Below are 72089 nucleotides of genomic sequence, written 5' to 3'. Positions count from 1 at the left end.
GGATTGACTAAGTCAAAATAAGGAAGTTTGACTCATGTTTCCTTCTTTATAGCTGATTCCTTTTCTTCTAAGTCTTGAATTAATTTCTTCCATCTCTTTAGCAGATTCTTAGCCTTTCTTGAACTTCAATTCGTCCATCCACCTTACTTCAAGCATGTGCTATCCATTCCAAGGCCAAAATGCTCCAAATTGCCTTTTCTTGCCACTTTAGTCAATTGGACCTACAAACATACGAAAATAGCTTAAATCACTATAATAAATAGAAACTAACTCACTAAATGCAAGGAATTAAACTAACTAAGTCACATAAATATGCTCCTATCATATTTGCAGCTGGTATATGTAATTTTGTCACTTTTGAAGCATCATTAAATGCATCTGGCATTTGATTAGCAATACTTTAAAGACAGACGATCCTTTTCACTTCATTTTCACATTGAGTGCTTTGTGGATCAAAATGAGATAAGGTAGGTACAACCCATGTTAGCTCTTGCCATTCTTCTGGAACGGTATTTTCTCCCCCTAATGACGGGAAGACTATCTCATCAAAGTGACAATCAGGAAAATGATCTGTAAACATATCACCTGTCAAGGGTTCCAAATATCTAATGATAGATGGTGAATCAAAACCCACATAAATTCCCAGTTTGCGTTAAGGTCCTATTTTAGTGCGTTGTGGCGGTGTAATAGGCACATAAATAGCACAACCAAAACTCGTAAATTTGAAATGTTTGGCTGATGCCCAAACACGAGTTGTATTGATGAGTATTGGTGGTTGGCTATGGGTCTCAATTGAAGCAATTATGCAGCATGTAAGATGACATGTCTTCATGTAGAGATTGACAATTTTGTTTTCATAAGTAGAATGCGAGCTATTAATTAAAGTTGCTTGATAAAAGCTTTTGCTAAACCATTTTGAGTATGGACATGAGAAACAAGGTGTTCAACATCAATGCCTAGTGTTATGTAATAATCATCAAAGGTTTGAGACGTAAATTCACCAGCGTTATCAAGTTGGCTTGACTTAATGGGGTGATCTAGGAACTGTGTTTGCAACTTAATTATCTAAGCAAGAAGTCTCGCAAAAGCTATATTTTGAGTAGATAATAGGCAAACATGTAATCACCGGGTAGATGCATCAACCAAAACCATAAAATATAGAAATGGTCCATAAGGTGGTTGAATAGGCCCACAAATATCCCCTTGAATTCTTTGAAAAAATGATGAGGATTCAGCATCAATCTTTAGTTGTGATTGTCTAGTTACCAACTTCCCTTGAGAACAAGCTTTGCAAGGGTTATCATTTGGGATAGCAACGTGTCTGCTTAATAATGGATGTACATTAGAGTTGGTAATGATCTTACGCATCATGGTGGATCTTGGATGATCCAGACGGTCATGCCAAAACATATAAATTTTTAAATCAATGAACTTTTGGTTCATGATAGTATGTGTTTCAATTGTCTTTATGTATGTATAATACAATCCACTCGATAAACCACGCAACTTCTCCAATATACGCTTCTGGGTATCGTTGGAGGTAATGCATAGATATTCCACATTTTTTTGCACTTTTCGTTTCAATGTGGTATCCATTTAAATGTATGTCTTTAAAACTCAACAAATTTCGAATAGATCGAGTAGTGTGCAACGCATTTTCTATGGACAATATTGTTCCATTTGGTAACATGATCTGGGCTTTTCCTGAGCCTTTAATTACATATGATTGGCCTGATGTTGTTGTTACCTTTACTTTTGTAAACATCAAGCTTGAGAAATATATTCGATCTCGAAGTATTGTATACATGGTTACCCTGTTTGCAAGACAAATATCTCCGTCATTGCTCTTGTTTTGATAATAATCATAGTTTTTATCCATGCTTTCTGAGTAAAGAAATCACAGTTAAAAAACAGTTTATTTCTAATAAAAGGAAATTGAAATGCGAGCTTTAAACTACAAGTTCAGAATAATAAGAGTACATCAAACAGAAGTGATTCAATCGGATAGATACACTTCATTTCCTCTTTCCACAATGAAGTCTGAGACATCTAGGTGAGTTGTGTTCAATTGCCCTGGTAAATCGAACACTGGATCATGTATATCCATCGGTTTAGCCTGGTCAAAAAAATTGGTTTCGACACCTTAAACTACAAGTTCAGAATAATAAGAGTACATCAAACAGAAGTGATTCAATCGGATAGATACACTTCATTTCCTCTTTCCACAATGAAGTCTGAGACATCTAGGTGAGTTGTGTTCAATTGCCCTGGTAAATCGAACACTGGATCATGTATATCCATCGGTTTAGCCTGGTCAAAAAAATTGGTTTCGACACCTTTCTCCTTGAGGGAGGCTTGATACAGATCCACCAGATGTTTTGGGGTATGACAAGTACGCGTCCAGTGTCCATTACCACCACACCTATGGCAAACTCCTTCAGGATTTCTAGGAGTGTTATTCATATGAGTTTTTCCTTTCTGGCGATTTGCATTCTTGAAGCTCGGGCCTAAATTATGCCTTGGAACCTGGTTATGAAACTGGACACCATAGTTTTTGCCTTTCCTGTTCCACTAACCTCGTTTGTGGCCACGTTCTCGTTTGTAATTATTGCCACGAGAGGATGTGGTGTTCACTTTGAGGGAAATAGCATTCACTTCTGGGAATGGTGTCGATCCAGTAGGTTGAGACTGATGATTCTTCATCAGAAGCTCATTGTTTTGTTCAGCTACAAGGAGCACAGATATCAGCTGGTTGTACTCAGGAATGCCTTGCTTTCTATACTGATGTTGCATGAACACGTTGGAGGAATGAAATGTGTTGAAAGTCTTTTCCAGCATATCTTCCTCAGTGATGGTTTCCCCACAGAGCTTCATCTGAGAGTTGATTCTGAACATTGCATTATTGTACTTGGCTACCGTCTTGAAATCATGGATCCTTAGGTGAGTTTACTCATAACAAGCCCTTGGAAGAATCACCATTTTCTGGTGATTGTATCTGTTTCTCAGTGCCTTCCAGAAGGCTAATGGATCTTCAACCATTAGGTACTCGCTTTTCAGTCCTTCATCAAGTTGGCGATGGATAAAGATCATGGCCTTCACCCAATCTTAAGAGGATGCATTGTTCTCATCCTTGATGGTTTCTCTAAGATTCCCTACCTCCAGATGAATCTTGGCATCCACTACGCAGGTAAGGTAATTCTTCCCAGTAATATCCAGGGCAACAAAATCAAGCTTTGCCAAGTTCACATTTTCTTTTCTGAAAGAAAAATGAGATGTGTAAGAGCTTACAATAATATGCATTCTGGAGGAGTATAGTGTTAGAACTTCTGGTTCGTACAAATTTTTCATTTTGATCTTAAGGCCAAAATGATAAGCACTCGAAACTTCAGACTCGAGATTTACATGATTAATGAGTAGGACGATTGTACCGCACCACTCTTATTGAAACAATATAGCAGGAAAATTTAAATATGCACAGCAAGGTGGACGATTATACCGCACCACCTAAAATTGCAGTAAAATTAAATCTGCAGTTTAAGATGGGCAATGATACCGCACCATCTTCGATCGCAGCAAAAACAAATAAACATTATCAGGAGCTACACCGAACAAGAAATCAAAGATATAAGTAATTGTTATATTGACAAGTACAAGAAGACATCGTGCTAGCAGTTCTTCACGAGGGTACATCTAGCAGATGAGGCAAAGGAGGAAAAAGAACAGTAAAATCCTTGGAGGAAACATTTTTCGCCAATGTGAACTGTTTAGGGTTAAAGAGTCGTGCTGATAACGTGTAATAAATAGGCAAAAGTTAGAGAGATAACCTTTGCTAAAGATAGGAACGAAGCGAGTGCGAAATATCACACTGTTTTTTTCCCGTAGCTATAACACAAAAGAATTGCAGATAAAATGAGGAGGGGAGGGATACTGATATTATTGCTTTCAGTAATTTTCTCTTTCAGTTGCTGTGTTGATCATCCATGGAGTGATTTATTTATAGAGCCACAATCGTTGGTTTATAGTGAATGGAAAGTCACACCCATGACAAATCCAACAATATCCGTGATTTTTCTCTTTTGAAAAAGTACCACACAATAAACTCCCTACCATTCACTGCTATTCCCATGTGAGCATTCAATTATTCTTTCAATTATTACAACAATTTTGATTTTGATTCCTGACAATTAGTAAATAGTTTCGTTGAACTCAATTTCATTTTCATTATGATTACATATAGTTTTTTTCTGTCAAAGATAGATGGTTAATAACCACTTCAATAACAATATCCAATTTTGCCGTCTCACTGAATCATTCCTACTTCAACTCCTTTTTACTATAATTCATTCTCGTTGTCTCACTGAATCATTCCTACTTCAACTCCTTTTTACTATAATTCATTCTCATTTCAAGTCAGGTACGTAAGGCACGATTGATAAGTTCAATAGGCATATGCTTCCTATACAGTTTGTGTCATAGGCCTAAACTTTCACATTTATCCTTTCATGTGACTCCCACATGTTATAATCTAAGTTTAAAGAACAAAAATGTAATTTGACATAATTTTATATTGTTTTTCAGTGCTTGCTAGCTTTCTATTGCCTCCTCAACACCCAGACAAAGCAAAGCACCAAGCGAGAATTTTGATTAAAGATGGGTACTTATCAACAACAGGAGATGAGGACAATTATTCAATCAAGAAACATGAACATGCATGTTAATTCAACATTTTTGAAAGAGAAAGTTAGTGGACCGAGCACTAAAAAAACCTTACTGTGCAGTGTAAAGGTAGATTCGACTAATTTAACCACAAACATAGTAAAGAAGTATGTTTTCTTTTATCAAGACTTAAAATATTATCTAATTGCCCCACTTGAATGGCTTTACAGAAATTTAATTTTGGTATACATTGGTGTGTACCATACACCGATATTTGAGGCCACAAGACCATTCTTAACTGCTGGACTCTTGGTCGCACATTTAACACTCATTCCATCCATTTCCTATCCTAATATATACCGGAGTGTAGTAGAACTTTCTCCATTAGGGTCTACCCTCAATACCAATGTATTAGGTTTGCCGTGTGTAACTAGTAAGAAAATGAGTGAAATGACTTGATGCATTTGTGGGAAATTCTGGTATGAGACAGTGGCCAGGATTATTGGACCGAATGCCATATTAATGGAGAATTAAAGCTCTACAGCATATGGCCTCAGCCACAGTAAGCATGTAGCAGTATATGCTGCAGAAGTAAATGTCAATGCATCTCTTTGAAGCAAGTTTTTAATACTTGCTTAATATACACACTTTATTAAGAAACTCAAGCAGCCTATTAAATCCATCAAATTCATTTAATTATTATCTTTTAAGATCAGGACCACAACCACTGTAAACATTTTAATTCTCAGGCATATATAAACTTTTGTGTTTAATTTACGTTACTAGATAAATGCTTATGTGATTACATTGAGAATTTGGACTACAAGAAAATTACTTTTAAGCAGCATTAATATATAGAGAATTGTTATTAGCACTCTAAAAATCTCATTCTACACTCCAAACTTTCTATATTTGAAAAGAAAAATACACTTGCGAAGAGTGTAGAATGAGATTTTTGGAATGCCAATAACACTTCCCAATATATATGAGTCTTTTTCATAATCATTTTGTTTTTTATTTTTAGTTTTCATTTTTTTGTGTTTGAGACATGCGAAGGTGTTTGAAGAAGAGGAAGTATTAAGAAGGGTGGTGATAGGACAGGAAGAAATACAAAGAAAACATATATAAAGAAAGAATTGCTAGGTAGACTAAATTTGTAGACTTAATATGTAATTAATGATGTGTCACCAATAAAAAATAAACACGTTTATCAACGCTTAAGTAATAATCCAATCATCAACTTCCATATCATTTAGTTTACAAAATTTATTCCACATATTTAGTCTCCCTAGCTTTTACCTATAAAGAAAATTTTGAAATGAAAACAATAACTTACTAGATTTTGATTTTGAGTTTTTAATTTTATTTTTATTCATCTTTCTTTATAGATTTCTTCTGTATCCTTCTAACTCTTCTACTATTTTATACCTTATTTCTTTCATGTATTTGTCATCTAATCTCTACCGTAAAAATGAAAATTAAAAACTAAAAAAATGAAAAGATTATCAAACAGATTCGTAGCATTGATACTAAGCTACCCATTCATTGCTTGATAAATACAAAGGAAGGTTGATTAGTCTAATAAAATGGAATCAAGTTCAACTTTGGGCAAGATAGTTTGCACCTAATTACAACAAACTAAAGGGTTAACACAAATATGCAAGAGCGGTATACGTGTCCAAGTTGAATGAGTTATACATGACATCTAAACTCTGGAAACCCTATAGGCCATGGATAGCTTGCAAGGACGTGGAATAGTGGAAACTAATAACTATCAGTCTAAAAGAGAAGAGATATATGAAGATATTGGAAAAAGCGAAAGGAGGAGTCGCTGCTTCTGCTTGTTTTTATTGGTGGGCGAGAAATGAAGAGTTGTACTGCATGCAAAATATTTCAAGTTCCAACCTCTGCAATACTCTGCAAGGCTGGCCTCCACTGCCCCACACCACCTCCACCTCCACCACCACCACCATAATTTCTTCCCACGCTTCTGTAGGTTCTGCCGTTGTTAGTGCTTGTGCTGCCACCGTTGCTTCCCACACTCTCCATCTGAAGAGATAAATAAATAAGTATTTTAATAACATGCATGAATATCTTTCTAAATCAAAAGACCCCTAAATTTAATTAAGCAAGTTTGAGGCAAACCTAACTAAAGTTGTTTACCAGATTAAGTGTCATGCATTAACTAAACATGCTCTTCTAAGAAAAACGTAACTTAATCTTCATATGGTTAGGAGTTGATAACCAATTCTATCAGTGCGAATATTGGTAAGGGGAAAATGAATTCTCAACCCCCACCAAATATTTGTTGGTCAAGAAGTATATCATTTAGCAAATCATAAAGTGATCAGTTGAACCTTTCCTCTGTCATCATAAATCTGCCAGTCCTTCAATAAAGGCATAAATGCATCCCATGAACCATTACAATGGAAGACTTATGGAATGATGACATAAGCCATGCCAATTATTGTACACTTTGAACAAGAAAAATAATTTTTGCATGCTCTTTTCTTTTTCTGCACATCTCTATATATTTATGTTCTTCTAGTTTTCTTTAATTATTCACTACGAATGTGAAAAATAAGTTTAAGTATGCATGTAAAGAAAAGAAATTTATTCACTACGAATGTGAGAAATAACCGTAAGTATGCATATAAAAAAAAAAAAGAACGTGCAAATATTATTTTCCCTTGAACATAAACCTTAAGCAAACATGTGCAGAAACCATTTTCATGTAAACATGTGTAGCTTTGATATGTTTTGTAGCCCACACTCTCGCAATGACGTAGTCACCCACAAGGTTAAGGTGTGCTGGAACCCAGGGAGCTTTTTTTTTATTTTATTTTGTTTTTGTCAAACAGGGAGGTTTTCTGTTAGGATAGTGCTATCCATGCAGTCAATTTGACTTTTCACACACCTCTCTTAATTTTTGGCTGTTGGATCGAATGAATGGAAGATGATCAATGACAAAAAATTAATAAGAGGGTATATTGGAGGTAAAAATAGATGTATGAATAGTACTATTCTTTTGTGTGAATAGCACTATTCAATAGAGGTTATTATTTAATGTATATTTAGTAGACAATAGGTAATAAATAATACATTTTATGCAAAAAATGACAAATTAGTTCTATCCTCTACCCCTTCTACCCCTTTTATCCTATTCGTAAAACAAAGTGATCATTTATTCTATGCGATTTAACCTATTTGCTTCTTTCAAGGAAAGAAAATTAACTTTTTGAAACCACAATAAAATCTCTTATTTCTGCAATTCCTTAATTACTTTCCGTTGCGATTTTTCAATGAATATCACCTTTGATATGTTCTTAATCTCTTTATTTACTTATTCTTGATTTAATTAGTAGGTTAATTATTTACATGGTACTTGAATTTATCAGTGAAAGTTTTATCTTTTATATATGTTATTTTTTATTGATTTGCATTTTTCTGTAAAGAAAAACGGTAATTATATCTTATATGATTTTTCTTATAAATTTTTAAAAGAGATTGAATAAAATGTTTTTAATTGGCTAACAGAGATAAACATGAAGACTAAATTAGCCAAATCAAAAATACGAACACTAAATTGACCATAGTACTGTAACATAATGAACATTTTGATATTTATGCCTAAATATAAAATGCTACTCCGACATCTTTCTTTTCCTAATGGAAACTTTTGACCGGGGTAAGATTCTTACATATATTTTATCCTGAGTGATGTATCTGACAAATAAAACGTGTTACCATAAAAACCTACATTCTCGAGATCTGTGGATTTAAAAGGAAGATCAGATTCTTCGAATTGCAGACGATAATTTAATTAATTTCAGTAGGACACAGTAAAATCACCATATCTCCTCTGCACAGATTTAACCTTTTCTTTTACTACTATTTTTAAAAATCCGTACAGAAATTTGAAAGTATCCCTTTTTGGATCGCAAAGATGCCCTAATGAGTTGAAGTGAAAAACAAAATGAAGATGCCCACACATCCACATACATATCCCGTACTACCGATGAACAAAACACAAGGTCTACAAAGTGCTTGATATCCGAACTTCTTATCATTATCACATCAATTTTGAATGACCAAATTACCCTGATAATTTCATGTGATTCAACAATGATTGATGCAAAGATGGTTTGATTATGTAGGTCTTTAAAGTTTATATTTACCTTGATGGAATTGTTATTGACGGACTTCAAATTCTGACCTGCCAAGTCCTTCATCTTCATTTCCACTCCAAGCTCACCTCTATGCTTCAGCAACTTCCCCAGCTTCACAGATTTTTTAGCAGCAAACTCCTTCAACACATCTGTTTAAATATATAAAGAAATATGAAATATTAAAATTAAAATCTTAACCAAAAATCCACATACAATTTTGGCGGACAAATGTTTATATGGTCATACGGTGAGTTTCTTTGCTGGAAAAACATTTATATTGTCAGAGAATCGGATATAAACGTAAACCCTAGTTAATCTACCTTCATTTGTTTTGATGTGTCTGAAAACATGAACTTGTACTGCATAATCTAACTGAAACATTCTCCATAAACAAAAGAAAAGCTAATTGATTAAAACTCGTTTCTAAAAAACTGAAAAACGAAGCTAGAAACATGACCTTCGAAACTGATGAAGCGATAAACCTGTCCAATGAGCAAAGTGTCGTCAGGCCTGAGAAGCTTGAGCTGCTTGATCACTGGAGCACCAGTCACAGACTTCCTGGTCGGAGAGTTGACGACAAGAGCCACGTAGTGGCCGGGGTTGGAAGTCATGACCTCATGAGCGCCCACAGACCAGTAAATCCTCTCGATCTTGTTGTTCCCCGGATGCTGAATCACCACCGTCGCTGCCTCTGCCGCCTGACAATTCCCCATTTCAATGGCGGTGATATCGAACTCGTCAAGACAATATTAACTGGCTGGAACCCCTTGTGATGGTTTAGCTCTAAATACGAATAGGCGGTGGGTTTTAGTGACAGAAAGGTAAAGTGGAGTATGGGGTTTAATTTGGGGTCCTTATTATTAGGGAAGGTCCGTCCTTTACTCTGGACACCCAGCTGCAGACTCAGCAGTTGCTAATAATAAATGGAATCTGACTATTTCACGTTCACCAACCCAAGCACGTCAAGAATCAAAACTCAGAAGGGATGTGACAAACTGACAAACACAAAGCACCACGATCGTACGTCCAGTACCAAGGTCCAAGAAACCCTAAAAGAAAAAGAAAAGGAAGCTGGAAATTTCAAAACCAATGATTTGGCGGTGCAAAGGAAATTAGAGGGAGATGGATGTTGGGTGGGCTTATATAATGTCAGATTTTAGGAAGTGAAAGGCATATTATTATTATTATCATGGATTATGGTTGAACGCCGAACTGCAAGAAAAGCAAAAATTATATTAATAGTATGGGAGCTGCAGACGTATTAGATCTGCAAAACCACCTGGGTTGGGATCTTTTACGTTGTGGTTTAATGATCTTAGTGATCTCTCTGATCAAATTTAAAGGCTTCTTTTTCTGCTTTTGGTATGCAGAATAAGTACGATATGTTTTATTCCATACACAATACACAAAACCTTTAAGTATTAGTATAGAGATTGACATAGAAAATGTCATTCTTATCCTTATTCGTTCTTCATGATCCCACGTGTGCATCGTGATACAAAATGCAAATGTTGAGAGGGACAGAAGAAAGATTTTTCATTAAACCCAAACAATAATACCAAGTACTATAAACAAGCCGACCTCAGAGTTTGGAAGCCCTGTTTAAGGCTTTAGACAGATGCTTATAAAATCTGAAATTTTAGTTACTCTATTTTCTTTTATATTTATTTTTTTGGGTGTGTATACAGTGATACTACGCAAAAGAAAATAAATAAAAATGATGCATAGTGTGGTGGCTAGGTATCTATTTGCTTTCTCTATGTTTTTGGACTCAAAACTCCTTGCTTTTAAATACAAAAAATAAAAAATAAAATAAAACATAAAAAGATGTATTCGAACCCAGTTGGAGCTATAAAGATAAGAAGCGAGAGAACACATACACTAAGAACTTAATTTGGTTATTCGGCCTTTAAATATATATGCTTTATATACATGTAAAATAAAATCGTAAATCGGGGCCCCACTACTACAAAAGGGCCTTATAGTGTCAGTTGTTGTATCGGTTTAATATAATATAGTGGCGAACAAGAGACTTGTGACATCCACTGAACATGATGTCGGATTTACTGTCGCTTATAAGCGTGATAAAATGTCTATGTCGCTTTTAAACCGACGTAAAAATTTAATGTCGCTTATAACCTACACACATTTTAATAATTTTTAAATACTGGCGTCGCTTTAAATAAAATAGTGTCGCTTTTAAGTGACATAAATTATGGGTGTCGCTTATAGGCGACACTAATTCTTGTTTTCAAATATTTTAAAGCCTGCGTCGGTTCTGAGCGACATAGATTTTAATATTTTTTTAAATATTTTGAAACCCGGTGTCGATTGTAAGCGACAAATTGATGGACACTCTGACACACCCCGACCGGAATCAAGGTGTGCTGGCCGTCACATGAGGGTGATGTAGCCATGTGCACAGTGCGGAAGCAAAAGATAATAATAAAAGTACGAATAAATAAAAACCAAACTACTAAGTAAACTAGTTAAGGTAACACACTAATGTGAGACTAAGTGGGATAAACATGATCAGAGCACAGAAAACCTAAGTGTAGTCCAGAAGAATGAATACTAATTACACAACACCCAAAGGTGATCCTTCATTTGTGATGTTTTGTCAGAACCACCGTCAAGTCCTCGTGAACCACCAAAGCTGCTTCTAACTAGAACCTGGAAAGGCGCAAAACAGAAAGTGTGAGTGGGCAAAAACAAAGCTTTTCAAAATCATTCATTATCGAAAGTTCTAACCCCTCACCTTAAAAACCTATATAGCTTCCCAGAAAATAGTATATACACATATATCGAAAACACGTTCAGAAATATGCCATGTCGAATGCCTCCACATAAACTCGTTCAGAACAACGTTATACCTGTTTGAAGCCTCAAAGATCACGAGATGTCATCGGAGAAATTCAACAAAAATCGGCCAAACTCGCAACTCATGATCCCGACGTCCAATTCCACCCAATGAACCACCCCGAGCTTCCTAAGGACCTCACTAAGCTTCCTAAAAGCTTCAAATTCCCTGAAAGTCAATAATTCACGTGTGCATGAACAGTGACCAAATCGGAGATTCTTGGTTCGACATGAAATTGAAGGATTCCTTACCTGAAATTGGTATGGTTGAACTCGTATAATCCTCACAAACAGAAGGGTATCATTTTTCACTTTGATTTGCAACGTTTGCAAGGGTTTTGAACCCCGTCCGTACAAGTGAGAAAGAAAAAGAGAGAGAGAGAGAGGGAGTTCGAGACAGAGAGAGACACGAGAGAAGATGATGTGGATGTGGGTGTGTGTGTGTGGTCCAAATGCAACCAACAAAACCACAAAACAATCACCCCAAAATGACAAATACTCACCAAGGGCAAAATCATCATTTCACACTTACGGTACGAATAATTCGGGGACGGGTTGTCACAACCTACCCACCTTAAAATAAATTTCGCCCCGAAATTCATAACAAGTCAAACTAACCACTAGTAACCAATGAACAAACGAGGATACAAATCTCTCATTCGGTCTTCCGTCTCCCAAGTAGCCTCCTCCGTGGAGTGATTCCTCCACAAAACTTTCACTAAACTCATAGTCTTGTTCGTTAGAACCTTTTCCTTCCAATCCAAAATCGTTACTGGTTCCTCATCATATGTCAAATCCGGGTTAATTTACAATTGTTGAAGAGGTATCACATGTGACGGATTCGCAACGTAATGACGAAGCAAAGACACATGAAAAACATTATGCACTTGAGCCAGCTCAGAAGGTAACTCAAGCCTGTAAGCCACTTCACCAACTCGCTCGGTGATCATATATGGTCTGATATACCTGGGACTTAACTTACCCGTCATTCCGAACCGTACAACACTTCTCTACAGTGAAAGCTTCAGAAACACCCAATCACCAACTTTATACACCCTGTCAGTGGCATGCCTGTCCGCTAAGCTCTTTTGTCGATCCTGGGTCGCATTTAGGTTAGACTTAATTACCTGAACATTCTAAGTAGTCTCATCTACAATTTCTGGACCCACCAAAATTCTTTCTCCGACCTTCGACCAACATAAGGGTGTACGACAAGATTTACCATACAGTGCCTTAAATGGTGACATGCCGATACTCGAATGAAAGCTGTTGTTATAGGCAAATTCTATTAAATCCAATCGCTTGTGCCGAGCATCACCAAACTGCAATACCGAAGATCTCAACATATCCTCCAACGTTTGAATGGTCCTCTCTGATTGTTCGTTTGTTTGAGGATAATATGTCGTACTGTAGAGTAATCTCGTACCCAAAGCTTCCTAAAAAGCCACCCAAAATTTAGAAGTAAATCTTGGGTCACGATCCGAAATAATACTCACTAGAACACCATGGCACTTCACAATCTTCGATATGAATAATTCAGCTAATCGACTTAAAGAATACTTTTCCCTCACTAGAATAAAATGTGCTGACTTAGTAAGCCGATCAACTATCACCCAAATGCCGTCAAAACTATTATGTGTACGTGGAAGCTTGTACACAAAATCCATAGTAATATTTACCCATTTCCACTCTGGAACAGGAAGCGACTGCAGCAACCCAAACGGCTTCTTCTTTTCAGCTTTAACTTGTTAACAAATGGCACACCTACTCACATACTCAGTTATCTCTCTTTTCATACCCAGCCAATAATAAAATGGTCGAATGGTATGATATTTTTTAGTACCTCATGAATGCATCGCATAAGCTGAGATATGCGCTTCATCAAGAATTGCTTTCTTTAATTCCAAATTATTTGGCATAAACATTCTACTCTCTTGCATAAGCATGTCATCCGATTCTCGAACTCTGAAGTCTTTCTTTTTCCCCTGATTCCTTGCTTGATTTCTTTCCTAGGTCTCTTCATCAACCATCTGGGCTTCAAGTACACGATCAATTAAAATCGGCCTAACTTGAAAATTAGCAAGTACGGCTACCTCCTAATCTTTTACCTCTAACCTCACTCCAGTTGATCTCAAGTCTGCCAGAAGAGGAACACGACTAGCGTACAACGCGTTAATACGACATTGAGATTTTCTGCTAAATGCATCAGCTACCATATTCGCACGACTAGGGTGATAATCAATCGTGCAATCATAATCACTAAACAGTTCCAACCATCTCCATTGACGAAGATTAAGGTCTCTCTGAGTGAAAAGATATTGAAGATTCTTATGATCCGTAAAGATCTTACATTTTTATCCATAAAGATAATGTCTCCACATCTTTAAAGCAAAGATAATGGCCGCTAACTCCAAATCATGTGTAGGGTAATTCAACTTATGAGGCTTTAATTGTCGTGAAACATAAGCAATCACCCTACCATGTTGCATCAGCACACATCCCATACCATTTAAGGAAGCATCACTGTAGACTTTGAAATTACCACTATCATCCGGGAGTGCCAAAACAGATGCATGAGTGAGATAATACTTCAATTGCTGGAAACTCTGCTCACAATTATAATCTCACTCAAATTTAACATCATTCATAGTTAGCCTCGTTAGTGGTAAAGCAATCACGGAAAAATCCTTTACAAACCGTCGGTAATATCCTGCTAAGCCAAGAAAACTCCTCACCTCAGTGACGGTTCATGGTTGCTCCCAATTCTCCACTGCTACTACCTTTTGAGGATCCACCAAAATACCTTGAGTAGATATGATGTGTCCCAAAAATGCCACTTGATCAAACCAAAATTGGCACTTGCTAAACTTAGCATACAGTTGGTGTTCCCTCAACCTTTTCAACACCAAAGTAAGATGTCGAACATGCTCAGATTTAGACTTAGAGTATACCAGGATATCGTCAATAAAGACAATGACAAACCTATCCAAATACGGCTGGAATACTCGGTTCATCAAATCCATAAAAGCTACTGGTGCATTCGTCAATTCAAATGGCATTACCAGAAACTCGTAATGACCATAACGAGTCCTGAAAGTTATCTTAGGGACATCATCACTACTGATTTTCAACTGATAATAACCAAACCTCAAATCAATCTTAGAGAATACACGGGCATCTCGAAGCTGATCAAACAACTCATCTATTCGCAGCAATGGATAACGGTTTTTAATTGTTACCCGATTCAATTGCCGGTAATCAATGCATAGCCTCAAAGTCCCGTATTTATTCCTCACAAACAACACTGGAGCTCCCCAGGGTGAAGTACTAGGCTGAATAAAACCTTTATCCACTAATTCTTGCAACTGGATTTTCAATTCCCACAACTCAGCAGGAGTCATTTGATAAGGAGTTATGGATATAGGATTAGTATCTGGAAGCAAATCAATGGTAAACTCCACATCTCGATTTGGCGGCAATCCAGGTAAATTGTCAGGGAAGACATCAGGAAAATGCCTGACTACCCTTACGTCATCCACGCTACTAGGTGCAACATCGTTCAACACTACATGAGCTAAGTATCCCTGACACCCTTTTGATAACAACCTTTTTACTCACACAGCAGAAATAACACCATGTGTCACCCCACTCTGCTCACCCACAAAAGTAACCACAGGTAATCCAAGACGATGGAAGGTAACTGTTTTCCCGTAGCAATCAATATTGGCACGATTAAAATGCAACCAATATGTGCCCAAAATCACATCAAAATCAACAATATTTAACGGGATAAGGTTAGCTGGCATAACTACATCCTCCACCATCACTGGACATCCTGGATACACATAATCGACATAACATATCTCCCCTTTAGGCATAGCAAACTCTAAATCATACCCTAGAGGTGTAAGGTGAGGTTGCGTCACTTGAGCAAATGTATGAGAAATAACAGAATGTGTCGCACCATAATCAATCAATACTCTAGCAAAATAACTAAGGATATTTAACGTACCCATAATCAAGTCAGGATTATTCTGAGCATCTTGCAGAAAAATATTGTGGATGCGCCCCTGGGTCTGCTGTCGTCCACCACAACCTCTACTAGTCTGACTACCTCAACCCTGCACATTACGCCTCTAACTAGGCTGACTAAACTGCCTTGAAGATCCCGCACTACTGGTTGCAATCTCTCCCTGCTGAGGCTGTCCTCTCTTGTACCACTGAGATCCACCTGCAGAAATGGAAAGATACAACATATAACCTCCAGAGTACTAAGGATACCCACTCTGAGAATAAGGATCTTCAGGATACGGATATTGCCCTAGAGCATAAGGAATGACATCACCCTGATAATAGTAGGCACCATCACGACCCATCTGACCATAACTACCAGGCCCTGGAACTTGCTGGATCGACGCAGGTGATGGTAAGAAAGACTGTTGGGGCCTCTGCTGATTCTGAGGACAATTTGCAGCTCTATGTCCCATTTGCCCACAAGTAAAACATACACTCTGCCTCTCCTGCACTCTCCAAAATGTCGATTGTTACACCTGTGGCACAATGGAGCTCTTCCTCTACCAGTATCACCTTGTCTTTGGCCTCTAGGACCCCCAGAAAATCTACCACCTCTTCCTTGACCAGTGGCACTAAAACCTCCGCTGAAAGAACTGGAACTGGCTCTACTCTGCTTAAAACTCTGAGTCTTGCGAGGTCCTTGAGATGCTTGACCTTTGCCTTTATCGTCTTTCCTCTGATTACCATCTTTTCCTCTTTTTACTCTCGCTAAGCATATTCTCAGAATCCTCAATCCTCAACAAAATCTCATAGAATTCCTGATAAGAGTTGCAAGGAGTAGTGGTCACCATAGAACGCCACTTCTTCTTAGTACCCAATTGAAAACAACGAAGCATCTCTACCAGATTAGTAGCAACCTCCGAATAATAACGATATAAATCAGTGAACCTCCTATAATATTCATTCGCCGTCAACTTCCCTTGCCTCAATTCAGTAAATTCTTGCTTCTTACGATCAATGTACTCAGGGGGCATAAACCTTTTCCTAAATAACTACTTAAACACTTCCCAATCAGCCCTTTCCTCTGGGGTCAAACGACGAACCTCTTGTCCTCACCAGGATGACGATTCCTTACCCAAGAACCATGAAGTCGTCTCTACCCACCTTTCAACATGAAGATTTCCTTGATTATGCAACACTTGAAAAGTCTTTTCAATATGCTCAAACCACCGCTCAACTCCCTCAAAACCCTCGTGGCCCTCAAACTTATCCAGCTTTAAATTATACATGGTCTTCAGATGAGTCATCTGGGGAGGGTGGAGCGCCGACTGAATAGCAATAGTAATAGCTTCCCCCAGTTGAGCTACATCGGGAAAACTATGCTCAGTAAAGTGACGTGGTTCCCTATGAGGCGGCATAGTTCTGACAGAAGACACCAAAACAATTAGACCATTCAAAAAATATGCAGGACTGCCAAACCTATGCTCTGATACCAAACTAACACATCCCGACCGGAATCAAGGTGTGTTGGCCGTCACGTGAGAGTGATGTAGTCATGTGTATAGTGCGGAAGCAAAAGATAATAATAAAAGTACGAATAAATAAAAACCAAACTACTAAGTAAACTAGTTAAGGTAACACACTAATGTGAGACTAAGTGGGATAAACATAATCAGAGCACATAAAACCTAAGTGTAGTCCAAAAGAATGAATACTAATTACACAACACCCAAAGGTGATCCTTCATTTGTGATGTTCTATTAGAACCACCGCCAAGTCCTCGTGAACCACCAAAGCTGCTTCTAACTAGAACCTGGAGGGGCATAAAACAGAAAGTGTGAGTGGGCAAAAACAAAGCTTTTCAAAATCATTCATTATCAAAAGTTCTAACCTCTCGCCGTAAAAACCTGTATAGTTTCCCAGAAAATAGTATATACACATATATCGAAAACATGTTCAGAAATATGCCATGTCGAATGCGTCCACATAAACTGTAAATAACCCAGGTACTGTCAATCAATGCAAGTAACATGTCAGCCGGAGTCACCTAACGTGACTTGTACGGTTGAATCTAGAGCTCAAATCCCCAACTCACTAACTATACCTGCACACGAGTCGGAACCACCTAAAGTGGTCTGTACAACAGGACTGGGTGTAAATAAATACGCTCAAGTGCTACGATCACGCGAAGACTGAGCGAATAATTGCGGGTCACCTACGAGTCGGAACCACCTATAGTGGTCTGTACGACAGGACTGTGCACCTAACTTGGATTCAAGATGAGCATGTGGTGCGGGAGGTGAACATCACATGAAAGACTGTGCCCTACGCTGGGTGGGAGCACTAACACCGGGGGTGTAGGTTATGAGCTCTCTATGCATCTCACATAACCACTAATTCACAATCATAAACCATAAACTTACCTGACACTTACTTGTGCGTCTGCATCACTAAACATACATATATGCAACTACTAATGCATAAATAAATAGGCAAACACTATGCATGACATTTAAAACATATAAACATTCCATTTCATTTTTTGGGAAAAACCACAAGTATATAGGTATATACGAAAAATCAAAAGCCCACTTACTGGTATGTGGAAGGGTTGTAACCCCTTTGCCTCGAGTGACTGCGCTCGTCTTCAGGATGGGCCTCACCTATATGCAAAACAACTATAAAAATGTCAATTTAAAGCACATAACCAAAACTAGGTAATAACTTCTCATACAATGCTCAAATGGGATGTTTGGATATACCAACGTGATCTACTCAACCTCACGAACATCCCTATATTTTTAAAATAATTTTCTGAGACCCCACGCGCCGCCACGCGCCGACGAGTGCACGGACCTACGAGCCCCCTACACGTGGCCACGTGCCAAGCACACTGACGCTGTCAGGAATATTTCGTTAAACCTTAACAAATTCTATTAAAATTGACTAGCGGTGTCAACATATTTCATCAAAAACTGACGGTATATACCGCCTTCTTCTCCGGCAAAACGTCGGTCGCCGAAAACCTGGAAAAACTTTAAACCCCTTGTTCTCACTCGTTTCTTCACCAATTTCTATGAAATTTGCACCAATGGAAAGCTGGAGATGAGTAGAACAACGCTATACCTGTTTGAAACCTCAAAGATTATGAGATGTTGTCGGCGAAATTCAAGAAAAATCGGCCAAACTCGCAACTCACGATCCCGACGTCCAATTCCACCCAACGAACCACCCCGAGCTTCCTAAGGACCTCACTAAGCTTCCTAAAAGTTTCAAATTCCCTGAAAGTAAATAATTCACATGTGCATGAACAGTGACTAAATCGGAGATTCCTGGTTCGACGTGAAATCGAAAGATTCCTTACCTGAAATTGGTATGGTTGAACTCATATGATCATCACGAACACAAAGGTACCATTTTTCACTTCGATTTACAACGTTTGCAAGGGTTTTGAACCCTGTCCATACAAGTGAGAAGGGGAGAGAGAGAGAGAGAGAAAAAGAGGGAGTTCGAGACAGAGAGAGACACGGGAGAAGATGATGTGGATGTGGGTGTGTGTATGGACCAGATGCAACCTACAAAACCACAAAATAATCACCCCAAAATGACAAATACTCACCAAGGGCAAAATCGTCATTTCACACCTACGGTACGAATAATTCAAGACGGGCTGTCACATATTCTCCCCGGTGTTTTCTTCTTCTTCTCTTGCATTTTTCTTATTCGTTCTTCCAATTTACAAAGCCTCCCCGTGTTCTCTCTCTTTCACCTTTCTTATTTGTTCTTCCAACTTCATTTGTTCCTTCATCACAACAGCAAGTTTTTCTTGCTTGTAATATTTTTATTTTCTCCTCTTATGTTTAATTTTTAGTTACAATTTATTTTTGTAGGGAATTTATTTGAGTTGGTTGAGTACATAAAGAATTGATCGACGACGGAATTCTTCCACAAATCAGGTTTCTATCACTAAATTCTTTAATTTTTAAATTGTATAATACACATGTTTATTTATTTAAAAATTGTAATTTAAGTACTTTGATAAATTTCTACTATTTTTGTTAAATTAATAAAAATTTAGTCGAATTAATTAATTTTGTCACTTGAATTGTTATGAGAAAATGGAATGAATAATATTTATAAGAATTTTGTTAAATTAGCAGTATTAAATCTAACATAAACTTATAATATTGAGTAATATAAGAATATATTATGTTAAATTAAAATTTTTATTTTAATTTGTTGTTATTTTGATAATTTTTTGTTGTTATTTACTAGAATGGATTAGATGAGCATAATTTGAATTGTTCTGAGAAAATGGAATGAATAATATTTATAAGCATTTATGTTAAATTAACAATATTAAATATAACATAAACTTATAATATTTAATAATATAAGAATATATTATGTTAAATTAATTTTTTTTGCACTCTAATTGTTATTTTAATTTGTTGTTATTTTGATAACTTTTGGTTGTTATTTACTAGTATGGATTAGATGAGCATAATTTGAATTGTTATGAGAAAATGGAATGAATAATATTTATAAGTATTTATGTTAAATTAACAATATTAAATATAACCTAAACTTATAATATTTAGGAATAGAAGAATATATTATGTTAAATTAATTTTTTTTTTTTTTTGCACTCTAATTGTTATTTTAATTTGTTGTTATTTTGATAACTTTGATAACTTTTGGTTGTTATTTACTAGAATGGATTAGATGAGCATAATTTTGATAACTTTTTGTTGTTATTTTAATTTGTTTTTACTATAATAGGTGTTGAAAATTAAAAGATTGCAATCGTGATAGAGTTCGAGGGTTGAAAGATAGAAATTGAAAATTCTAATAGTTATGCCTACATGATAGGGATTGAAAGATTGTAGGCATCTTAGTGCCAACGTAATATTTTGCCTTCGTAAAGTGGTAAAACATGGACAAGAGTTGGTTGATGATACCCTGAAATTTTGAAGCGTATACAACTGGAATTAATTTGTTTTTGGATCAAGCAATTACAAATGGTGTTGGTCCTGATAAGTTTAGATGTCCTTGCAAAAGATGTTGTAATCGATATACTTTTGTTAGGAACACTATTGTTGAACATCTCATATTGTATGATATGGATAAAGATTATAAAAACGCTTGCTGGCGACATCATGGCGAGCAAAACATTGGAGAGCAAAATGTGGCAATTGGCGAAGAAGAAACAGGAGATGAGGTGATTGACATGCATGATTTTCTTAATGATGTATTTGTCCAACCATTAACAGAAGAAAGTGTTGGGCCGTCTACTGAACCCCTTATTGGGGAAGGGCATCCAGAAGAGGTGGAGACTTTTTTTAGGTTGCTTGAAGAGGCAGATCAAGATTTGCAGCCAGGTTATAAGGAGTTCAAGAAATTGGAAACAGTTGTAAGACTGTATCAGATCAAGTGTTTAGCGGGAATGCCTGATGAGATCTTCACCACTTTACTGGAGTTAATTAAAAGAATGTTGCCTGAAGGGGATTGTTTGCCTAAATCCTATTATAAGGCAAAAAAAACTTATAAATGACTTGGGTCTGACGTATGTGAAAATTAATCCATGTCCCAATGATTGCATGATCTATTGGAAAGATACTTCGGATTTGACTGTGTGCTCGGTTTGTGGTAAATCAAGATATAAAATTACCAATGCAGAGGATAGCTCGAGGAAAAATATCGCAACTAAGGTTATGTGGTATTTTCCTATAAAACGACGATTGCAACGATTTTTTATGTCGAAGCATATGACTGAACATATGAGGTGGCATGCAACTGAATGTCCTAAGGATGAGTTTATGAGACATCCTTCAGATTCTCCAGCATGGAAGCATTTAGATAATTTATATCTGGATTTTGCGTCAAAAATTCGAAATGTCCGATTAGGGTTGGCCAGTGATGGATTTAATCCTTTTGGGAAAATGAGGAATGACCATAGCATATGGCCTGTGGTGTTTTCTGTTTATAATTTGCCACCTTGGATGTGCATGAAGCAACCAAATTTGTTGTTGTCTTTGTTAATACCAGGACCGCGCAGTCCTGGTAAAGAAATTGATGTATACATACGTCCATTGATTGATGAGCTGAATGAGTTGTGAGAGGTGGGCATTCCCACTTATGATGCGTATTCCAACCAAAGTTTTACGATGAAGGCTGCCGTGTTATGGACTATAAGTGATTTTTCAGCTTATGGAATGTTGTCAGGATGAAGTACATATGGCTATAAAGCCTGTCCACATTGCATGCATAATAAAGAATATATTTACTTGCTGGCGAGTCGTAAGATTTGTTATATGGGGCATCGACGCTTTCTTGAAGATAATCATCTGTGAATGATGATATGGTTATGTTGGTCATGTCTTGTCGAAGCACATCGTCAGTAGCCTTGTTGCAATGGAAATTACATAATCGTTTGGTCAGGAACCTCTCAACTTCTTCTTGAATTTGCCTATGATGGGGCAGTGGAACTTTCGATTGTCTATGATCGTGACCTGTTAGTGTTGATCGTTCTTCCATATGCTCGACTCGTCAATGCCACAACTGTGGTGCATATGGCATGTTCCTGGCAAGTGAATGGGCTGCTCATAGGCTGCCTGTTGAACTTGAGCCGGATTGAGTAACTGATTCTCTCCGTCTGTCGTGCTACCTACTTCGATGTAAGGTGAAGAATGCTCCTTGCGGGCCTAGCTGTGAATGAACATTTCGCTTAAAAGGTTATCCATGTTGATAATCGGAGTGTGGCCTCAACTGTGAACGTATACTCGTCGTGGGCTTGATTAGGAATGCATGCTTTTTCGCACTTTAAGATGAGAGTATACGTTATCCCAAGGACCCAAGCGGGAGTATAAACTGCCAGAACGCTCGGTTTGTGGCTGGTTGAAGGACTACTTGCCGGGACACTGCTAGAAATGTTCTTCGTTTGCCCATGTCCTACTTCGGGACACCTTGTCTAGGGCACGCTGCATCGGTAGGCTGCCAAAGCTGATCCACCAAGGTCGTCTGCTGCACGAGGGCGCTTATCAACTCTATGACTTGTCGGGATAAGTGTTGTTCGCTATGCGGGATGAAATGACTTAGATGGTAGGTTTCTTTATAGATGGTAGGAGTGTAGTGGACTTCGGGTGTAAAATTTGAGCCGGGATAGGTCAAATTTGCAGAAACTCGGGGTGAAAATTCCTTAGTTCAATCGTTGGTCCAGAAATCTGAAGTCGGGATGGTTAAACCGATCTTGGAATGGTTAGGATCGCCAAGTGGGCCATGGAAATAGGTCAGGCCGCGAAAGTGGGCCGAGCCAATTGTGAGGTGTGGTGTGGCACTGAGAGCATGTTGAATCTGCGCTGTTGGGGCATCGGCTTGGGTCTAGAAGATTGTTGGTGCGGCTTGGGCTTGCGTTACTAGGGTAACGGCTTGGGCTAGCTCGTGACGAGCCTAGCTCAGCTGCCTTGGGACATGGGTAGCTTGGGTCGCCTCTTGGGCTGCTAGCGCAGCTGCTCCCTGCTTTCCATAGGCTTGCTACCATACATCACCTTCCTTCCACCATCAAGGGAAATGTTATCTTGTTAAATAATTTGAGTGTAACATATTATATCACCATTTGTCCTTTGTTACCACGGTCTAGTGATAATTTTTTTCACTTATAAGTAAGAGGTTTTAGGTCCAAGTCTTGTAAATTGAGTTTGTGATACCAAATTATTGTAATTGATCCATTGTGTGTTATAACCCAAATCTCGACCCCTTAATGCATATAATATTGTTGTATTCAATATATTACATATTATGTTATCTTATTTTAATATGAACTACCCCTTTTGAAGAGTCTCCCCAATAAATAAATGTTCAAATAACCTTGTTTTGGGACACCTTGTGAGACTAGCTTTGTGTTTTGACTCAATGATCAGAATAATTTCATTCAAAATCATGAAAAAAAAAATAGTCAAATTGAAAACCACTAAGATATATAGTTGTTGCAAAAATATTAAAATAATAACCATTTTAATTGGGTGATTAAATGGTTTCAAATTTTTTGTCATTTTTTCTACCATGACCGTTGTTTTTTTTTTTTTTTTGTCAAAAAAAAAAAAAGAAAAAAAAGAAGAAGAGGTCATTGTAGCAATGACCGATGTGGGAAGACATAAGAATTAAATGATTCTGATTATATTATATTAATGAAGGGGTATATAAGGTTAGGACAAGGATTGTCTGCCCTTCCACTTCAGGTGCCTTCTCGTGCCCTCCTATTTTGTGTGGTCACGGTTAATTCACGTCAACATTTTATATTGTTTTTTTTATAGAGATAATAAGACAAAAATGAATAGTAATATAAAATGTTGACGTAGCTTAACTGTGACCACACAAACAAGAGGGCACCGGAAATGGGAGGGTAGACAATCCGTGTCCACAAGGTTAACCCTCTAATCTCTCTCAATTGGAGCTCCCTTTTAAGCAATAATTAAGATTAACAATTTATAAATTAACTAATAACTTTATTTAGTAAAAATTATTATATTGCGCTTTTGCAAGTGGTGGATAGGGATGGGCAAAATACCTGCAGTTATGGCTAACCGCGGTTACCCGTCCATTTAAATTTCACGATTACGGTTATAGCTAACCGTTTAGATAAATAAACGGTTATGGGTATAACCGTTTATCCTTGAAATTAAAATGAGGGATTATAAGTATTAACTGCGGTTACAAAAAGGTAACTGTTTACCCATTTATTTTATATATGTAAAATTTGGTGAGGAAGGGGAACTGGGGAAGGCTTTCGTGTGGGAACATTTTTCCTACCCGGTTTAAATTTTGGTGTACGAAACTCCCTACCAACTGTGCTGCCGTGTGTCCCACAAGATACCCAAAGTTAACCATCAATAATAAATAATTTAAATTATCTATTAGTACATTTATTTTTCTTATGCCAACGATAGGTGGCTCAGTTGGGTCAATTAACCATCAATAATTAATAATCTACATAATCTAAATTATCTATTAATAGTCTAAATTACCCATTTATTTATTTCAAAAGGAGTTACGTAACCCAAGAATACTTAGCAAATATTATATTACCTTCATTGGTTACAGTTAAAAATATCGTCCATAAACTATTATTTTAATTATTCGAATGATATAAGGACTTAAAAAATTAAAATACATAAATATATGATGAATGTACCTATAACGGTGTTTAATTGTAAAAAAAAGAAGAGAAAATTATGATTTATTTTATTTATTTATTTTTCAAGTGTAATGGTAAAAAAAAAAACAAAGATAGACAGGTTAAAAAAGGTAAATGAGTAAACGAGTATTAAACAATTACAGTTAAATGGGTATGCGGTTATGAGTATGGTTAATCGTTTATAAATGGTTATAAATATAACCGTTTAGGCAATTACCCAACGAGTAAACGGTTGTGTGGGTATGAGCATAAACGATCATGGATAAATAATCACGGTTAGCCGTCCGACATAATCGTTGCCCATCCACTAATGGACTACCTTGGTGAATAGGGCGTTACTTTTCAACCCATTGCACCACAAATTTGAACATTCTCCTCATCCTCTTTTCAAAAAATGTGTTATTAAAATGATCGGACTTGTTTTGGTCATGTTTTTCAAGCTTTATTTGGTCCATGTTCATTATTGGCCATTATTTGTTATGGCAAATGACTCCATTCTGATTGAGCTTTTCCATTGACAAACGAGTCCACAGTCATTGGGCTCCAACTTGCGAATGCCTTATTTTTTTATTTTTACAAATGATAGTGTTATTGGGTTAAATTATTAAATGTTAAAAAGAGAAGATGATCAATCGGGATCGAACTCGCACAAAATGCACATGCATTGTTGATTTTCATTACTGCAGTAAAACATTATCTGTGAATGCCTTATGCTTGAGAAGCTTGAATTTTTAGCCTAATTTTGTGCTCACTTTTTTCCTTATATGTACAAAAATATGACTACACTAAGAGTAAGAGGAATTTTCTTAATTTTCATCTATCTACGAGATTTGAACTTAAGACACGACACGTTCTTTTATAATAACACAAAACACTTTTGAAGAAAATAATCTCGGAACAAGTTCTTAGTAAAAATGCAACGAATTCTGAAAAAGCATTTAAAATGTTTCTAATATATATTTACGCCACCCTCACAGCCATTTAAGCATAGCATGTCTTATTTAAAAATAAAAAACAAAATAAAAGTAAACTTGTTCTAGCCTCTCTCAAACACACCCGTATAGGCATGTACCGTTTAATACTTAACTCTTACTCTTAATAAAATTGACTGAATGCAACAACGCTAGTTACACAACCATTAAGTTTAAAAGAAAATACATATTCGAATTAATTTAAGGTTCAGTTTAGTGTTATGGTGCAAGTTATGTTACCCTATTGTAATTACGTTTCATGTCATTAATAACACTTGGCCTATAAAAGGACAATCCTGTTATTTGTTCTTTACCATCCTCGGCATCATCATTTGCAACCAAAAAAAACATAAAGTTGAAGAAAATATGGCAAGGTTGAACAGTTATCAAACTTGTGCTGCAATCTTGATTTTCGTGGCTGCAGCTATGCTAGTTTTACCTGGACTTGCAAATATATCACCCACCTCGGCAGTTCATAAATATACAGAAGATTGCGAAAAAAGAATTACAGTCGAGTGTGGAAGAGAAATATATTATGCTATAACTGAGGATTGGCATCTCACCGAGGGTTGTTGCTCTCAACTTGTATCAATCGGTGAACCATGCCACAAAGCATTAGTGCATAAATCTTTTGCGGGACCTCTTGTCATCAGGAGTGCGCAAATTTGGGAGTTTTGTGTTGATATCTCGCCAGCTTCTTCTCCTTCTATAGAAGCATAACTAATGTTTGTTATGTACTCTTTTTAAATCAAAATGTAAGTCCGAATTAAATAAAACCGATGTTTTTGACATGGAGTCTTCAATTTAAATTCATATACTAAAGTTTTTATAAAATATATTGTCTGTAACCTTCTCATTCATCTAGTGACTGGTACAGTGCATACTTGGATGCCCTTGAATTTTCCGTACCCAAATATTAGTACAAAAAACGTACCACCTCCTGAATTGAATGCTGATGTGAGGTGGTTTCTCATAACCAGATTATTTGATGATGAACCAAGGGTTTTGTTTGAGAATAACCATGTTGACAAGGAGACTTTGGGCGATATTGAGGAAGATTCTATGCTTTGTTTTTCTGCAACCGGTTAGTGTTGAGGAGGAGGTGGGTTTTGAGGAAGCTGGAGGTGGTGGTGAGGACGCTCTGGAGACTGGTGTAGAGGGTGAAAATCAGGAGGGTTAGACTGCGGTGATTCCAAAGTGGAAGCAGAAGGTGAATAGAAAAAAAAGTGTATCGGAACCTAGGAATGGAAGTGTCTATCACGATGTGGTAAGAGGCCACAAGCAATGGGTACCAAAAGCTGATCTCGTGCAAAAGTGGAGGGTGACTTCTGATAAGGACTCTGAGGCCTCTGTGTAAGTGAACCTTTTGATAACTTTTCTATTCCTAATATAAGTACTGCTTGTTGGGGAAACTCGGATTCATTCTTTATCTCCTTTGCCTTTAGATGTTGATTGTTATAAGCCTACTCTAGTTGATAATAATGTCCAGGTTTTGGATGCTGCTTTAGAGATTGATTTAAACTATTGGGTACAATCTGATGATTTGTTTAGATTGTTGATAAATGATGATTTATTGTTAATGAATCTTTGGGGTCAGGATGTAGTGGTTAGGGATGGGAAAGTATATGCCAGTAACTGCGAGAATCCAAATGAGGGTGTTGAGAAGTTTATGGATGCTAGATAGGAACTGCCGAGTGCAAGTAGACCTGTGAATGGAATGTTGAGTCCGAGAAAGTTTATAAAGGAGGAGTTCGCTGCAGAAGCAAAAAGTAGCCATTGTCTTGAAGAGATCGACTGATGAGGTGGGTGATATATTTGCAAGTCCAGGTGAGATTTTTGAGTCCCGTTACATAATTTTTGAATTTTTTTTTTTTTTTTTTTGTATGATTTTTTATGCATGCTATCTAGGAATATATAAAAACATGTTTGACGGTTGAATTGTTGAAACTAGTTTCGTAGAATGCATATCCTATCATTTTGGTAGATTTAACAAACACTTAAGAGTTTATTTTATATTTCCAATAAGTACAACATAAGATTTTGTGGTATCCACTAGTGTAATATTTTAAATTGAAGATCGAATTGATTCATTGTATTCTTACAAGGTCGAGGAGCGTAGTTATAAAAAATCATCAAAATCGGAGCTAAAATAACTGTTAAATTGTGATTTTTTGTTCCACTACCTAATCTCTAAATTTTTAATTTTTTTTTCAATATTTTACGTATGTGATCTTGTAGTATATAAAAACAAGTTTGATGGTTGAATCTTTGAAACTAGTTTCATAGAATGCATATCTCTATTAAATTTGTGCCTAAATTTTGAAGTGGGAAAAATAATTTGTGGTAAATTTTTATTTATGTTTTTGAAGTAGAGATTAGGCAATATTTCGGTTGTGTGATGACATTTCATTGTACAATTATCTTTTTATTTCTTTATCACATATTTACATGGGCTAATATCTATTTAAATACGTATTATCTATTAAACCAAATAATTATTTATTTCTTTGTTAAAAACGTATTCTATTTAATACATACTAGCATTTGCCTGCACACTTTGTGTGTATGAACATATTTTTTTAGAAAATGAGGAGAGAGGGAGAGAGAGAGAGAGAGAGAACGTGGGGGGAGGAGTGGGAGGTTTTTGTTTTTGGTTTTTTATTTTTAATTTTATTTTTTAATTTTAAATATTAGAGATATTTTAACATCATCCGTAAGTGAGGTTTCAATAAAAAACAGTAAAATTTGGACCGGTGAAATTACATTATCGCCCATCATTTTTTTTGTGTGATAGAAGACTAAGTTGTCTTTTCATCATCTTTTTGTTGACAAAGATAATTTTATTAATTAATAGAGATTATTTATTAAACCAAACAATTATTTTGTTTTTTAAATCGTGATGAAATTTTGGAAGGGAATTTTGGGCGGGATATTTCCCTCCATTCTTTACATGAAAAAGCATGTTGTCGGTTATATCCGATGGCAGTACAATAGTGTATTGGATAAATTTTTTATATTTTTTTTACAGAAAAAGATTGTTGTTGGTTTTAACCGATTCTACATGATAAAACCCCTTTCTCTTCCTTGTGTCGCTGCCTTCTCCCTTCCTTAGTTTCTTCTCCTTCTCGCTACATTCCTTCCCCCTTTCCTTCTCATCTCCTCATTCTTTCCTTCTCCTTCTCTTTTCCCCTTCTCCTTCTCGCTTCAATCACCATGGATGAACAATTCGAGGAGCAACATTCTAAAACTAGTACGTTTTAAATTATTTGTATTACGTTCATTTTGTGTTTTAAATTTGATTATGTTATTAAATCAAGTCTGTATTTTGAATCTTCACTTGAGATACCTTATCAAATATTATGCATAAATTGAAAATTGGTCTTTGTTTAGAGCTTTTATGTAGGTTTTGTTTTTATAATATGCATTGTCGAGCCAAAAATAATCCCAAAAAATATGGAGCTGACACGTGGATTATTTCCCAAGAAAGACAAGAATGTCCCTATTAAATGAGCAAGGAGCAGTCTCTTTCACCATGCGTAGCTCAAGTAAAGTAGGCAGAGATCAACAATTGCCCAAGGCAGCTCTACCCGTAGGAAAAGTCAAAGGTAATTATGATAGAATAATTCCTTATTCTTTTCATAAGTACATTCCTAATCAGAAAATACCTTTTTCAAGTAAATTATCATAATTCCATTTATTTAGGATATTTACCTAATTATTCTAAGATATTTATTTACACAAATATCTTAAAATATTCAACCCAAAAATACCACCTAGGGTTGGCCACCCCTAAACCCTAGAGGGCCGACCCATACTCCTCCTCTCATATAAATACTCCATTCATCTCCAAAATTCAGTAAGCTTTAGCTACCCCTAAAGAGGTTTTTTGCTTCCCACAAACACTCAAACACATTCTTCTTAGAATTCTAACTTTGGCATCGAAGATTCTTCGGCCAAAGCTCCTTATTCATCGTGGGTGCGTAAGGCTTTTGGCCTTAATCTTAGATGTTATTATTTTGCAGGTGCAAGTTCGTCAATCAAAGGAAGGTGGAAATTTGTATCCACAAATTGGTGCTTTCATTGAGAGTTATGATCTGAAGACTCGAAGAAGACTCTCGTTTTTTACTTCATTCGTTTGTAGATCCATAACTATGATGGTAGGAAATTTAGAAACTACAACCAATGAAACCCCCTAAGTTGAAGGACATGGACCAACCGATGAAGATCACGATGTGGCTCCATGTCGTCGCTCACCGAGGCTTACCACGACAAAGACTGCACCTTTGCTACAATGAGGTACTGTGGCCATGCCAGCAGCAGCAATCGCCACTATAGTGGCCCACAGGGCAGCCTCTACTTAACGTGAAGAAACCCTAGGGCATGAGGCCCACGACATAAGCAGCTAGCAAGTGCAGACATAAGCAGTTACTCGTCCTCGGCGGCAACCTTTAGGGCCTACCACTTTCATTTGGACGCGAGTTTCCTAGACTGAGGCAGCCCAAGCCACGCCAACTGAGGTAGCCCAGCGCTCATGCGCCCGACTTGCTCCTGCAACCCTCTAGATGATCCAGCATAGTCCCAAACCAGTTCAACCAGCCCAGATCCAGATCCCAAAGCCAAGAACCAAGGGTATTTTCACCCCACCTTACTGCAGATATGACTTATCCTGGCTCAAGCCTTGCACTCGGAGTCCATTACACTTCCATAACTCAAGTAGACGTCTACCGTTATAGCTTTTCCACTCCAAATGACGATTAAGACCTATCCCGATAGGTCGCCGAACTGACAAACACCCTCACACAGTAGACTACCTTAGGGAGCTAGCTCTTACAGCGCACCGAAATGCAGTGTGCTCGCACGAAGTGTACAAAAGTAGGACAAGGACAGGCGATGACGTTTATTTCAAATGCCATCCCAGCAAGAACCCATCAACCAGCTATGAACCGAGCGTTTTGGTAATGTTCACTCTTGCCTGGGCCTCCGAGATAGCGCATACTCTCGTCTTAGCGCGTGGATGAGCGTGTACTATCAGTTAGGATCCCATACGAGCACAAATTCACAGTTGGGGCCATATTTCGATAATCAACATAGACAACCTTCCAAGCAAAATGTTCATATACGGTTAGGCCTGTAAGGAGCATCTTTCACCTCACATCAAAGTAGGTAACACAGTGGATGGGGACAAGCAGTCACACAATTTGGCTCAAGTTCAACTAGTAGCCTACGAGTAATCCAGGAATGACTACATGCATATCAGGCATGATATTGACTAGCCGAGTATAGGGATGAGCAACCGAGACCAACATGTCTCTAGGGCCAGCAGAAAGCTCCGCTGCCCCGATAGAGGCAAATTCAGGAAAAAGTAGAGAGGCTCCTAACTAAGCAATTGTGCGGATTCCATCGCATTGAGACGACATATGAAGCTCTTCGTAGGGACGTGGCACACATGGCCAGATTAGCTTTTATGGACGAGATCGAGTAGACGGAACCTCCGCGTAAGTTCAACACGCCACATTTCACCCTATTCAAGGGAGATGGAGATCCAGAAAGGCACTTGAAGCACTACCGCAGCGATAATCCTCTACGGGGCCAATGATGCCTTAATGTGCAGGATATTCACCACTACTTTGCAAAACGAGGTGCATGATTGGTTCTATACCCTGCCTCCACAATCCATCTGGAGTTTCGATGAGTTTTCCGGAGTTTTCACTAAGGAGTACTCATTATACCGCTGGATCAAGAAGAAGTTCGATCATCTCTTCAACATCAAGAAGAATCCAAATGAGTTGCTCTGCGACTATGTCAAGAGGTTTAAGGTGGAGAAGGCAAAGATAGTCGGTTGCAATGACTCGATTGCTAGTGCAGCCTTCCAAAATGGACTCATAACAGATCATCCTCTATTTAGATAATTGAATTGAGAAGCACACGTCTTGGGATAAGGCCTGATGAGCAATCAAGGTACCTGAGCAACCTCAAAAAAAGTTTAAGGTAGCCAATAAAAAAGTAAACAAGAAGTAGTCCAACGACTGAAGAAGGCAGGGGGCCAAACGTAGAGACCGGTCTCTGGCAAGAGGAGGATCCAGCAATTTATAGCAATCTCCTAGGTTCAAGTAGCCTACGCCAAATCTGGACCCATTATTGGTTTCACCGAGCAGGATGCTAAGGGAGTTGACTTTCCACATGACGATGATATGGTAATGTTCGCTCAACTAGGACACGTTATAGCCGATAGAGTGATGGTGGACAACGCACAGTAAAGTTACTTCAGCTATCCGTCATTCAAAAGATGGGCCTAGAAAACACGATAACATTCTGAACAGAGGTACTCACCGAATTCAATGGATACATCTCGATTGCTATTGGCAACATAACACTCGATGTAAGAACACCACCAGTAGTCTCAAAGCAGACTTTCATTATAGTCAGTGACCTATCTCCCTATAACAGGATTCTGGGAAGACCCTGGCTAGTGAAATTGAACGTTGTAACCTCTATCGAGTACCAAAAAATTTGATTCTGCATCCTAGAATAAGGAGTCGAAGAGATTAAGTCTGACCAAGCCGTATCCCGACGATGCACAGTGCAAATGTTGAATAAGTCAAAGAAAAAGTCATTTACCCCCGTAGGAGCTACCGAGGTTGAAAATGATGAGCCTGCTACCAAATAGCAAATATAGTAGGTGGATCAAGATGATGGTATTCAGGGGGACACATGTTGAGCCAGAGAATACGGCTAGAATCGGCTCACGACTGAGCCTAAAGGAAAAAGAAAAGTTCACAGCCTTCCTTAGGGAAAACTATGACGTTTTTGCATGGTCACCCTCCGACATGCCCGACACTGATCCCAATGTAGCCTATCACAAGCTACATGTTGACCCCACTGCCAAACTGGTAATCCAAAAAAGAAGACACTTCGCTTAAGAACGAGTAGTGATCATTGAGGCATCAATAGACAAGCTACTGGAAGCCAGATTCATCGAGGAAGTGGCGCATTCAGCATGGCTAGCTAACGTCATGCTGGTAATGAAGAAAGAGAAGAGTAAGTGGAAAGTATACGTAGATTACACCAACCTTAACAAGGCTTGCCCGAAAAATCTGTTCCATGTCCCTCAAATTGACTTACTGGTGGACTCAACTGCAGGGAACCAGCTGCTCAACTTCTTGGATGCATATTTGAGCTGCAATCAAATTGCCATGTTTGAGCTCGGCAAAGAGAAAACTACATTTGTCATCGAGCGAAGCACCTACTGCTACAAGGTTATGCCTTTTGGCCTCAAGAATGCAGGAACTACATATCAAAGGTTAGTAAACATGATGTTCAAGAAGTAGATTGAGGTTACCATAGAGGTCTACGTCGACGACATCATGGTAAAAGGAAAGCAGCGGTCAGACCACCTTAGAAACTTGGTAGAGACATATAATATCTTTAGGGAGTACAAGATGAAGCTCAACCATGCCAAATGTACATTTGGAGTCTCATCAGGGCCATTCTTAGGGTACGTCGTAACTCGGCGAGGAATTGAGGTACATCCTAAGTAGATCAAAGCAATGTTGGAGATGAAATCCCCCACCACTATGAAGGAGATCCAAAGTCTAACCAGACGAGCAACCCTGCTTAACCGTTTCCTATCGCGCTCAACTGATCGATCCAAGCCATTTTTGAAGGCCATCAAGAAAACGGAAAGAGACAAGTAGGACAACGAGTACAAGAAGACATTTCAAAACTTGAAGAAATATTTGGCATCCTCTCCGCTACTATCCAAGCTAGAAGCAACCAAAGAATTATACATTTACTTGGTAGTCTCAGACGTAGCAGTAAACTCTACCCTCATACGAGAAGAGCTAATGGCTCAACTGCCAGTATTCTACACTTCTAAAGCTCTCATTTATGAGGAAACAAGATATTCGAGGATCAAAAAGCTAATTTTAATGTTAGTTATTGTAGCTGGGAAGCTCAAACCATACTTTCAAGCGCATACGATCGTCGTTTTGACTTAGTATCCCCTATGATCTATCTTGCATGGTCCAAACACTTCTCAACAAGTGATGAAGTGGGCGTTGAAACTCAGTCAATACGACTTGGTTTACCGACCTCGCACAGCGATAAAAGCTCAAGCCTTGGCAGACTTCATGGTAAAGTTCATTGCTGTCCTGGAAGACGTAATGGCACATCCCAAAGACGCCCTCAAGCATGCCTTGGCCGAACCAACCCTTTATGAAAAAACTTTTGGCACTTCCACGTCGACAGTTCATCCAACTACAAGGGTTCTAGAGCAGGCTTGGTTTTCATCACCCTCGACAGCTCGGTGCTCAAGCAGACAATCACTCTAGGGTTCAAGGCATCAAACAACAAATTAGAGTACGAGGCCTTATTGGTAGGCTTCCGAATGGCAAAAAATCTGGTAGTCAATAAGCTCGCAATCTATTTCGATTTTCAGCTTATCAGTAGCTAGACTACTGGGGAATATGCAGCAAAGCATCCAAGGATGGCATTATACCTCGAGAAAGTACGAAAGCAGCTTGAGGCGTTTCAGACTTACACCCTCACACAGGTGCCAGAAGTAGACAACACTCATGCAGATGCCTTGGCAGCCTTAGGCTCCGCTTTGGACTGCCAGTTTAGGCGTTTCACCCCGATTGAGTATTTAGGAAAACCGAGCATAGAAGAAGAACCAACAGCAAATGTGTTATAAGTTAATACAACCCTAAGCTGGCAAGATCCCATCATCAACTACCTAGTCAATGGGGCACTCCCTGCAAAAAGATTGGAAGTTAGGAAACTCCAAATGAAGGCAGCACGTTACTACATATGGAACAACATTCTCGTCTGAATGTTTTTTTCAGGCCTACATCTCCACTACCTAGCACCTCCTGACGACTGAAAAGTTATAAGCTCAATCCACGAATGAGTTTGTGGAAACCACTCAGAAGACCAATCCTTAGCACATAAGGTTTTTAACGCCAACTGCTATTGGCCCACCGTGCATCAAGAAGCTAAGAAATTCATTAAAAAATGCAACAGCTGCCAACGCTTCAAGCCTGTACCCGCACTGCCTACCAGTGAGCTCCACTCGCAGACAAGCCCATGGCTATTCATGCAATGGGCAATTGACCTGGTAGGGCCCATGCTGCCCACTACTAAAGGTAGAGGCATGGTGATTGTGGTTACCGGCTATTTCACCAAGTGTGTAGAAGTCGAGCCCATGACCATTACTACTCAATCAAACATAGAGTGCTTCATATGGAGGAACATCATCTACTGGCTCGGCATCCCTCAATCTATCGTCACCGATAACGCCCTGCAATTCATGGGCAAAAGACTTGGCAAAGTTCTTCCAGAAATATGGCATCAAACAACACATGTTTACGCCTAGATATCCCCAAGGTAATAGGTAGGTGGAGGCATCCAACAAGACAATCCTAGACAGCCTCAAGAAATCCCTCACAGACAAACAGGGAAAGTGGCCAGACAAACTTCTCGGTGTCATATGGGCATATCACACGACCAAACAACGAGCAACTGGTGAAACTCCTTTCTCATTGGCATTTGATTCAAAAGTAATCATCTATTCCAATGTTATCGTGCCGAGTATCAGCACCATATTGCCAACTTTGGAGCATAATAGAAATGAGATGTTAGCAAATCTAGATCTGGTAGAGGAGGAACGCGAGAAGGTTATCACCCACATTGTAGCCTAGCAGTAGTAACTCCTCTCTAGTTACAACAAAATGGCAAAGATTAGGCAGTTTCAGCTTGGAGATCTGGTCTTAAGAAAAGCATTCATCACTACTTAAAGAGAAGGCTCCAAAAAGATGAATCATATCTAGGAAGATCTGTACAAAGTCTGCAAATCAGGTGGCAAAAATAGCTGCACCCTAAGCACCATGAACGACAAAGAGATCGACCAGCGGTGGAATGCCTATAACCTGGGGAAGTACTATGCATGACCTCCCACTTCTATCTCCAAAATTCAGTAAGCTTTAGCTACCCCTAAAGAGGCTTTTTGCTTCCCACAAACACTCAAACACATTCTTCTCAGAATTCTAACTTTAGCATTAGAGATTATTCCGCCAAAGCCCCCATTCATTGTGGACGCGTGAGGCTTTTGACCTTAATCTTAGGTGTTATTATTTTGTAGGTGTAGATTTTTCAAACAAAGGAAGATAGAAATTTGAATCCACATGCATCAGAAATGTTTTTTTTTATCATTATTAACAAGGAGCAATGCCTTAACGAAGAACTCGGAGCTGTGGAATCCCAAAATGGATAGGAAATCAAAACTATTAATTTGATTCCATCGGAAAATGCATAAGTTCGAATAGTGATCATTTTTCAAAGTTTATTGCTTTTGATGTTAACAATCCTCAAAATATTCCTTTGACGAAGGATTGACGCTTGATTAAGGAAGTTGAATGTAGGTATATTTTTTTTCCTTACAAATTGTATAATTAGTAAAAGATTATAAACATAATTAACGAACTTATATGTATATATGAATATATATTATGACGGACTATTATTAGTTTTGTTTATTATTATTTATTCAATTACTAGTTTTGTTTATGATTATTTAAATTGTTATTTATATATATATTTTTTATTATTAATATTTTTTCTGTCGGTTATGGACGATATAATTGTCCTTGTATCACCGAATTTCTCAAAATTTAGTGTCGATTGAATCCGACAGAAGGATTAATGTCGCTTATAGCTGATGCATTGTCTCCTATCCGACACCCTTTTGCTTTTCTTGTTTAATGGACTTTCCTTTTTCTTGGCGGATTAAGAGTCCTATCTGATAACAAAAGCCTTTTCATGACACAAGCAATGCTGTCGGTTCTTTTATTAGCCATTACATGAATTTCTGTCGAATTTTTTGCTAATTTCCGACATAAATGGGCTTTTTTTGGCGTTTTTAAAATGACATTATTGGGTACTTTTGTAGTAATGAAGGACCGTCTTGCATAACCTTTGATTGAAACACTTTTCCTTGCCACCTAAGACAAGCATTTCAAGAATTAAAATTCGAGCACAACGACGTATGTGAAAGGACATAGTAAAGGAAAGAGATGTACTTGTTTGTTGAGATGTTGCAGGAGCTGCCTTCTCTTGCCCATTCCCTCACTTGTCACTTTTTCCATCACAGTTATTGAATGACTTTCTTTTCTTGGCACTTTTAGAGAATTCCCCAGAGACATTGCCCTCTTTTGTCGTTTAGGGTAGGTTAGGCTTCGAGTTGAGGGTTTAAAGGAGAGGGGCAAGCGAAGATGTAGATGGCAAACCACCCCTAAACTTGAATTTTTGTATCGGCACAAGCTAAAGTGGCTCCACTTTTCTGCAAAAACAAAAAACAATGGATAAGCTAAACAAGTGACTTAAGAAATAATTTACTATTGTAAAAATAAAAAATAAAAAAAATAAAAAAAGCAACAATTAACTTTAAAGTTAAACCAACTAAAAGATGTAACAATCCAATTAAGTAAGTAATATAATCAAATTCGATCCCCAGCAACAGTGCCAGAAAGTTGTTAGGAAATTAGCAACTTAAATATTAAGCTACTAATTACACGTTTTAAACTCACAAGTGAACAAGATCAAACACATAGTGTAGAAAGCAAGTACGAGATCATTCCCACGAGGATTGCACTAATATGTACTAGAATATGATTCATTTATAAGTGAGAGCTCAACCAATTCTTCAGGAAACGTTAAGAAGAAAAAACTTAATAAAGTAAGTTAATATGGTATAGTTAACTTATTTGTGGCCTCATAGTAAAAGATCTAGTGATATTTTTATTCATTTATAAGTGAAAGGTTTTAAGTTTGATTCTTGCTAAAAACGAATTTGAGTAAAATTATTATGGCTAGAATCTTAGGGCTAGTTTGGTGTTGTTGTGCTATTAAAAAAAAAACAATGTTTATGTTGTGTTGTGAGAGTAAATAGTTGTTGAGTGTTTGGTAAACTTATTTTTTGTAAAAGTGCTTTTAACAAAAAAAAAAAAAAAGAAAGAAAAAAGGTGTACAAGTGTTTGGTAAACTTTTACATAAATTGGTGTGAATATGTTAAATGACTAAAAAATACATGATATTTTTTTCAAACGATATTATCTACACTAAAGAGGTGAGGGCATGGGTTAAACCTCACACTAGACTAGCAATAATGTGGTTCAAGTTTGCATTTGGCGAGAATCAAACCTAAGACCTCTCACTTACAAGGGAAAAGGAATACATGTAGACTGTAGTACTAAGTGACAAATAGAAATGACTTAATGTAATATAATAATGGTCAAAGAGAAATGTAAGACAATGATTGTAATTTTGTAAAATATGTGGTATACTTGCCATTTAAAAAATTTATTAAATAGACACTGATTAGTGATTACTATGTAAGACAAGGGTATACTAGCCATTTTATAGAAGCATGGTAGACTTTGCTTATGCTTTTTTATTGTCATTGTCAACAGTTTCCTAAATTTATTTTTATTTTTTATATTTTGAAAACACCACATTCCCAAACTAACCCTTAATTCATTTTCCAACTCTTTAGTATAATAACAATGTACTATTAGAAGAAAGGGCAAAAAAAAAAAAAAAAAAAAAAAAAAAAAAAGAAGGCTTATTTGTCTGTAAAGAACAAATGGAAGACCCAAAGGGCAAGTAGCTATGGCCCACCCTACTCCCCACCATCGCATTCGGAAATTTCACTGCCGATCAACCTCTTGTCCCAGAACCACCACCATCATCTTTCGCTCTTCACCATCATTAAGAATTAAACAAAGATTTCTCAGTAAAGAATATACTACTACTCCATAAAATTAATTACAAATTATGTCTTGTCTTTACTTTTAAAGTTCATTCAAATTTGTCCATTGTATTCGTTAGGAATAAAATGGATACATGACAACGTCTTTATTTTATTTTATTTCTAATTTTTCTGTGTGTTTAAGTGTTGAAAAGAAATAAATTTTTTTCTTCTCATGGATACGAACAATTATTGTGGAAAGGAAAATACTACAAAGTAACAACTGAGTCACAAATATTTGGAAATAAAAAAAGAAGTTGTGTTTATAATATGCATAATTCTATTAACACCTTACAATCTTATGAAGAAACCCCGTACTTTATTTTCTCACTTAAATGTCTTTTTTTTACCCCTATTTGATTTAAGTTGGTAAACAAAGAGAAAACCCCACCACCTAACTTTTTCCTTGCCGGGCCTGTGCGGGAGGATAGACTTCCACGACGAAGGTGATAGAGGTAAAGGAGCATCCAGGTTGGTGAGTTGAAGTGTTGGATTGTAACCAATGAAATGAGAGTTTTCACCCGATGCCTATGGAGGTAATTAGATATACTTGGTCGTCGAATTAGGGTTGCTAGGTGTGCTTTTTGTTTTTGGGGGTGGAGACGTGGGGTGGCTTTAGAAGAATGAATGAGGATCTTCTCCGGATTTTCTTTGTGAAGATCCTCCAATCACGTTTGTTCAACGTATATCGTGTGACTAATTTCCGTCAGGTACTGTTTATATTCAATTTTAAATAAAAAATTTACAATAATTTCTGACCGCATGATGCACGATGAACGAACGTGATTGGAAGATTTGCGGGATCCTCACAAAGAGGATCCTAAACGTAGAAGAATGAGGGACAAAGTTGAAATTGTCTTCATAAAGTTGTGGGTGTGTAAAAAATAATCCTATAATATTTACTTATTTACAACAATACTTCTAAAGACTTCACGAATATCACATAACTCTCTGAAATTCATATATTTTCACTTAATCTTCGAAACTCAACTCATGGCTCATTTTTTTGTTTTATACTGCCAAAGTTCATTAACAAATCAGTTAATATTATTTGCTTGACACGAATATGACCTATTATTGCTGATAGGGTGATGCTATCTACATACGTATCTCAGGTTTTTATTGTCAGATCGAATAAATTAAAGAAAGTCAAAGAACATAAATAAACAAAAAAAAATGTGTAAAACGTAAATAAAAAAGTAAAAGGAAAAAAAATTATTTTGAATTTAAAAATTGTTTCTATTAATTTGTCAGCCTGATGGCGCTTTATGGGACACATCTCTCAACAAAAGATTGCATTGTTTCACGTAACTTTTACCTCTCGAACATCGCCTTGCTTAGGCCTGGTTCGGTACTGAGGTGATTCTGAAAAAAATTGGTATAAAAAAACGCTGGAAGCTGTTTTTGTGTTTGGTAAACATTCAGCTTCAACTTTTTTTCACAGTTTTGGGTGAAAAAAGCCAAAAACAAGAAGCTGCAAAACCCAGCTTTGAAAAATTGGTTTTTTTTTCACATCTGTTTTACATAAAAGTTTACCAAACACTATAATACTGCTTTTTTTTTCAAAAGCACTTTTACAAAAAAGTTTACCAAACACTCTGCTGCTTTATTTCACAGCTGTTTATTCTCACAGCACAGCAAAAACAGTTTTTTTTCAAAGCACAGCAATACCAAACCAGCCCTTAATCTAAAATCGGCAAAATATCTTGACATTCCTACAAGACGTGCCAAATTTCGTCACAACTAACATGTGTCTGCTGGCCCACCCGATCGACCTCCACCGGCATCTCCGCATCTCCTCAATCGAGTCTCTCCTCTCAATTCCCAAATCTGTATTTTAATTTTTAATCACCCACGTCCAATTTCCTCTGGTGGATTCTTCTTCTCATAGTCCAATTCTTTATTTTTGGCCTTTCTATCAAGGACAATTCTCCTTTTTCTGACTATCACTGCTCCATTATTTATACAAATATATATATATAAAGGACCGACTCTGAAGACCCCATCTGGGAAAGAAGGCGAATCTCCTTCTGGGGCTGCTTTGATTGTTCTCAGCTGGCGGGTCTTCGCTTTTTCGGTACGTTTTCTCACCTGGGGTTTGCTTGGCATGCTTTGATTTCCCACCATTACTTACTATTTGTGATTAGATTGTTAATGCTGGATTTTGGATGCCTTTAATTTGGCTTTGGTTTCCAAGAAAATGGACAATTAGATTAAGACTACATTTTTTGTAATGGGTTTGCATTCTTTCTGCAATTGTTCATATTTCAATTCAAAAATAAAAAATTTGATGCAATTTTCGTTTTTTTACGTTGGATTTGATAAGGATCAATGCTTCAGGATCTGGGTTCGTTGCCTGGTACCTTATAATTGTTCTTTGGCAACGAAAGAGATAATTTTTTCAATGTGTTAAGTGTGACATTGTATGATTTGGGGTTAAACAGAAAATGGGCAGCGAAATCGAAGAATTTGAAGATCCAAAACTTTCATCTGAAGCATTGGAGAACAATCGTGCATCTTCGTCGAAGGAAAGCAAAGGAAAGCGGCTGTGGGAGAAGGTGAAGTATCAGCTGGTTGAGTACCACACTTTGCCAAATTACTTGAGGGACAATGAGTTCATCTTAGGCCATTACCGGTCAGAATGGCCATTGAAGCAGGTCTTGCTTAGTATGTTTACCATCCACAACGAGACGCTGAACGTTTGGACGTAAGTTTCTATATTTCCCCTCTTGAAGTTTGCAATATTTAATGAGAAAGCAAAAACTGTTCATAATTTTCCTTGTTTCTTCTGAGTTAACTGTAGTGGATTAAACTGTGAATATGACAATTTACTTCGATCACAAGAACTGTATTGACGTCCATATTTCTATGTCAAACCCACGAAATTCTCTGATGTGAAATTATGTATGCTTTTTTTTGTTGTAGAGGTGCGCAGTTGGTTTCTTTAACTTGTGTAAAAATACATTGTTGGTAACTGATATGTCAGAACTACAACGGCATAAACTTCACCGTTGGACAATCTTTTCTAACAAATTATTGCTTTCCAGGCATTTGATCGGATTCTTCCTTTTTCTTTCCTTGACCATATACACTGCAATTAAGGTTCCCGAGGTCGTTGATCTTCATGCTCTGCAGCATTTACCTGATGTGCTGAAAAAGGCTGATCTGCACAAATTACATGAAGAATTCATGACCTGCCTCCCTTCCTTACCCAACATGCCAGATCTTAACAGACTTAGAGAAGAGTTAAAGACATCGTTAACTTCAATCGATCTGCTACCGTCACTCTCTGGTTGGCATGTTATGGAACTTCTGAAAAACTGTTTGCCGCAACGATTCTCCCATGGCAACCAAACTGATGTCTGTATGCTGGTATGCTCGACCTTTAAAGCCCTAGATCCAATGATATTAACTTATCCACTGACCATTTATATACATTCGTAATACCTTTTAAGCTTTTAGATGCTTCCATTATGTTCAATAGGTTCTTTCTTCCTTAATGAACATTTTGCTATTTGACGTTCTCCTCCAATTCAACATGAACAATAAATAGTTTATGTATTGTTGAAATATGTTTAACTTATTTTGATCCTTTGGCATTTAATTATTTAGTTCCTCACATCTACACACCCATCCGCAGCGTGCCATTTATAAGGCTTTGATTTTCTAGCATAATGTGCTTAGAATTGTGTCATTTATGTGAGATTTTTTTAGTATAAATGTGATTTTTGCAAAATGGTTTCCCTTAGTAGTTTGGCTACTCAAATTATCGCATAGCTATCCATGTAAGATGATATGTAGGAAAGTTGACTGACAGTTGTGTACTATTTCACACACACGGGCGCGTGCACAATCTAATTGTGTGAGCCCTTGGAGCATTAAATAATATAAAAGCATGAGCAGTTAGAATCCCCAATCATATAAATCTACTTTCCATTGTCAACGTTACTGTACTTTGGGATATGCATCCGCTAATATACTTTAATTTGTTGTTTGGATTAATGCAGCGTAGCATGAAGGAGGATGTAGCAAACATAATAGCACCATTGATGATTAGACCAATCACGAGATGGCCATTTTTTGCTTTCTTGGGGGGAGCCATGTTTTGCTTGCTGACCAGCAGCGCATGCCATCTTCTCTCTTGCCACTCTGAGCGCATGTCGTATATAATGCTCAGGATGGACTATGCTGGAATTGCAGCCCTTATATCTACCTCATTCTACCCTCTCGTCTACTACACCTTCATGTGCAACCCTTTCTTCTGCGCCCTCTACATGGGATGCATAACCCTCTTGGGAATTGCCACAGTTTTGGTTTCCCTCATCCCAGTATTTCAAAATCCCGAATACCGAATAGTCCGTGTGTCTCTTTTTCTTGGCATGGGCTTGTCCGGGATTCTACCCGTCATGCACAAGCTGATCTTGTTTTCAGATCAACCTGAGGCACTCCACACAACCGGGTATGAGATTCTGATGGGGCTTCTCTACGGGGTGGGAGCCCTGGTTTATGCCACAAGGATTCCAGAACGATGGATGCCTGGGAAGTTCGACATAGCAGGGCACAGCCACCAGCTGTTTCACGTATTGGTGGTGGCGGGGGCATACACCCATTACCGTGCAGGGCTCGTGTACCTCAAGTGGCGCGACTTAGCGGGTTGCTGATTTAGTGAATTAGGAAGATTGCCTATTGACTCTAGTATTAGTTGGTAAGGTCTCTGTTTGTTGTTATTTTATGCGTAGGTGAACAATGACGTTTCTCTAGTGTCAATAATGTGATTTCCGATTTGTGACTAGAATCGGGCACAGAAAATCGTGTTTGGTTCGCGGGAAAACGAAAAAAGGAAACATTGTATTGGAGTATTTCTGTTTTTTCTTGTACGCTTTCTATATGAAAGAATTGCAGTGCAGTACGCGAACAAAAAAGGAAGAAAAAGAAATTGGTTTTGCTTTCATTGAGAGTTGAACTCAAGACCTCCCGCTTACTAAACGGGTGCTCTAACCAACTGAGCTATGAAAGCTTCTTGTTATGTATTCCATTGGAATTAGTTTTGACAAAAATAATGCCTGTGGTTGTACCGGTATCTAAACGGTAAATTTTTCACACCGTATTTTCCTCCGATTTTCTTTTCCAATGCATCCCCTTTTCCCGTTCATCCATTTATTAGCGTGGAAATTAATGGGAAGAAAATTTGTATATTTAAGTAGATCCAAGCAATATTTGATAAATGAACCTATTTTGGTAAATTAACTGATTTTGATATTGTAGTTTGGTTAAGGTTCTATTTTAATTTTACAGATTTTTTCCCAAGGTCAACTAAATTGTTTGAGAAACGCCTCCCATGCGATCCGAACGTACTAAATTAAATAAACATAATTAGTAAATTATTTAAAATCATGAAAAATCCAACTAAATTAAATTAGTATAACTTCGGCCAAACTACAATCGTCACAATCATCAATTTGGTTATTCATTTCTGTTCATAAAATCCCAGATCACAACCATAGTCCAAACTTCATCCAAAAGTAGCAGCCATAGTCCAAACTTCATCTTTCTTCCTCCTTTCTCTATCATCTGGTCATTCATTTCTGTTCATAAAATCCCAGATCACAACCGGCACTGCAATGATTACTTTCCTTTCGGAAACAAATCCCCTTTCTCCCGTAAACGTCTCCCCAAAATTCAATTCCCACTTCCAATTTTAGGCATTTGTCTCACATTAACAAAAATCCCCACAATCCCCAGAATCCCAATCCCCCCCCTTCTCTATCTCTCTTCAAATATGCATCCTAATCCTATCCCACTCCTCCCACTTACTCCACCTTCCCACCTCCCAAACACCTGCCAATGGCGAAACCCACCCACCAATCCCGACCCTGCACCGACGGGTTTTCCTTCCTCGCCGGCCTATTCTTCGCCCTTTTCTTCGTCTGGTTCTTCTGGTGCTTCATCGCCCTGTACCATCACAAACCCAATTTCGGATTCCTCCCCTTTCCTATACCCGGCTCGGGATACGCCGCCCACGACCCGAATCCACAACCCGACCCCATCGACACAACTTTCTACGACGACCCGGAACTGAGCTACTTCATAGAAAGCCCGGTCAAGAACTGGGACCAGAAGCGGCGCGTTTGGCTGGACCTACATCCGTCGCTCGCTTCCGGGTCGCGGGACCGGGTCCTCCTCGTCACCGGATCGCAACCGTCCAAGTGTAAGAACCCGATTGGCGATCATCTTCTTCTGAGGCTGTTCAAGAACAAGGTGGACTACTGTCGTTTACACGGACACGACATTTTCTACAACAACGCGTACTTGCATCCCAAGATGGACTCCTATTGGGCCAAGCTTCCGGTTATTCGGGCCACGATGCTGGCCCACCCGGAAGCCGAATGGATCTGGTGGATAGATTCGGATGCGGTTTTTACCGACATGGAATTTAGGGTTCCATTGGGTCGGTACGAAAATCACAACCTTGTAGTCCATGGTTGGCCCAATATGGTTTATGGGGACATATATAATAAAAGTTGGACCGGGCTCAATGCCGGGGTGTTGTTAATTCGAAATTGTCAATGGTCCATGGACTTAATTGATGAATGGGCCTCGATCGGCCCACAGACCCCGGATTTTGAAAACTGGGGACGAATATTGACATCGGTATTCAAGGACAAGCCGTTCCCACTCCCAGACGATCAATCCGCTCTGATTTACTTGCTCTTCACGGATGAGGAGAGGTGGGGGAAAAAGACTTATTTGGAGTGGGAGTACTACTTGGAAGCTTATTGGATAGGGGTAGTGGGGAAGTACGATAACTTCACCGAGAGTTACGCCGAGACGGAGCGAAACGACAGCAGTTTGAGGAGGAGACATGCGGAGAAAGTGAACGAGTGGTACGGTGCGAAAAGAGAGACGTATATTAAGGGGCGCGTGAGGAGACCGTTTGTGACGCATTTTACCGGGTGTCAACCGTGCAGCGGAGAGCACAATCCACAGTATACCGGGGATTCGTGTTGGGACGAGATGAATAGGGCTTTGAATTTCGCGGATAATCAAGTGCTTCGAAATTATGGTTTTGTGCACCCTGATTTGAGTTCGTCAACTGTTTCTGTTTTGTTGTAACGTTTGATTGATTAAATAAATTGTGAGGTTTTAAATTATAGAAAGATAATAAGCGTAGTTGTGTTTTTGTTGGTTGTACATGTTATATTTGATGAAATATGTCCTCTACAAGTAATCATATTTTATTGAGAATAAAAAAATTTTGATAAAACAATGTATTTGATTTCAACTAAATGATCCTTAGATTCCGTGGAGTGTAGAATCGAAGGTTTGCAATATATTATGAAATGGGAAATGCTGCCAAATTAGAAAACTTTGGTCGATAAAAAACACATGATTACTGGTTTGTACGTGGTCACTGTTTATAAACAATGTGTCATTCTTGATTGGTGTAACAATCACACTACGTTTAAAATTTTTTTTTCTTTCCCAAAGGTAAGAATTTCATTATACTTGTCAACAATGTAGTGGTGTAATTTTATAAAATGTAAAGGATTACAAAGGCAAGAAGGGTCCCACTTAAGACAATATTAAACAGGTTAAAAAACTACTTATGTAAGTGATTAGGTTGCGAATCTTCTGACATTGGTATCTGTTAGTGTTAATGTTAATCTCCACTATTTACTTTTGGTTTTGGTTGTTTTTTCGTGTAAGTAATATTAATAAGACCGAGAAGATTATTATTATTAATTTGTAATTTTAAAACATTATCTCCATATGGATTGTAGGACACTTTCTGTGCCAATTTTCAAGTAAGATGCTTTTTCCTTGTAGTTATTACGTTTCTGCTTACCATTTGCTTACCAATTTATAAGTTGAAAAAAAATTGTTGTCAAAAAATTGAGTTGGGGGTGGGTTTTTATTTTTTATTTTTTCCACCATCATTAAACATTTATTGTTGGTCTGATTGCTTGTCTAGCGATCCCTGCTAGCTGTCGCTAAGAGTTTGAATTTGGGATGCTAACTAAGTAGACGTGTAACAGATATGCAAAAGCAGGCGCGCAACAAGTGGAACAAGATACCTATTCGACTTTTCGCCTCACCCTATCCAACTAGACAGCACATCTGTCGTCCTCAACTCTCTTGCATCTGAACTTATGAGTCTAAGAAATCCGCCAATCCACGTGATGTGTGAACAACGAAAGTTGTGTACACTATACAATGGAGGATTCAAGAAATTTTCCTATCAGGCCACTTTAAGTAGTAGCCTGTGGTGCCCTACCATACCATGGCTCAACCTCTTTGAGGCATTTTATCAAGCATTTGCCCCAAGGAGAACATCAAAAGAACTTGGACGATATCATGTGTAGCAATAACGGTGGGCAGTCGAGCAATTGGAAGGCTTGGCGGCCCCTAGGTGGATCCGCCAACGGAGATATGAAAGCTAAAGAATCAATTGAGCACAATGCAAAGCAAAAGAGGGTAGGTAAGGTAGCTATGCGACACCAAACCCCTAATAAAACAGTGATGAGAAATTAAGATACGTGTTTGATATAACTTCCAAGTCTTGAATTCCCCATTAAAAAACACAAGTATATTTATCATTATTCCTAACAACGATTAAGCTATCATTAGGGTTTTCCCAAATTGTCATCATCATCAACAACTCCCCCCTATATATACCTTTTGCATGGCCAAACACCTCCCCACTCATAAAACAGATCCAATAATTTAGTCACTTTCCAAGGTGCCATGTATACCATTTAGTCAACAAATCAGTCAAGAGCTTTCATCATCCAATGAATCCAACAGCATAAGTAAGTGACTAATAAATCCAGCTTTTACAAAAGCCGAATAAACAAAAGCAATCAAACAAAAGCTATATGCCAATCTTAACCTTTTCAAAACTCGGCCGGGTAATCAAACGGCACCGGAGTGGCCGCACTATCCCCCGTGCTCGAGTGCACGTACCCATATTTACGGAGCACCTGGTTATCCGCGAAATTCAACGCCTTCCGCATCCCGTCCCAGCACGACTCCCCGGCATACATCTCGTTGTGCATTCCGCTGCACGGCTGGCATCCCGTAAAGTGCGTGACGAACGGCCGCCTCCAGCTCCCCTTCCCGTACCCCGCCTCACGCAAGTACTCCTCCCTATACGCACCGTACTGCTCGCTCACCTTTTCCGCGTGCCTCCTCCTTAAACGCACCGCATTGTCCTCCTCCCCTCTCTCTATCTCATCGTACCTGGCCTCGATCTTATCCAGCGTCCCCACGATATCCGCCCAGTACCCTTCGAAATAATACTCGCTCTCCAGATAAATCTTGTCCCCCCATTTCTCCTTCTCCTTGTAGATCAAGTAAGCCAGCCCCGTCTGATCGTCCGACTCCGGGAACGCCTTGTCCTTGAACGTTGACCGGAGGGTCTCCCCCCACTTCTCGTACTCCGGGGTCTGCGGGCCCATGCTGGCCCACACCTCGAGGAAATCCATGGCCCACTGGGAGTTCCGGATTAAGAACACACCTGCATTGAGCCCGGTCCAGCTGTGCGTCTCCGTTACCAGGTGGGTCCACCCGTGGACGATGAGGTTGTGGTTTTTGTACCGGTCCAGCGGGAGCTTGAACTCCATATCGGTGAACAACGCGTCCGAGTCGACCCACCAGATCCACTCGGCCTCCGGGTGGGCCACCATGGCGGCCCGGATTACGGGGAGCTTGGCCCAGTAGTTCCCCATCCGCGGGTGCAGCAATGCGTTGTTGTAGAAGATTTCGTGGCCGTGGATTCTACAGTAGTCCACCTTGTTCTTGAAGAATCTCAGGAGGAGATGATCGCCGATAGGATTTTTACACGCGGACGGCTGGGATCCCGTCACCATCAGAATCCTTTCGCCCGCTCCCGCCGCCAACGACTTGTGGTGCAGCAGCCACTGCCGCCGCTTCTCGTCCCAGTCCCGAACCGGCTGCCCGAGCGTGTACCGGACCTCCCGGTCATCGTAGAAGGTCCGGTTCCGGGGATCCCGGCGCAGGTCAGAGTCGTCGGCGCATTGATCGGTTTCAGCAGCGGTTGGCGGCGGAGCGACCGTGCGGTTGAAATTGGGGATAGAAGAAGGGGTTACGAAGGTCCAGAGAGTGAGGAGGAGGAGAAGAGCGATAAATGCGCCGCCGAAGAAAAGCAGTCCGTCGGCGACCCAGGAAGAGGGCCTTGTTCTGGCATAGGGTTTCGACATTTGAGGCAACTCAGGGGAAAGCATTGGAAATGGAAAATGCGACAGGGTTGGGTTATTAACGGTGTCGTTTTGCGGCCATGGATGAAGGGTTTCGTACAGCTTCTATTCTGGTCCTCTGGATATGTTTAGCAGAAGGATTTAAGTGGGGGGGAGTGTACAGTGCATAGTCGGTTTAGTAGCGCTGAAGATGCTAAAGTGCGCCACGATCTACGGCATTCGTTGGGTCCCTTTGTCTAGCCTACACCTTGATCAAGCAGACACGTGTATGTATGTGTTTGTGAACCGACACCTTCGTGGGTAGAAATTAGAATTTTGTCGCTTTTACTTTTATGACCCACACCATGTTACTTTACAGTGTGGGTGCGGCTCACAAGAAAGGAATGAAGGAAGGTATTATGGTCATTTAGGTGCACTTTATTGTGATATTAATAATGGACTTGCTTGGGATGAAAAGGAAGCCTAAAATTTATATTATTTGGAGAGAAATATTTTGGAGATTTTTTATGGATTCTTAAACATCTTATATTTTTTACCTAATATATTAAAATATTAGTATAAAAATAAGCTGACAAAGAGTAAACGCAGAGTTTTACTTTTAAAAAATTCTGCAAAAGGATTTCTTTTATTTGGCAGGAATTGGTTTGGCAAATAGAGTGGGCATAGTCTGGAATTGAATTCGTTATGATGTTGATTGATAATTACCCAGACAGGTGGCAACATTCAAACAAGTGATAAACATAAGATTTTAAGCTTATAAAGTTGCAACCCACCAATGCAAATTATTGTCACATAATCTCTAGTTCTAGTGCAAATTGTCAAAGAGTTTATTCCTCCATTTGAGGGTTTTGTATCTGATTCTCGCCACCTCCGATACCACGTGTATAAAGAAAACTTCAAGTTCATAATTAGTTTACATATATTCATAAGATAGTGATATAAATGATGGATAAATTTTAATGTGTATTCGGGACACATAGATGATACACCACGTATTATAATATAAGTAAACATCAAGATTGATATGTCTCACTTTAGAGCATATTGTTCAGTATCTCTCCATTTTATAACACATAATGTACCATATTATGCTACGGATACACAGAAAAATCTCTTCAAATAATGGTGCAATAGTGCAATGAGTCTTTTCAATAACCAACATAAAAAGAAGATTTTGTAATGCTTGCTTATTTACATATATATTCGAGATTTATATAAAAGTTATGAATGCATCTCTCCGCTCCCTTCCTCACATTTCATTTGATGTACTTCTTGTAAATTCACATCTCACTATGCAATAAGTTTTGTTGGCAAACATTGGAAGCTCCCACAACTTACAATCTAGTGATATTTTTCTTTTCAATATTGAAATAAGTTTTAAGTTCGCAATACCAAGACTTCGTGCTAGAGCGGTTTGAAACGAGAGGCTCGATGGAAGGTTGGGTTGAACAATGTCAACCCAAGGCAACCCAAACGGAACCGGATATTATGAACAATAAAAATGATTGATTTTACTAATTATGGGCATCCCTCTTATTGTAATTTAGAATGCTACTAGATTGATTGTATATAAACGTGAAATGGCAAATAGGCTGATCTTAATAAAACGTTCTGTGCAAGACATACAAACACTATTCATATGACATACCAACACCATTTTGCATAGGGCATTATTTGCCCTTGTTTTAATCTTGCCCTCTTTCTTTAGCTTGCTTCTTTGCCTTCCCCCTTTGCTTCACTTTGTTCTGATTACCGCAAGCAGGTGTCTCATTGCCTGAACAAACGCACTCTCGCGTTAATTTTCACTCCATGTTTCAAAATTTCAAATGAAATTACCCAAAATAGAAACCATAATTACGAAACAATCCAAAAGATTTCTGCACTCTCGTGTTTATTTAAGTCCTTTTATTCTCCTTTCATTTATTCAATTAAAACTTTATAATTTAAACAAGATTGTGCGAGAAGATCACTTCCCAACGTTTTCTAACCCAGTTTCTCAGTGTCAACAGCGCCAGGTTTCTTAGAGGTATTATGTCGAACACCTTGTGCTTCATTTTCAAATTGATACATTGTTGAAGGTAAAAGAGGCCCAATAATTCCCCTGCAACGAGAAGCTTCTGTGCGGAGTCTTTTCCATTGAGCTCTCATAAGCCTCTGAGGCTCACTTTCGCCTTTGCCGTCGTCTTCACCGCTCGTCGCTGAAGACCCACTTTCCTCTAAGTCATCTGTTCGTACTTTGAAAGTAAATTGTGATGGATCATGGAATTCGAAGACAAGGCTGGGGAGTTATGAGTGGGTGATTCGAGATTTTGCGAGGTGTTTGCGGAGAGCAGGAGGGGCGGGGGAAGAGGCCTTTTCATTCGGCAATCTTGGCGGAAGCGGAGGCTATTCGTGCAGCACTTGTGTTTTGCAAAAATGAAGGATTTACGAAGTTGGAGATTGAATCGGATGCCCAAGTGCTGCTGCGAATGATTAACAAGGAGGTTGAAGTAGATGCTGATTCAGAATTTCTTCTGTTTGATATTGATTCTTTGGTGAAGTATATTGGAGATGTCAAAATTGGGTTTGTGCCGCGGGTAGCAACCTGGCTGCTCACACGATTGCCTCGCTTACCGTCAAAAATAGTAGTCCATTTATTTGGGATGAAATAGCCCTGAGTTTTCATTTAATATTCTTGCATATAAACATTTCGATTAAATTATAAATAAAGTTTATTTTTTGACAAAAAAAAAAAGTTTTTATCATAAATGATCTTTAAAATTGATCTTGGTCCCTAAAATTAAAAATTAATTAATTTAATTCTAGAAAATAGGTGTTACAAATCAATGTGGTCATTTCGTCATAATTATGTTTAAAATTCTGATGTAGAAAATCAAGCAATGAACTTTTACCCGACATGCAAGACAAGGGGAGTTATGCGAGAAACATTCTAGCCCGAACAACACCCATCGCCACCTCATGCATCTTCTCAATCTTCTTCAGCCCCAGCCCACCCAATCCTAAGCCAATTCTCCCTATCGTCTCCTCAAAAAAAAAAAAAAAAAAAAAAAAAGAGGTAGTAATAGAGAACCAAAGGAGTTCATGCTCCTCGAATTTTCTTCTTCCTCAAGCTCCCCCAGGCGCCTTTGCCATGGGCAACCACCTCTCCTCCACGCCATGCCAGTTACCCAGCTGCAGTTTGGTGGGGAAATTCTTTTCGTGACAACAATTTCAGCAAAAAGAACATATCACCAAAAAAATTCACACACAACATACAAAATTAAGTAAGAAGTAGGAGAACATACCTCAACAAATATTCAAGTGATGAAGATGCAGAGAGATTTGAAGAAGATTAAAACGAAGAGACCGAGACCAAGAAGACTGCTCCACTCTCCAAAATAATCTGAAAAGAAAAACTCTTTTGGTTTTCTTATATGACAACATAGAACACTAGAAAAAAGTGGTAATGGAAGCTCGTAGACAAAATTTTGTAAACTAAATGGCATGGAAGTTGATGATTATTTCTTATTAGTGACGCATCATTTTATTTGGAAATTTAGTCTACAAATTATCTACCTAGCATTACCCTTCTTTGAAATGGAATGACATTTTAGACTTTGCAAATTAAAAAGTTAAGGTTGATTTTGGAATTCAAAATGTTTAATTAAAGGGAGAAAAGTGATTCCCTTATTTTCGGATAGGGATTCTCTTTCTTTTTTTTTTTTCTTTTTTTTTTTTCCTCCCTCTCCTGTTTGAATGCTCAAGATTTCATATTGTTTTTTCATCTTTGTAGAGAGAGAGAGAGAGAGAGAGAGAGAGAGAGAGAGAGAGAAACCTGTAAAAGGAGGGGAGGGGAAAAGGGAAGGAGAGCATCTTTATCCCTTATTTTCTAGGTATTTCTTGATAAAATGCTTTACAGTGCTTTTGTCCAACTAAAATCACTTTTGAAATGGCCTGTTCTTACACCGAAGTGCTTTTACTCATTAGAAAGTGATTTTGACTCTTTCAAAAGTAAATCCAAACAAGCTCTAAGACATTGCGCGACGAATGGTCTTTCGTTGGGCAAAGTCTTTTTTGATGCATGAATTTGGTGTACCCAACTATCCTTAATGCCAAAATTGTCTAACTCTTGGATCACCAACTTTTGCACAACAAGTGGTATCAAAGCTCATACAACACTTTGAATTCATTGGCGAACCCAAAGAGGCGAGGAGGTGCGGCTGCACCTCCGACCGCCGGAGTTCGTGGTGGAAAAATAGGGTCTAATTGCTATATTAAATCACATAGAATATTAAGAAATAGTTCACCTAATTATATATCAAAATTAATGCATGCACATGAGTAATCAATGTTAAATGAACATGACATAATGGATTAGGAAAACCTGAAAATATGGTCGAGGTAAGTGTTAAGACACTTTGTCCTTAAGGCAAGTTTACGCCCCACTATGATGCTCATGGTTGATCAGTGTTTGTCTCCAAGATACAACAACCATGTCCTTGTAATAGTAGTAGTCCAAATCACAAGGCTCCATGAGCCACAATTGTGTTGATAACTCTCTCATACGAACTCAATGAAACTTTAATATTTAGTTCAATATATGTACAATTATGTAAATGAAAAAAGTTATTTTATGCTTATAGGGGCTTCCTTATGTATAGATTTTGAGATACCTTATTGGAAAGCATGTGACTATTCATAAAGAGTGAAAAGTTGCAACTCTTCATTTGAGTAGAGGCATCTTTTTACCAAAAGGCTCCACTTCTAATTTCCATTCAATTAATAAATTTAATATAATAATATTATTATTAAATTTTCCAACAATCCCCCACATAAATGGAAATTGACTCCACACTATGCAAATGGCAATGTAGACACTAGAGAGAAATTCATTAGGAAAAGTACCGCATCGGAATAGGTAGTTTTTAGCTTTGAACCTTCCGTAGTGAATTACTATCGGATTTACTTGGCTAATTAGTGAACACGATGTCTTAAACTGCTCAGCCGTTTGTGTAAACCAAGATAATAGTAATCACACAATACCCTTCCAGACACCCTGTGGTTGCTCGGTTGTGTTGATTTTGGCCTTGAACAATTCTCAGTTTCTCATGAGTGCTTTTAGAGAATTAAGCCATTCAGAAAATTCTCATAGAAACGGCCATATTCCTCACTTAAGATAGGTGACTTCCCATTAAGAGTATCCTGCAATACCCCACTTGTTATTTCCAAGTATAGGAATCATTAAAAGCAAAGCTTATCCTAAACACGTTGTAGATAACACTATTGCATCATAGGATATGGGTAGGAGATTATCTCCACAGTGCTCCCATTGAATCATCCACAATTCGGTTGTCCCTTTGAACCTAGATCTCTAGTCAGCTAGGTTGGGTTTTATGGCTCTCAAGATGTAGGCTTTTAACTCATTCCCTTCGATGATGCAACTTACTTTCTAGTCAAACCTTTAATTAATTTGGATCCACTAGGTTGATGACTATCTCGTATGGTGCACACTTCCAGTTATAAAATTATATTTCATTCGAGAGTAGTTGTTTTCCAACGTAATTCCTCCAAACATGTGTTCGAACTTGATAAGTAATTTGCTAACACTTGAGTAAACTCCCCCACATTTAAGGCATTTGCTAGAAGATCTCCAACCTTTCAATACCTTAAAACGTCAATTACAAGAGATGGTCACCATCTCTTTCTAGAAGCAAATTACTTTTACCTTCTTTTTAAGTATATTTCATTTCTGAAAAATAGCTAAGCGTAGCCCCCACAATTCCCTCACATTGTGGTTGCTTTTTAATGCTATCAATTACTCATTCATCATACTTAAGAAGTAAGTACCAATGAAGGTATTGTCTCATTATCTATCTTCACTTCTAGCTTTCAAGCCTCACAAGTCCTTTTTATGAGAAACACTCCTTTTACATTCAACTAGGTATCCAGACCTTTTGTTTCTTGAAATTAAACAAGAACCACACTCATAAAATTAACCACATTCATAAAATTAATCACAACATTATTATAATGGTTAAGGCTACAACTAAAGATGTGTCCACTACGGAAGTTAATTCCAAAATGTCACCACACTACTAGAATTTTGGCTAAAAGCCACCCTTTTCATTAGTGTCTATTGTCAAGTGTGGACACTCTCATTGGTGGCAAACCTCAGTGGCCACCAAGCGGCCACTAAACTAGAGAACATGTCCTATGTAGAGGACTTTACTGTAACAATGGCTACCAATATTGCATTGGTGTCATCTGCAAACAATGCCCTAATTCACATTGGTGGCAAAGTTGCGAAATAATATTAAGAAAAAAAAGATGCCTTCACGGGCATATATGAATACTAAAGTTAAGAGTAGCAGGTGCACACCTCACTGGGCAGACCCCATAGTCGGTGAAGATAGAAATCCGACTTAGATGCAATGATACCAGGCGCTAGGCTTTCAGTCCCTCGAGGATTAGTTGGAACCCAAATCTGCTTTGCAATCAAAATGAATACAAGTCAGTGCCAGCACATAAACATCAGAACAGTAGATATCACCAAATTTCCTGGAACAATTACAACATCAAAACATCCAGAAGAAAAGTATAACCTTTCACTGAACCCTATAACTTTGCCTCTAGAACCACTATACGAGCAAGCAAGCAATTTCTGCTCATTATTGTTACGGTAATTAGCCTAGGAGAAGGCCTAAAATCCTTTCATGCTGCACAAGTATAATTTAAGCATACCTTTGTTTCCTGAGATACATATTTTTCAATGCGCTGCTTGTTTCCCTTCAAAGAAGACAAGGCACTCAACAATGCTTGGGTTGAAAACCCGAAGTACTTTTCCTCTATGTACGAAAGATCAATAGAAGGAAAAAGGGTGGACGGAAGATTCATCTACCATATTCAAACACAATCAAGAAGTCCATGTTACTCTTCATACAATCATATGATTTAGAACCAAATTCATCTGAAACACAACCATACAGAAAAAAATACGTAATAATAATTTGTGCACCTTAGTCAACGAAATTGTTGAAAACGATACTCCTAAAAAAAACCCGACTACAGCTCCAACAAAGATTGTCACCACAAGCCTCATTGTCTCATTGGGGTTTCTTAAATTTCAGCTGCATCTCAAAAGAAGTTCACATTACACAAATGATGAAAACTTTTGAGTTCCGTTCTAACATCAACGAATGTAAAGATTGCAGAATGAACAAAACAAAATTTAAAAGATTCGTACATGCGTATTGGAGACCCCATATTACTCAAGTTACTCTGATCCCACAGTCACAAAGATACATGTTTAATTCTAGCAAGCAGAGGGTGTTCCACATGCACGAAAATCGGCTGATTCTACAGCTTCATTAGTGAAGCAACCATCAAACAACCCTGCAAGGCTGAAACGATAAATTAATTAACTTAAAACATGCTTTGTGAGTCAAATTAGTCTCAGTTTTCACACAGTAGCTCACTGGCTTTGTTTACACCACTCATCAGCTGAGCCGAATTCTAATTACAGCAAAATTCATAGCTAAGCAACCTAGTACAACAATCCGGAAATTTAATTAATTTATTAATCTTGAAGTTAAACTCAGTTAAACGCATCAAATCCGGAAATATTAACACAAAGGAGATTAAGGAAAGTAATTAATAATTAACGAGAAAGTAAAAACGTACAGGGGTGATTTTGCAGTAAAAAAAGTTCAACACGGCGGAGCAAAACCGTACACGGCCCATCTCCGTCGTCCGGCAGGGCTTCAAGTTTCGTTTCCATAATTCTCTGATTGGGTTTTTGAAAATGGCACCAACGAGGAACTGCTGAGATTTAATTTCCAAAGTTCCACTTTAATTTCCAAATAATTAAAATACCTACACATGTATAAATCCATCTGTTGAATAATTTCAACAATTACCCAGAATAAAAAAATTAAAAAAAAAAAAAAAAGAATTTTACCCAAACAGAGAGTGGATCCATGGATTTGGAAGTGAAGGACGCTTGGGAGGGTCGGCTTAGGTTGGAAACAACTTTAATTCACCTTCCTCGAACCTAATCTTTGACATGCATACTGATAATGTAATTAAAATTTGAAATCTAGAATTGATCCCATAACTAAAACCTTTTATTTTGGAAAAGCACTTACATTGGAGGATAGCCGTCGAGGAAAGGATCATTTTTACCTTTTGGGTCAAGGTCCAATTCCGGCAGGTTTTGCCGGAACTGGGCCGGAAACCCCGCGGTCACCGTTTATTAGATCTGAAATTAAGAATTCGGCTATGAATTTGTAGAAACTAACTTGGCATTTCACGAACAGGTATAAGTGATGCACCACCGTTTACATCTTTTGGCATAAATATGATATTGAAACCTCTGTACCTCTGTTTTTACAATTAAGAGAATTTACATGAAACTTTCATATGGTGACTTTTCAAGTATAACAAAACCAACTATTGCCATTCAAACAGCACCATCACTGCAACCGAAGGTTACAGTTTGAGACAGACCAAATTAATGACCCCACGATCGAAGCGATCATGCCCTTTTGTCAAATTCTATAGAATATGATCATACTCATGATATCACTGTAAATTTTAGTTATGTCTGTTAAACACATATATTTATGCAACTGTAATATATGCAGATGCCTCGCGTAAAAACACAGTTAATTAGTATAACTGCAGTATGTCTGACACTTCAAAGGGAGTCTACACCAGACGGATGCAACACTATGTGCATCGCGCCTGGGATATATACCAATTGAAACCAACATTTCCTAATTTTGTATAAGAACTCACAGACATCATGCATATCACTTACTGTCAGCCATGGCCCAAATATGAATGCATGAGTTAGTTACATATGCATAAAATTAAATATTTAAAACAACTAGACGAGTTTATACACACTATATAAGTCATCTAGGAATATGTGAGTCAATATAAACATATATGCAAATCACCAAAATAAAACCAACATGAATGATGTCCCAACTTTCATACTAAACAATCGGATATCTCACACATAGAAATTTGGTTCATATATTGACGTGTGGCATCAATTTTTTTTTTTTTTTTTTTTCATAAATATTGATCCGTTCAAAACTACGTTGAAACACCAATCCAAACTACTGTAAGATATACGTATATTCAACAGTATGCAGGACCCAACAAATGTAAGCATCAGTGTAACTTTTCAATCAAAGCAAATGGCAGCACGGTATAATAATTATGTCTCATCACAAATATATATACCTACACACACACACACACATATATATATGTATGTATGTCACATTATGCATTATATGCGTTCAGTAGGACGCCATGTTTAAGATTCACAAGATATGAAATATTAGTTATACCACATACACGATATCTCAAACCTTCAGTCTTTTTGTATCAACGCACACCATGCGTAAACTTTCCAAGTGAAAAAAAAAAAAAAAAAAAAAAAAAAAAAACATCTTTTCATGAAAAGATATTTCACCTTTTCTTATATTTTCTTATCACCTCTATAATGCCAAGAGGCAAGAAATATCCATTTAATATATCAAATCTAACCAACTCATGTTCCTTCATAATACCTCATATACATATCCATCACGGCTGCATTCAAATACATTACTAACACTCACAAAGCATATCATTTTAATCCACTAATATTTCTTCGGGAAATAATGGGCACAACCAAACATTCTGCATTTCTCCATAAATATATTGTTAGAGCAATATTAGAAAATATGAAAAATAACAATATAATTCTAATGATAATAATCATAAGGAAATTCACAACATCAATTATACATGAGATTAATATAAACAATTAAAGAGAAAGTTAGAAAAACTGACAAACTTGGAGATTGAGGCTTGCATAAATGCAATGTCCTAAAGACATAATTTCGCTCCTACTCTTGTGCTGGTAGTTCGGTAGGTGTCCGTCTCCCAGGATTCAACAATCTATAATCCGAAGTCAAAGCACTTAAATCATCGGACTCGGACGAACTTCATATATTCTATACTCTCAAGACACGACTCGGAATTTTACTAACCAAGACTAAAAGACCTTAGAGAAAAACTCTTCTCTTAAGTCTCTAGACATGTGGGATGTTTAAGTTTATATAGAACTGAAGCCACCCCCTTTTGAAACATTGTGACTGTTGCCTAAAATTCCAGCGAACAGAACAACTCATGAATTTGAATTCAACTATGACACATGAATTTTATTTTTCATTCATATAAAAATTAAATATTATAATATTAATTATAATATATAATTTCCAACAATCCCCCACATGAATGAAAAATTAGGGAGAATTTGAGAGTACAGGTAGACAAGACATGCATCAGGAGATGTGTCTTTTGGACTTGAACCTACCCTAGGGAATACTTATCGGATTTACTTGGTAACGCAGTGAATATAGAATCTTGAACTGTTCACTGTAGTAGTAAACCGAGACAATAAGCAACACACATCACTAATCCTAATATATTTCGGTTCATACGGCTGTGTTCATTTTGGTCCTGAATAAATCCTAAATTCGTGAGAGCTTTAGAGAATTTAGCCATCTTAGACTCATAGAAGCAACCCGCTTCTACTCTCACATAGGTGACCACTGATTAAGAATAATCTGCTCTATTCCTCTTATTTATAAGATATCACTGTCATTAAGTATAAATATACAACCTAAAACGTCTGCAGACAACACATTTCTTCCACCATAGGAATGAGGTATATAGTGTATTAAGTTCTTTGAATCATGCCTAACCAGTTTGCCTATTAAACTTAGACCATGAGATCTCCAATCAACTAAGTTAGGTTTCTATCAGGTTGATTTATTAATTATGTTGGCTTTAGCCTCATTCCCCTCGATGATCAACTCACTCTCTAGTCTAACTTTTAATAATTGGATTCACCACTAGGTTGACTATCATTAATGGTGTGCACAATCCATATATGAAATTATATTTCATACAAGAGTAGTTGTTTGATGTTGTTTGAAATGTCAAGTCCTCAAAATTGTATTAGGACTTAATTACTAAGCAATTTGCTAACAATAAGCACTTGGGTAAACTCCCCCACATTTAAGGTATTTCTAAGAAGATCTCTAACCTTGCCATACCTTAAACAATTACTCATTACAAGAGATGACATCTTAAATATCGTTCAATTAGCAAACTACTTTTAACCAACCCTCACAATTCTTTCATAATTGTAGTTTCTTTTAGTGCTATCATTAAATCCGTCACATTTTCCACTTTAAGAAGTAAGGAACAACTAAGATAAACTCTATCTATCTTTTTAGGCATTCACGCTTCACTAGAATCCCTGCCAAGGAATGTCAACTCCCTTTGAATATAGGCCTTAATTTGCCTATACCATTGTAAGAGAGATAGCAACAGTGTCCAGTCTTTTCTATCTTCTTTGTCTGAAACTCGGCTCAATGGATTTTTTTCAGTCCCTACTTTCGAAAATGGGGTATTTTTCTCTCTTTCTAGAAGCATTTTTATTTTTTTTATTTTTTTTATTTTTATTTTTTTAGACTTCTTAAGTTGACATATAATCTCAAGGATAGCCAAGTCACTCCCCCACAATTTGCACGCATTGTGGTTGCTTTTAATGTTATTAATAACTCTTTCATCATACATCATACTTGAGAAGAAAGCCGATGAAAATAGACTTTCTATATCATATCTATCTTCACTTGTAAGGAGGTCTTGACAACTTTCAAAGTTCCCATTGTTAAAGAGTCGTCTATAGAGTGCTTTAAGTCTTTCAAATAGACCTTGCCCACTACAGTCCAATCATCATCTTCTAGAGTTGAATAACTCATGCAAAATGAGTTTGACATGCATTTCTGTTACAGCGTAATAATGGGTTCTGACAACATCAAAGGGTGTGTGTCCAGTTCTCTTAGGGTTATATACCCTTTCATTTGAATACAACTCATTCCAATGGATCAGGTTTGAGAATGTATTCTATTAATTAGAAATGCAAGTTGTTCGTGTGAAGTAAATTTTCTTGCGAACACAAAAATCATACTTCACATGAAATCACACACACACACACACACACACACACACATACACATGGCAAAGCCTCTCAATTAGTTGTGACTTATGGTACAATTCATGTAATCCAACATATGTGTTTGGCTGTTTTACCAATTAACATATCTTTTCATTTTAAATGCAAAAGATACACCATTTACGTCTTTAGAAGGAAGACGTGATTGCCAACTGCAAATTGATGCCATTCATAGACATAGACACCATTGATCTCTTTCGTTAGACTGAAAAAGATCAAGTCATAACCACATCTTTGTAACTCAATATAGTTACTAACAAAAGACCCATAAGTCATCATGCCCTTTCAACATTTTTGGAAAATGGCATCTACTTAGTTTTTCATGCATTTGTTCGGATTTGAACAGTCATAGCTGTTCCCTTTTAGGCTTGGCCGGAAGAACGTAATTTCCAGCCTACTACATTCTTTCGCCAATCAGTAACCAATCTGAGCAAACGTTATGATTTAAACATATGAATCACGGTTGTACCACTTTGTTTTATTCCAGAAACCAATCTACACTCAAAAGGTTTAACATGAAAATTACAATCAATTGTTCTAGATACATTCCTTCAAATCTATGTGCGCATTCTTTGGTAAATTATATAACATCTGAAATTGGTTTGCCAAACAAAGAGATAACTAAATAATTAATTGTCAGCATGCACCAAGATTAATATCATAATCATGAATCGTGATTCATATGAAAACGGAAATACCAATCAGTACTATGGTAAGAATACGATTCATTAGACAAGCAAATGCACCGCTTCGAATATGACAGATTACTAGTATACTATGTCAATCTTGAGAAAAAACAAAACATAGTCATGCAATTAAACATGTAATGTCTTTGAGTAGTCAATTAATATATGATAATATATCCAGCACCGTTGTAATCAATATGGATAATGATATTAGACGCAAGTCATACTTCCATAACGATCATCATGTGCAATGATCTAAAGATCATCACCAACTTGTTTAATGATTTTTTTTCTTCATTGTTTTACGTATAATACATATACGTCTTACATCCCACAATCTTTCAAAATATATTTTCTAACAATTGCATATAAAAATTCTATCTTTAGATTGTTGGAGCAATATTAGAAAATATGAAAAATAACAATATAATTCCAATGATAATAATCATAAAGAAATTCACAACATCATTTATACATGCGATTAATATAAACAACTAAAGAGAAAGTTAGAAAAACTGACAAACTTGGAGATTGAGGCTTGCATAAATGCAATGTCATAAAGACAGAATTTCGCTCCTACTCTTGTGCTTGTAGTTCGGTAGGCGTCCGTCTCCCAGGATTTAACAATCTATAATCCGAAGTCAAAGCACTTAAATCATCGGACTTCGGCGAACTTCATATATTCCATACTCTCAAGACACAACTCGAAATTTGACTAACCAAGACTAAAAGACCTTAGAGAAAAACTCTTCTCTTAAATCTCTAGACATGTGGGATGTTTAAGTTTATATAGAACTGAAGCCACCCACTTTTGAAACATTGTGACTGTTGCCTAAAGTTCCAACGAACAAACACAACTCATGAATTTAAATTCAACTATGACACATGACTTTTATTTTTCATTCATATAAAAATTAAATATTATAATATTAATTATAATATATAATTTCCAACATACATATGGGAAAAATCGTCGTTCAGGCTATTGTCAGTCTCAATTAATTGGTTGGACACAATTGGGGTCTTGGGTAGTATACGGAACTAGTACATAAAAGACCTGAAAATAAGACAATTGTAAAGACACACCAATCATTTTTAGGTCTTTTAAGTACTAGTTCCGTATACTACCCAAGACCCTAATTGTGTCCTTTGGTCAAACAATGTAACCCTTACTAGGCTTGCATTAGTTTCAAAAGACACTTTCAGACTTCAATTGGTCAACCGTAACCAACCAATCTAATTCTCCAGACTTTTAAATGAAATTAAAGAAAACTGCAAATTTATAAGTCAACAAGTGTAAGAGAAACTTCCAAGTATATATATACATAGATTGTAGACAGAACTTAAATGTAAAGCATATATTCACAAGGGTTCAAGCAGTCGAAGTGTCAAAGTGTCAAATATGATACAACAAGATGTATCCAAAGCATCCAATCGTAAACCAGGATTTGATATACATTGAGTCATGCTTTGTAATAAACATGCAAACCACAACCATATACTGATTTATTACATATTATTCATATTTTCAATGACACACGAATATACTTACCAGAATGACAAAAACATATAATCGAATACTATATTTTTTTGTCCATGATTTTCTCACAAGTCAATTTTTAATTGATCAACTTCAATAGCAACTAAACCATAAACTTGTATTAAGATTGTTGGAAAAATATGGTCTAATTACTATATTAAATCACTTAGAAAATTAAAAAATAATTTATCCAATTATATATCAAAATTAATGCATGCACATGAGTAACCAATGTTAAATGAACATGACATAATGGATTAGTAAAACCTAAAAATACGGTTGAGGCAAGTGTTAGACACTTTGTCTTTAAGATAAGTTTACGCCCCACTACGGTGCTCATGGTTGATCGGTGCTTGTCTTCCAAGATAGAACGACCACGTCCTTGTAATAGTAGTATTCCAAATCACAAGGTTTCATTAACCATAATTGTGGATGCAAATTTCTTCCTCCTTGTTCTTGGACAAAATTGCACCTACAAAACAATTAACACCTTAGGGTCAAGGCCAAGAGCCTCACGCGCCCACGATGAATGGGGGGGCTTTGGCTGAAGAACCTCCGATGCCAAAGTTAGAATTTAGAGAGAAAAGTGTTTGGAGAGTTTTTGGGAGTTTCACAAGAGTGTGGAACTAACTTTTTATAGAAAAATGGGGTTCAATATATAGAGCATGGCCGGTCCCCTTTGGAGAAAAGGTGGCCGGCCCTTTGGGGTCTTTTTGGTGTGTAATGTGTGATAATTTGTGTAATGGGTGATTAATTGGTACAATGGGTGATTAATTGGGTGATTAATGGATTAATTAGGAATTAATCCATTAATTGGCCTAATTAATTTAATTTATATGGAAGGTTTTGAAGGTTATGGAATGTGTTTGTACCATACTTGACCAATCCCGAAACTACTGATTACTGGTCAACAATATACCATCAAGGACCCACAAGACGTTTCCTCCAACCAGGAGGCCAATCACAACGCGACATGTGTCGGTATCAGAGGCCAATCACAGCGCAACACGTGTCGATATTAGAGGCCAATCACAACATGACACGGGGCAATGTCAGAACAAAGCTAGAAAATCTCTTCTATAAAAGGGGATCATTCTCCCACAATAATCCCTAATGTCATTTGTACTAAACTATTCACTAGAACTCACTAAAAGAGAGCTTGAACCTATGTATTTATGTAAATCCTTCATAACTAATGAGAACTCCTATACTCCGTGGACGTAGTCAATCTGGGTGAACCACGTACATCTTGTGTTGATTGCTTCCCTGTCTCTATTCATTTACATACTTATCCATACTAATGACCAGAGCAATCTAGCGAAGGTCACAAACTTGACACTTTCTGTTGTACCAAAGTCCTCACCTTTTGTGCATCAACATAATGATTTCCTTGTAGAGGATATGGAGTAAAAATGGATGAGATAAATTTGAACTTGTTACCTATTTTGGGCACTCTTGACTTGGTTGATGGATGATTCTCCACTGCTTGCGTGTAGGAAACCCAGTGTGTCTCGAGGGTAATTTTGTCCTCTTCACCTAAAAATCCACGTGTCGCATTTTGATTATTTTTGGCTCCACAAATGCCCCCACACCTGTTGGACTGCTTGCAAGAAAGGGCAACAGGTGTAAAGATCTTCTTGCTTTAGGAAACTTAAGACTGCTTCCTATTTTGATGTAGATTCCCTTTTTAATAGGAAATTAGATCCTTCTAGGAAAGGGAAATAAATTTCTCTCAAAGCCTATTTAAGTCCACCTTAAGTGGGTTATTAAATCAACTTTGAAGAGCAATTTATTCTACCCTACAAGGTAGAAAGAGCTTAGAAGATATTTGTTCCCTCTCCTCTAGCAATCTTCTACATCTTGCCCGTGCAAAGGACCGTTTTTCGTTGTTTTCTTCGTCTTCTCTGTGCCGCACTGATGTAAGAAAAAATTAATTTTTCTTGTCTTCTTCTTAGATAGTGCTGTCATGGGGCAGCCGTTGGGGTAGTGCTGCATGTCGATTGGTAAGGGCCAAGAGTCGGCTTGGCATGGGCTGAGGAGGTGTTGTAGCAGGGACCACTACTTGGGCTGCTTGGCTTGGCTAGAGCCAAGGGCAACTTGTGCGGCTGGGGCCGCGGATTGAGGCGCTGAAGCGCAATGCTAGGCGAGTCGCATGGCTCATGTCTTCTGGCTTCTTGGACCTGATGGGGGCCAGGCCGACAATTGAGAGAGATGAGGAGGTCGAGGGCCTTATGGGCTGCTGGAATGCTGGGCATGCAGGCCTCCTGCCTGTTGGTCTAAGAGAAAAAATGAGGAAAAGCCAATATGGGTTGAGTTCCCCTGTTGAGTACCGTGAATAGCGTTGGTTGCTTATTTCTCTTCGCCGGGAGAAATATGGGTTGCTTTCGAGAGAAACGGTAAAGATGATCAAGGTGAATACTTTGGCTCGTCTGATTGCTATCATGGAGCTTATTGTGAATGAAGGTGGAAATAAGAGATTTTCCCCTTTTGCTCAAGAGATGCTGGTTAAGAAAAAACTGAAGACTTCCTCTGTTGCTCGTGAGGGTCCACCTACTGTCGAGAGGCTTGTGATTAACATGACTTCTTCCAATGGGAAGAAAAATAAGGCTGCTAGATCTGAGCCTGTGGCGCCTACTGGGAAGGAGGAGACTGTTTGCGTGGGCATCTGTGAGAAATCTACTAAACCTACTTCTGGGGAGGCTGCTGAGATCTGTGTGCTTTTGAAACCAGATCTGCTTGAAGATCTGAATTCTTGTGCTAAGTTTGTTGACGATGTTAGAAATGTTGTTTGCCAAAGTTCCTTTGTGAAGCATACGGTCGAGTATAGGAAGACTGCTCTATTTGCAATGATGCAGAAAGATGGCTATTCTGGCAATTGAGTCTATGCTCATTGAAAAAGAGGATACCAAGGCTGCCAAGGATGAGGCAAAGGTTGTGGCAGCTGAAGCTTATTCTTCTCATGTTCAAGATTTTGATTGTGCCATTTCTAAGCGTCGTTCCCCTGTTTATGCAAAGGATGAAGAGTTGATTGCTGCATATAACCAAGTGATCCACTTCAAGAAGGTTGTTGATAGGCTTGAACCCCAAGTGTTGGAACTCCAAGGTGCACTGAAGATCAATGAAAGTTTGAAGAAAGAAATGGATGAGCTGTAGCGCGTCCATGTTGGTCTGTTTGATGAGAATGAGCAACTGAAGAGTGAGAAGGATGGGCTTGAGGTTTCGAGACATTCTCTATTTCTCCGGAAGACTTGCTTGCCTTTACTTTTGAGACCTTCATTGGTGAAGTAGCCGGAGATGCTAGTGCCTAGGCTGGAGTAGCCGGAGGTGAAACGCTGAATGATGCCGCTGCTAAATACGTCGCAGTTGCTGAAGGTGTGGCGACCGAGTAGTTGTGGGATGTCCAAGCTGCTGAAATGTAGTATTCTAGGTAGCCTTTAGGATTTTCTTTGTTTTTCCTTGTAGTTCTTGTTTTGCTTGAACTCATTCGGCCTTTGCTGGTTGTTTATAAACATGTTTCCTTCACTTTTCTTTATCTTCACTTTTTTTGTTCATGCCTTAACCTTTAAACTTTATAGATCAGTGTCAGGCATGCTACTTTTCTATAAGCAGACAGGCCCACGTAGCCTATGCAGCTGTAGGTGTTAGTGTAGAACTTTGCAAAGTTATTAGCCATAGGGTTGGCAGCTGGATGCCTTACTTACAGAAGCAGACAAGTCCGCGTAACCACTAGACTGTTAACCTTGGCTTTTTCCAATTCCGTAGGTTGCGTAGCAAATATCACAACACTTTAGGACTTGGTGTAAGTTGTTTCGCGCTTGATAGAGGTGAAGCTTATCGACTACGTAGCATGTCGGCAGTGGATAAAGCTTTGTATATGCACGCTAGCTAGTTTAACCTTTCACAAGAATGTGCAGTTGTATAAGTCTAGTGTGGCTTTACTGCTTGAAGGGCAAGCCGTAGACAGTCTTCCGGAAACCGTAGGCTACCTTAGTGCACTTGGTAGCAGCTTTAGGGTTCCAGGGGCAGCCGTTCACAGGGCCTACTGCGTAATGTGCCCCCTCCGTCTCTAGGGCCTGGTTCCTTACGGATTAGGCTATGAGACCCAAAATCGTTCAGTTAGCTAAGCCTTTAAAAAGATCATTGTGGCTACTTCTAGGAATCCTAGTACAAACCATCGTGCATCTAGTTATACTAGGGCAGCCAGGCTCATCCACGTCTGGATATTCGGAGTGTAGAGTTTATCCTCCCGTCTTGGTTTACCCTCTTCCACTGAAGAGCATGGTTGGTCCCTCATGGGGCACAATTCCTGCGATGAGTCCCTAAGAAGGGCGCGGTCTTCTTTTGAAGTGCATGAGTGATCAGTTGTTGTAACATGCAACCGAGCCAAGTTGTGATTACTTCTGAATTCCTCATTGAAAAACAAGTGAAACGTATGAGAACTTAGTTGTAAGGTAGGAACTGCATAACAATTGGATAGTCTTTGGCTTATGAGGTGGTTCCCGTCGAGCTGCTTGAGTTTTCAGGCTTTGATGTAGTGGGAGGTCACATATGGTACTTCCTTAGATTGTAGGCGCTCCATTGCTTTTCGATCCTTTTGTTGTTTCATGGTGGCGAGGGTGTAATTACTCTTGCTGTCTACTCTGCTGATCTTGTATGAACTTTCCCAGATAGGATCCATCTTTTTAGAGCCTTTTCTGTGGGCAAGGATAAAGGCTTTTCTTAGGATTAGATATTCGGGCTGGAACTGCCGGATCTTGGCCTTTTGTTGTAGCTGGAGAGGAACTGCTGCTGGTAAGCTATGATGTGGGTGATAGTCTGCTCGCGTTTCTCCTCTGCCAGATTTAAGCTTGTGGCCATCTCCTTACTGTTCTGCTCAATGCTTGGTAGTAGAGTGGTGATACTTGACTTGATAACATTGGGATGAATGATTGCTTCTGAGCCAAATACCAAAGAAAAATAAGTCTCACTGGCTGCTCGTCTTTTGGTGGTGCAATATGCCCATAGACATCCGAGGAGTTCGTCTGGCCATTTTCCCTTTTTGTTGGTGAGGGATTTCTTGAGGTAGTCGAGGATCATCTTGTTGGATGCTTCAGCCCGCCTATTGCCTTGATGATGTCTTGGCGTGGATATGTGCTGCTTGATGCCACACTTTTGGCAGAACTTCGCCATACCTATACCCACGAATTGCGGGCCGTTGTCAGTGACGCTAGATTGTGGGATGCCAAATCGACAAATGATGTCCCTTTATATGAAGTGTTTTATGCCCGTTTGAGTCGTGGTCGTCTTGGGCTCTGCTTTTACCCATTTGGTGAAGTAGTCGGTTGCCACGATCATCATGCATTTGCCCCCAGTAGCAGGCGACATAAATCCTACTAGGTCGATAACCCACTGCATGAATGGCCAATGACTCGTATGCGGGTATAGCTCGCTGGCAGACAGTGCTGGTATCGGCTTGTAGCGTTGGCAATGGTCGCGTTTTTGTACTCATTTCTTAGCATATTGGTGCATGGTAGGGAGTCGTAGAGCTGGGGCTATGTTACACGTAGCAAAAGATGCTCAACTGCCGGTATTGGACTATTCTAGAGCTAAATTATGGAGCAAGGGTCGGCTAGGGTCGTGTGACGTGCAGCAGGAGGTAATGCTCAACTGCTGATACATGTTGCTCCTATGTAGAATCTTTTGGGGCGATGAGGACGAAACTTGCTTCCGAGTGTGTTCTTCCAGTGTTCATCTGCCATTGGCGTGTCTTTTGGGCCGAGTTGTTGCTTTCATCAGAAAACTTTGCATCCGTTAGGGTCTACGCCTTTATCGTCGTGTGTTTGAATTGGGCGGAATAATGCGTCGTAAGGATGACTGAGTGCGTTTGAAGGTAAAACTTAAGCTTTCGGGTTGCAACAACTATCGCCAAAGTTAGCTTTTGAATTTCTGATAGCATCGAGAAGAGCTTTTGAATTATGGAATAAGGTAGTCGGGCCCCCAGCTATTCTCGTATGATGGTAGAGCTTATTGCTGCTTCAGATACCGTCAAACATGTGAATCAGTCCTCTGCTTCTGGTTTGGATAGTAGGGAGGTGATGTCGGGTACTTCTTCAAGTCTTTGAATATGCATTGACATGCCTCGTCTCAAAGTGCACACTTCTCTGCCAAAGCGAAAAAGTCTGCTAGAGTTAGATCTTCCCTCATGATCAATTTTTTGAATAGTGGGTGGTCTGCTAAAAGTCATTTTTGGAAGGCTGCTTTAGCTATCGAGTTGTTGCATTCGACTATCCTTGCCTTTTCTGCTTTGAACCTCTTCACATAGTCATGAAGCGACTTTTTTGGGTTCTTCTTGACGTTGAACAAATGGTCGAACTTCTTTTTGAGCGAGTGATATGATGAATATTCTTTGGTAAAAACCAAAGAAAGTTCGTCGAAACTTCGGATAGATTGTGGTGGCAGGGTGTAGAACCAATCTTGTGCCTCGCCTTGTAGAGTGATGGCAAATATCTTGCACATGAGATCGTCGTTATTTCGATAGAGGATCATTGCACTTTGGTAGTGCTTGAAGTGTCTCTTTGGGTCTTCATCCCATTTGAAAGATGTGAAATGTGGCATACTGAACTCGCATGGAGGCTCTGCCTGCTCGATCTCATCCGTGAAAGGTGACCTACTTATGTTGGTCATGTTCTGTCATAGTGCCTTGTCGGTGACCTAGTTACATTGGAAATCACATAATCGTTTAGTCAAGAGTCTCTCTACTTCTTCCTGAATTTACCTTTGTTGGGGTAGCAGAGCTCTCAGCTGCTCTTAATCGTGACTTGCTGTTCTAGGCTGCCGGTTGAACTTGAGCCAGATTGAGTGACTGTTTCTTTCCATTCGTCGTGCTGCCTACTCCGATGTGAGGTGGAAGATGCTCTTTGCGGGCTTAGTCGCGAATGAACATTTCGCTTGGAAAGTTGCTCATGTTGACTATCGGAGTGTGACCCCAATCGTGAATGTATGCTCGTCCGTGGGCCTAGCTGAGAGTGCACGCTCTTCCGCGTGTTAAGACGGGAGTATACGCTATCTCGGGGGCCCAATCAGGAATGTACACTGCCCAAACGCTTGGTTTGTGACTGGTCGAGTGGCTGCTTGCCAGGACATTGCTGGAGGGGTTTTTTGTCTAACTTTGTCCTACATTGAGACACCTCGTTTGGGGCACGTTGCATCTCAGTGTGCTGTAAGAGCTGGTTCACCAAGGTCGTTTGCTGTGTGAAGGCACTCATCAACTCTATGACTTGTCAAGACAAGTGTTGTTCTCCATTTAGGTTGGAACAAATGTTTCTCCTTGAGCAGTGGAAGTGTGATAGACTCCGGGCGCGAGATTTGAGCTGGGAAATGTCAAATCGGCAGAAAAATATGGTGAAAATGCTTCCAGTTTGATCATCGGTCTGGAAATTTGGAGCTGGGACGGTTAAACTGGTCTTAAACCAATTTGGGCTGCTTGGAAGGCCACGAGAACAGATTGAGCTGCAGGAGCAGGCTGCTCGGTGGGAACAAGCTAGGCCACGAAAACAGGCTGGGCCACCAGAGCAGGCTGCTCGGCAGGATCAGGTTGGACCACAGAAGTAGGTTGCTCGGTGTGTGGCACACGTGGGTGCGAGACTAAGGCTCTACTTGGCAACGCGTTGGGCTTGGAGTGACATGGGTTGGGTCATGGCCTTGGTGCCATGAGCCTTGGATGGCACGGCTCAGGTCGTGGTAGTGGTGCCATGGACCTCGCCGCGGGTGGCCACCACGATGGTTCCCATGGTGGAACCTTGTGGTGGTGGTGCCGCTCCCCCTAGGATCACATTTAGACTCGTGGATCCCCATGGTCCCATTTCTTGAATATTGGAATTTTCACTCATGAAGTTTTCTAAATTTCTAGCCATTGTATTTCTCTATTTCGTTTTATCAAAGAATCTTTGCAAATAAAAAAATTCTAATAATAAGACTGTACGAAAAATATAAGTGGACTAGAAATTAGAGAAAAAACATTTTTATGCGAGAGTCTTCTACAAGTGTGAATTTCAACTCTCAATGAAAGCACCAATTTGTGGATGCAAATTTCTTCCTACTTGTTCTTGGGCTTTGGCCGAAGAACCTCCGATGCCAAAGTTAGAATTTAGAGAGAAAAGTGTTTGGAGAGTTTTTTTGGAGTTTTGCAAGAGTGTGGAACTAGCTTTTTAGAGAAAAATGGGGTTCAATATATAAAGCATGGCCGGTCCCCTTTGGAGAAAAGGTGGCCGGCCCTTTGGGGTCTTTTTGTGTAATGGGTGATTAATTGGTATAATGGGTGATTAATGGATTAATTAGGAATTAATCCATTAATTAGCCTAATTAATTTAATTTATATGGAAGGTTTTGAAGGTTATGGAATGGTTTCCTTGTAGAGGATATGGAGTAAAGATGGATGAGATAAATTTGAACTTGTTACCTATTTTGGGTACTCTTGACTCGGTTGATAGATGATTCTCCACTGCTTGCGTGTAGTAAACCCGGTGTGTTTCGAGGGTAATTTTGTCCTCTTCACCTAAAAATCCACGTGTCGTCTCTTGATTATTTTTGGCTCCACAATAATCGTGTTGAAAACTCTCTCATATGGATTCAATGAGACTCTAATATTTAGTGCAATCTATGTATAATTATGTAAATGATAAAAGTTATTTTATGTTTCTAGGAGCTTTCCTATTTATAGATTTTATACATCTTTGGAAAACATGTAATTATTTATAAAGAGTAAAAAATTGCAACTTTCATTTGAGTAGACACGTTTTTCTGCTAAAAAGCTCAACTTCTAATTTCCATTCAATTAATAAATTTAATATAATAATATTATTATTAAAATTTCCAACGGCTCCTAAGACCTTAATTTCTGCCCCTCTGCTAGCTAATGCTGCTCTACTTCGCCAGTGCAA

General features: G+C 38.4%; 4 protein-coding genes, 1 long non-coding RNA gene and 1 other non-coding gene across 13 annotated transcripts; 2 read left to right on the top strand and 4 right to left on the bottom strand.

Moving 5' to 3' along the window:
* Positions 1–6213: 6213 nt before the first annotated feature.
* LOC137747865 (uncharacterized) lies at positions 6214–10232 on the bottom strand. The gene is made up of 3 exons (XM_068488004.2): positions 9283–10232; positions 8835–8974; positions 6214–6705 (listed from the first exon to the last, which is right to left on the bottom strand). The coding sequence occupies exons 1-3, from the start codon at positions 9536–9538 to the stop codon at positions 6550–6552; spliced, it is 552 nt and encodes a 183-aa protein (XP_068344105.2). The 5' UTR covers positions 9539–10232; the 3' UTR covers positions 6214–6549.
* Positions 10233–39961: 29729 nt separating this feature from the next.
* On the top strand, positions 39962–43523 carry LOC137747239 (heptahelical transmembrane protein 4). Its single transcript, XM_088684927.1, has 5 exons — positions 39962–40005; positions 40344–40741; positions 41109–41371; positions 41712–42036; positions 42672–43523. The coding sequence occupies exons 3-5, from the start codon at positions 41112–41114 to the stop codon at positions 43323–43325; spliced, it is 1239 nt and encodes a 412-aa protein (XP_088541053.1). The 5' UTR covers positions 39962–40005; positions 40344–40741; positions 41109–41111; the 3' UTR covers positions 43326–43523.
* Positions 43524–43607: 84 nt separating this feature from the next.
* On the bottom strand, positions 43608–43681 carry TRNAT-AGU (transfer RNA threonine (anticodon AGU)). Its single transcript has one exon. It is a non-coding gene; the product is annotated as a tRNA-Thr (tRNA).
* A 457-nt stretch (positions 43682–44138) lies between these two features.
* Positions 44139–45928, top strand: LOC137747238 (glycosyltransferase 6-like). Its single transcript, XM_068487307.2, has one exon. The coding sequence runs from the start codon at positions 44509–44511 to the stop codon at positions 45775–45777; it is 1269 nt and encodes a 422-aa protein (XP_068343408.2). The 5' UTR covers positions 44139–44508; the 3' UTR covers positions 45778–45928.
* Positions 45929–47387: 1459 nt separating this feature from the next.
* Positions 47388–49331, bottom strand: LOC137747532 (galactomannan galactosyltransferase 1-like). The gene has a single exon (XM_088684923.1). The coding sequence runs from the start codon at positions 48906–48908 to the stop codon at positions 47559–47561; it is 1350 nt and encodes a 449-aa protein (XP_088541049.1). The 5' UTR covers positions 48909–49331; the 3' UTR covers positions 47388–47558.
* Positions 49332–55236: 5905 nt separating this feature from the next.
* On the bottom strand, positions 55237–57405 carry LOC148698660 (uncharacterized). Of its 8 annotated transcripts, none has more exons than XR_015952076.1 (6): positions 56818–57403; positions 56541–56732; positions 56104–56260; positions 55876–55987; positions 55602–55754; positions 55243–55344 (listed from the first exon to the last, which is right to left on the bottom strand). It is a non-coding gene; the product is annotated as an uncharacterized LOC148698660 (long non-coding RNA). The 8 variants fall into 8 exon arrangements; XR_015952069.1 differs by having other exon boundaries at positions 55243–55754; positions 56818–56929; positions 57005–57402; XR_015952075.1 differs by having other exon boundaries at positions 55243–55754; positions 56818–56910; positions 57005–57402.
* Between the last annotated feature and the right edge of the window lie 14684 nt (positions 57406–72089).

This window comes from Pyrus communis, chromosome 2 (assembly GCF_041283825.1).
Source record: "Pyrus communis isolate YQ-2024b chromosome 2, ASM4128382v1, whole genome shotgun sequence".
Taxonomy (NCBI): domain Eukaryota; kingdom Viridiplantae; phylum Streptophyta; class Magnoliopsida; order Rosales; family Rosaceae; genus Pyrus; species Pyrus communis.
This window is presented reverse-complemented; position numbering and strand designations above follow the sequence as displayed.

Bases quoted from the DNA above. Each gene is read 5' to 3' on its own strand.
- LOC137747865 (XM_068488004.2), bottom strand. From the start codon at position 9,538: ATGGGGAATTGTCAGGCGGCAGAGGCAGCGACGGTGGTGATTCAGCAT. The intron at 8,975-9,282 runs GTCATGTTTCTA...ATATTTAAACAG, and splicing joins TCGCTTCATCAGTTTCGAAG to ATGTGTTGAAGGAGTTTGCT. The intron at 6,706-8,834 runs GTAAATATAAAC...TTATCTCTTCAG, and splicing joins TCAATAACAATTCCATCAAG to ATGGAGAGTGTGGGAAGCAA.
- LOC137747239 (XM_088684927.1), top strand. From the start codon at position 41,112: ATGGGCAGCGAAATCGAAGAATTTGAAGATCCAAAACTTTCATCTGAA. The intron at 41,372-41,711 runs GTAAGTTTCTAT...ATTGCTTTCCAG, and splicing joins GAGACGCTGAACGTTTGGAC to GCATTTGATCGGATTCTTCC. The intron at 42,037-42,671 runs GTATGCTCGACC...GGATTAATGCAG, and splicing joins AAACTGATGTCTGTATGCTG to CGTAGCATGAAGGAGGATGT.
- LOC137747238 (XM_068487307.2), top strand. From the start codon at position 44,509: ATGGCGAAACCCACCCACCAATCCCGACCCTGCACCGACGGGTTTTCC.
- LOC137747532 (XM_088684923.1), bottom strand. From the start codon at position 48,908: ATGCTTTCCCCTGAGTTGCCTCAAATGTCGAAACCCTATGCCAGAACA.